Source organism: Mustela putorius, unplaced genomic scaffold, assembly GCF_011764305.1.
Source record: "Mustela putorius furo isolate JIRA1106 unplaced genomic scaffold, ASM1176430v1.1 tig00000738_pilon_pilon_pilon, whole genome shotgun sequence".
Classification (NCBI taxonomy): domain Eukaryota; kingdom Metazoa; phylum Chordata; class Mammalia; order Carnivora; family Mustelidae; genus Mustela; species Mustela putorius.
The window spans coordinates 1,239,027-1,309,534 of NW_025421463.1; the positions used below are offsets into that span (position 1 = coordinate 1,239,027).

Here is a 70,508-nt window from a genome sequence, read left to right on the forward strand (position 1 = left end):
TTTGAGAGAGAACCCAAGTGGCGAGGAGGGGCAGAGAGTGGGAGAAGCAGACTCCCCTCCAAGCAGAGAGCCCGTCTGGAGGCTCAATCCCAAGACGCTGGGATCATGACCTGAGCTGAAGGCAGGCGCTTAACTGACTGAACCATCAGGCGCCCCCAAAAAACTCTTCTCTTTGTCTGGATGGATTGAGTTTTCATTGTATCCCTTCCTCCATTTCCACCCCATCTTAAAGGTTTGAGGTTTTGTTCGCTTTCTATACTTAACATTTATTTTGACTTAATCTGAAATTAATTGCTACCTCTCCTTTAGTTTTGAATAGTACCCAAACCTTAAAATGCTTTAATCCAAACACCCCTCCTAGCTTTATTCCATTGTTGTTCCTTACTTAACTTCCATCTCATTTTTGTAGCCTTCAGATCACTTCCCAGTGCTATTGTTTTGTCTTGTTTTTTGGGAGGGGCAGAAGGAGGAGGAGAGAGTCTTAAGCAGGCTCCTCGCTCAGCACAGAGCCTGACATGGGGCTCAACCTCATGACCCCGAGACCATGACCTGAGCCGAAATCAAGAATCCAATGCCTAAACAACTGAGCCACTGCAGGCCCCTGTGTGCTATAGTTTTTAAATAGTGCTGGTTCAGATTTGCCACATGGTTGCCAATTACTTTATCCAACACTTTTTCTTAGATTTCTGTCTTCCAAGAGTTTTCTTTCTGAAATAAATCCTGTAGTATTTCTTTCAGTGACAATTTCTATAATGGTATTCTTTTAGTCTCTTAAGAAAAAAAAAAAACACACAAAACACTCTTTTCTCCCTCATTGTTGTATTGATATTTAGCTGGAAAGGGAATTCTAGATGGATCTGAATTTTCCCTCTGCAGGAAAATCATTCTGTGCCACAGCCAGTCAGTCACTGGAGGACCTGAGCTTGAATTCCAGCCCACGTGGCACTGGAGCCTAGTTCTTAGCCAAATCCTTTGTATCTGAAGTCACCAAATAATATATCATTTGAAAAATAACAAACTGTATCTATATCATGATAATACATAGGCAGATTTTAAAATAAAATATCCAGGGGCACCTAGGTGGCTCAGTGGGTTAAGCTGCTGCCTTTGGCTCAGGTCATGATCTCAGGGTCCTGGGATCAAGCCCCACATCAGGTTGTCAGCTCAGCAGGGAGCCTGCTTCCCCCTCTCTGTCTGCCTGCCTCTCTGCCTACTTGTGATCTCTCTCTCTCTGTCAAATTCATAAATAAAATCTTAAATAAAATAAAATAAAATATCCGATCCAGTCAGCGTTTTTAGGAACTTCCCATATGCTAAGCGACGTGGGGGTACAAAAGGCTATGGCTCTCTGGTAGAGAGAAGTGCAGTCCTGCTGGGGAAGCAGGTTTGCAGCAGCATTTATTCTGCTGTGTTCTAGCATCCTGGCCAGTGTTCTGGGCCTCCCGATACTTGAAAACAGAAAACACATAAGACTCTCTCGTTTCTCCACTGGAAAACACTGATCATGAGTGAAGTAAAGATGTCAGTACTCACAGTAGAGAAGAGGTTGTATAAGCCGAGACAGCCTTCATGTTGTTAAAACAAGTGCCTTATTCCACTTATAATCATAAATGCTACTCCAGTAAAAGAGGTACGCTTCCCTCTCCTTCTGGTCTCCTTGCTTGCATGATCAGCCTCAGTTAAACTGAAGTGACTCCTTAGACAGTGAAGGAGAAAAAAGAGAGAGGAAGCCAATACACCACAGCCTAGAGAGCTCTATCTAGTACCGCTGGGCTGAGATCGAGGTCCGCCCCCCTCACTAGCCATTCATCTCGAACCCCAGCTTTGCTGGAGTGAGGATTCACCCCCCAAACATGGACTCGGTAAGAAGAGAAGGTTGAATAGGAAGTTAAAAAGGCAGAGAGGGCTGCCTCTGCCTTCCTGTTGTCATGAGCGGGTTGACTAACACTGCAGTGTGTCCTTGCTCGCCAATAATGGATGTGGGGCTCGGCTTTTCAAACTACAACTCATCAAACTGGGATACGCCCCTGCTGGATCTGCTCCCTGGTGCCTCTCTCTTATCATCGTCTCTTTTTTCTTTTTTTAATTTTTTATTTTTAAGATTTTATTTATTTGACAGAGATCACAAGTAGGCAGAGAGGCAGGCAGACAGAGAGAGCGAGAAAGAGAAGCAGGTTCCCCGCTGAACAGAGAGCCCAATTCAGGGCTTGATCGCAGGACCTTGAGATCACAACCTGAGCCGAAGGCAGCGGCTTAACCCACTGAGCCACCCAGGTGCCCCTCATCTTCTCTTTAAAAAGGTCCCTTTCTTCCTAGGAAACAAAAGTGTTCTGCCTCCAGAATTACCTTCGAGGGGTTTTGCTTGCTCTAGAAGTTGACGCTCCCTGCTCAAGCACGCTCGGTGTGGCCTGATGGACACGGCGCACTTACTGGTTGGCCAACACAGCCGCTGAGCATCTGCTGGGTGTTCTGGCGGGAACGCTGGAGAATGGGTCTGCAGAACAGCACAGACAGGGTGAAATGCACATCAGGTCAACGTTGCTCTCCCCTCCCTAGCAGCTTTCTGACACTGTTCAGTGGTGACTGGAATTCTGAGCTCCTGTCCTTCTGTCCAGCCAGCTGCTCTCTGCAGAATGTGTCCTGCTTCTTTATCACTCCATCTTTCTCTCCCAGCTGCTTAGCCAGGTGCTTTGCCTTGGCTCATGCCTCTTCCCGTGATACCCTCTCTCTCAAGGAGTAGCTCTGGTTAACTCCTCCCTCCTTTAGTCGTTCTGAATTTCAGAGTCTTTCTTGGCTTGCTCCAATGAGACCCTCAGCTACTCTGGTCTTCACTTCACCAGAAACCGAGGCACCAGGAGGACCAGAATACCGCAGAGACTTCGAACCAGATGGGGAGCATCATGCAATCAATCACATTTTCCAAAAACTGGCTGCCCTCACCATGGTGATGTTCTCATTCCCCTTGGTCACTCCAAGGTGACCCAGCGCATGCTGGTGGTCCCACCCATGGCTCCTGCTTCTCCCTCGTGGAGACCTGGCTTGCACCTGTGAGCACTTCAGGCCCCATGGAGCCGCCCAGAGTCTTCCCTTGCACAGTGGGAGCAAGGCCAGACTCCCCATGAACCATCAGTGCCCCTGTATACTGATTGCCATATGCGGACTGGGTGGGGAACACCCAGAAGGCAAGTTAGAGATAAGGGTGTGCACAGGTCTTCCTGGTTTATTTTGAAACTGAGGGATTCTACAGACTGGGAGAGTGCAGCGGGAAAGGAGGAGAGCCAGTACAAGTGTCATTCTCATGTTGATCACTGTGTCCCTGTATTACTCAGTTCTCCAGAGAAGTAAGCAGAAGAGATTGATTTTAAGTAATTGGCTCATGATTATGGAAGCGAGGAAGTCCAAAATCTACAGTGTGGGCTGGCAGACTCAAGACTTGAGAGCGAAGTCCAAAGGCAGTTTGCTGGAGAATTCCTTCTTGCTCCAAGAGGTCAGTCTTTGCTCTATTTGGACCTCCAACTGATTGGATGAGGCCCACCCATGTTATGGACGGGATTCTTCTTTACTTAAAGTTCACTGTTCTAACGTTAATCTCATCCAAAACACCCTCCACATTGGCATGTAAAACTAACCATCACAGGCTTGGCCCCCTGTACCTCCCAGCAGCATGTAGAGTGGACTTCAGACGGTACAAGTCTGGACAGAGAGCGAGCACTTGTGTGCTGGCACTCCATGTCCCATGGCCAAGACTTGTCCTGTGGGATGTGAACTCTCGTTTCCTGGTTGTGGGAGCATGAATGCTGGCCAGGTTCTCAGGTCGTCCACTTTCCGCTAGAGACTTCTAGACTTCTAGCATTTACCTTTCATCGCACCCTGCCCCACCCCGGGAGTCATCACTGTCTTCTCTGTGTCTTAAGGCCCCTTCTCTGTCCGTTGCTGTCACTGTGCCCTGCCTGCCTTGACCGCACTGTCCTGCGATCCCTGTTGAATTCCCCGACTGCCACAAAGCCTCTGTGGTCAAGGACCTGCCCTGTTTCTCCCGTTTTCTCGGTTCCTTCCTTCTTATTAATTGCTTTAATAAGTGGCTGGAGCAGATGGAACAGGTTTTTTTCTTTTTGACTCTCCCCGTGTTTTATCACCACTGGGGTCGTGCTCGCCCTGCGTTTAATACTCCGTGGTTGGGCCCTGGCCCAGCCCCTTCACCCCTGTGGCCGCATTTTCTCACACATGACATGAGAGAAATGTTATTACTCAAAGGCTTGTCGCTGGGTGGAATGAAGCAGTAGGTGCAAAAGCACTTGTTACCTATAAAGCAAAGCAGAGGTTCAGGCTGTGACCATGACCATGGCTGAGGGTGCCACCTGGCCCCCAGGATCCGCTCTCTGCATCCTCCGCAGGAATCAACATGCTGTGGAGCTTGGTGGGAAATGACACTTCCCATCTCCTTTGTTGCTGGGACGGCCTGGTGGCCACGTGCTGGGACATGTTCAGACACTGTGGTACAACTTCTAGGTTATTCCCGACATGGAAGGTGAGCTCTGGTCCCAGAATGGGGCTCCTTGCCCTTCTTGCGAGCTGCAGCATGAGCGTGCTCACCACCGCCGTTTTACCCTGGGACGAAGACCGCGCCCTCGGGGTCCGCATGGCAATGAGCGGGAAAGGGACCGGGTCACCATCCTGGCCCTTGGGACTGTTTGGTGACCAGGAAAGAAGTAAGCCACCGTAGTTGAGTGTCTCTGTTTCAGCAGCTGGGACTTCGTGCTGTTATTTTAAGTACAGTGTCGGCAGGAGCCTCAGCTACCCAACGCCTCCGCTACTGTTGACGCTAAACTCACGTTGGAGAAGAATCCCGTGGCCTTCTTTCTTAATGAGGACATTAAGTTGGAGGGGCAGGAGAAATTGAGGGCTGTATTATAGCAGGCGGCTGAACTGGCCTTGCTTTTCCCGCATTCACGTGGAGTAATTCCAGGCAGAAGCACCGATTTCATATCAAACCATGTGCTTCGTGAAGCCTTGGGCAGAGGAGGTGGGAGTGATTAATGAAATCTTTGCCCCCTTGTTGAGGCCTTAGCCAGGTCTTCCTGCGACACAGCGTTCATTAACCAGAGCTGGTCTGTAAGCTGGGGCCAAAAAAATTTTCTCTCGGAGGAAAAGTCCCAGTGCTCTTAGTCTGACCGAGCTAGCTCAATTCCAGGGTCATTATTACCCAGCAGTGAAGTTACTTGATCTTCCTGAGTCCCTGATTATGGTGATGATGATGATTAATTTCCATCTGTTAAATGAGGACGCTGCTGTCCATCTCCCAAGTGCTGCCAAGTTGCCTGTCATTGAGACCAAAGGATCTAGCATGTGCCTAGGCATTTTTGCACACTTCATAGATGCTAATTTCTGTCTTCCATCTTCCTTGCTCAGAAGAAAATTGGGGGAAGCCGTTACTGAAAAATTTTTCTCGAATTACCCTAGAATCCCACCTTCTCGGGAAGTACTTGAGGCTCCCTTCCAAATGGAGGTAATTTCCAAAAAGTTTACAAAATGCTTTTGCAGACCTTTCAGGGCACGTTATTTCTGATTCTGAGGTTTGCATGTGTTGGGGGGGGGTAGGGGAAATTTAGTTCATTATGAAAGAGAGGGGGCTACTAGATGCCCTGTCTGGGAGACCTGGCCCCGGAAGGGAGATCTGGGCCCCTGAGGCAGCTTCCAGAGTCAGATGTCTCTCCCATGGAGTGTCCTTCCCATGACACAGGGGATGTGTGTCATCTCCTGCACAGCCAGCTCCCATCCGACAGTAACGGAGAGCACAGCCCCTTCCTCTCTGCTTTGCACAGTGTGGGGGCGCTGCAGGCCGGCAGCAGCCAAGCTCTGAGAACCACCCCTTTCGCATGGGGACCGTCTTCCCTCATTCAGCACTCACCCAGTGGCCCAAGACTGGTGGTGTCCTCCGGTCTTTGCCGACCACCCACCCCTCTACAGGCCTCTTACAAACATTGTTTGAACCCAGGGAACTCATTCCTTCAAACCTGGCCGGGCGCCTGGCACCTGATGTTCAGTCAGCATTGGACGTATTGGAACCCAGTCTCGTGACCTGGGTCAATTCATTTCATGTCCCCGGACGTCCTTCCGTCGCCTCCTCTGCCGCAGGAGGGACTTGGAACAAGGCACTCTCTCCAAGGTGTCTTTCAGCTCTAAAGTTCTCATACTCAAGGTGTGATGTCACTTTCCGGTAGCTTCTACTCTCCCCTACTCCTTCCATCTCCCCCAGCCCAGCCCAAAGACAATTATCAGCATGGCCTAGGGTTTGGGGATATAGATCTAGTCTTACCAGAAACTGAGATTACTCGCATTTCTTTCCTTTCTTTTATATCCAAGACTATGATTGTGATTCTTAGCATTTGACCCCTCGTTGATGTGCTGGAGGTCCCCAGGACTACTCTCGGGTTCAAAATTTGCTCAAAGGAGTCACAGAACTCAGAAAAGTGCCTGTGCTCATGGTCACAGTTTGTTACCAAGAAAGGATACAGATTAAAATTGGCAAAGGTGGGGCACCTGGGTGGCTCAGTTGGTTGAGCCCAACTCTTGATTTGGGCTCAGGTCATGACCTCGGGGTCCCGGTGGAGTCCTGTGGACAGGGCCTCCTTCCCCCAGCAAGGACAGTGGAGGGAAGCGAGTGGATTCGGCAGACATTTAATCTATTCTGAGGAGGTAGAATCGGTAAAATGCGAGGGTTGCCAGACAGGAAAGTCAAGAATGACCCCCAGTTCTCTGTTTTTGCTAAAGGCAACATCAGAGGAGGCCTGGGTCTGGGGAGGGAGTGGAGGCAGTGAGTTCCGTTTTGAACATACTGCTGTGCGGTACCTCTGACAGACCCGCGTGGGTCTGCGGTTCAAAGAGGAGGTTGGAGCTGGGAGTCCTAGGTGTCTGAGGAGTAACCGAAGCCTTGAAAGGGTTGAGTTGCCTCGGGTTGGGATTCGCGGTCATAAGGCACGTTCTTGAGGAGCTCCGATGGCGCTAAGAATCCTTGGTGAGCCAGCTAGGGAGACTGAGGGCTGCCAGCCTGGGATGTGGGCAGAAAGCTAGAAGGCGTCCAGTGTTCCAACATAGGGCGTGGTTGGGGGTCTTGAGTGTGCAGAAGGATTACCTTAGATGACAATTATACATCGGTTGGATCTAGCAAAATAATGGGCCCTGGGTGATGCTTAAAAAAGAAGAAGAAGAAGAAGAAGAAAAGAAAGAAAACCATTTTGGAAAAGGGAGGGTTGACTGTGGCACTTTGCAGTGCATTGAGAGATGAGCAGCAGAGAAGCTGCAGAAAGCGAGAGCTACTGGAGACGTCACAGAGGTTGGGCCGAGAACAGATGTGTAGAGACTGGGAAATTGCTGCAGGGGCAGCACGTGCAGGAGTGGAGGGCTTTTGTTGTTGTTTTTGTTTTTCAAAGTGGAGGAGGTCTAAGGGGAGGCTGAGGGTGAAGAAGGGGCGGTGAATGGAATGCAGCCCTTGAGAAGATGGGGGCCGGACCCCAGCGCACCAGGGGGATGCTTAGCCCAGGAGAGCAGGAGGGAGGGAGGGAAGGATGCGCGCAGGTGCAGGGCGAGTGAGTAGTACCGCCCCCTTCCTCGGAGCCATGGGAGGGAGCCCGGGAGCCCTTTTGGTGAGCTCGGCACACCACCCTCCCGCCGTACTATGAGCCGTGATGCAAGTGGGAGTGGGTCTGAGGTTCTCATGGGCTCACAGAGAAGTCGGGGAGACAAAGCCCCATGACCAGAGCTCACCCTTGTGCAGCACGGACTCGGGGCCAGGCGGTCGGAGCATTTCGTCCCGCACAGGAACCCCAGGGAGTGGGCAGCTGCGCGCGTCTATTTTAACAGATACAGGGATGGAGGTGCAGAGACCTTGAACTGCTGGCTGAGGCTGAAGGAAACGGCGGTCTGGAATGCAAGCCCAGGAAATCCCTCTGCAGACGGTGCTCCCGTGACCACATCACGCATGGGCTCCTGCTCCTAAACCACGTCTCAGGAAAATGACCGGCCAGGATGCCACGCGTCTGGCTGTCACTTTTGTGGGGCAGTCCTGGCTTAGTGTCCTCCTCATCTTCTCGGCGAGGGCGGTTCGCTCAGTTTCCTTCCCGCATCTCTTCCATCGGCGCGCTGCTGCTCACCCTTGGCAATCCCCCTGCCCACCCCCTGCCTCCGCTGAGAGCTGGCCTCTGTTTCAGTCCTCCTTGGTTTTTAGTTATAGTTATTTTCTGCATCCCAAACTGGGGCACAAAGGATTTGTTTTAATTTGGGCGTCTGTGTGGGCTGTCTTAACAAAAGGCTCACGGAGAAGATGGTGGGAGATTTTAATCTTCAGCCTGAACCTCTCCCCTGAACCCCGGTCCTGTACGCAGCATCGGGATTTGGATGCCTAACAGGTGTCTCAGACTTCCAAGCTCGAAGCCCGGAAGCCTGAGTTCACCGTTGACCCTCCCTTCCTGGTCTCTCTCCTGCAGCCGTTGCCTCTCGGCTAACGGTGTCTCTGCAGTGCCCTAGGTCTCTCCGCAGTTATCTGCATAATGGTAGCATTATGGAGATAACTCAGTACTCAGCTGAGAACTGCCTCGTGTTTTATGGAGAACATAGCTACAATTAAATGAGAACTACTTCATTCCCACCGCCCAAAGCTGCAAGGCTCAGTATCCTGTGCCACGGCCCACCACTCTGTCCTCAAAATACTTAATTCTGGGGGCGCCTGGCTGGCTCAGTCAGAAAAGCATGTGACTCTCGATTACAGATGAGTTTGAGCCCCATGCTGGGTGCAAAGATTACTTAAATAAGTGAAACTTCAAAAGAAGAAAAAATAAAAGAAATACACCCTTCCGTAGTGTGCTGTGATACTCGGGATTTGTCTCGATTTCCATCTGCCTCAGAGGGTGCCCCTTCTCAGCTCCTCCCAGACCTCTAAGTGTTGGCGTTCTCCAGGTCTCTCTTGTCTACTTTTTCCTCTTTTCTTGTCTACACTCTCCAAGGGTTCTCGTGTGTTCTTGAAACTTCAACTTGAACTCAAAATGCATCTTCTGTCCTGATCTTTCTCATGAGCCCCAGACTCTACGTCTAACTTCCTTCTCATCATTCCCGTGTGGATGTCTGAATGCATCTCAGACGACATCCTGCCGACACCCAGCTGTGGACCTCCAGCACCCCGTCTCTCTGAATGGCACCCCCATGGGCTGAGATCATCTCTGATTCTTCCTTTTCTCTCAAATCCCACATTGCAACAGAGGAGTTCCGATTGACTCCGCTTCCAAAACACAACCTGCTGTATCCAGCCACCCCTTTCCCTCACCTCTGCTTGAAGACTCCCTGACTCGCTCCCCACCACCCCCCACCCCGCTGTTCTCTCTCTCTGAGTGTCACTTTTGTGGTTTTGGTGCACTGATGATCTTTTTCTCTGTCTTTGTTTCCCTTTTTTGAACAGAAAATCAACTGAGAGGGAATGTTTGTGCATTACCTTAAAGAAACATAATACGCAAATACAGGTACTGTTATTTTTTTTTTTTTTTTTTTTTTTTTTTTTTTTGCTTCTAGCCCCTGTATTGTTATCTTTTTGTCAGGAAATAGAGTGTTGGGACAGGGCTGCATTGTACAGGTTGTGCACTGCACAACTCTAAGGGAGCAGGCTGGCATGGTGGTTCAACAGGGCTGGGTTTGCAGTCGGACTTACACATTCTTTTTTTTTTTTTTTAAAGATTATTTATTTATTTATTTATTTGACAGACAGAGATCACAGGTAGGCAGAGAGGCAGGCAGAGAGAGAGGAGGAAGCAGGCTCCCTGCTGAGCTGAGAGCCCGATGTGGGGCTGGATCCCAGGACCCTGGGATCATGACCTGAGCTGAAGGCAGAGGCTTTAACCCACTGAGCCACCCAGGCGCCCCTTACACAATCTTTTTTAAATTGATTTTTTAAATTGCGTTAAAATGTATAAAACATAAAATTGATCATTTTATCCATTTTCAGAACTTTTCATCACCCCAAACAGAAACTCTGTATCGTTAAACAATGACTTCCCATTTCTGCTCTCCCTAGCCCGTGGTAACCTGTATTAAGTACCTACCTAAGTGGAATCATACAGTACTGGTTCTTTTGTGTCTTTCCTATTTCTATGCATTCTTTTATATTTTCTCATTTGAAAGTTAAAATTTTTAGGGGTGCCTGAATGGCTCAGTTGGCCGATTGTCTGACTCTTGATTTCGGCTCAGGTCATAATCTCAGGCTCATGATTCTGACTCCTATGTGGGGCTCCGCATGGAGTAGTCGGCTTGAGATTCTCTCCCTCTCCCTCTGCCCCTCCCCCCTCAAAAAGTTAAAATTAAAAAAAAATAAGTAGCACACAATGTAATACTATACCTCTGAATAAACTTAGTTCAAGATGCTTTTGAAACGAGTTTATCTTTCTTGAATCACTTGTGGGTAACTTAGTTGTAGCATATAGTTTGCCTCTTAAGGTCTCCATGTTACATTGCTTTAAAAGAAAACATTTTGTGGTGACAAACATGCTTTTAGTCAGCCTCCCGGAACTTCTCCGAGGCCTGCCTGTAGGTGCGCTTCTTTATAAAGCCTGGTTTTAAGCAAGCACCCGGCTAAGTCGATTTAACTGGAGTCCCCACCCCCACACATCTGATCACCCTTGGGATCTGCTCGTTCTCATCCTCCAGCACCCCTCCCCCAAGGTGAGGTCTGGTCACAACCACCTACCTTCAGCAAAGAACCCCATCAGGTTGGTTTAGCTCCACCACCACCCCTGCCACCCCTGATGTTCCCTCGATAATTTTGCACCCACTGAGCCCCACCTGCTCCTCGGCCAGAAGCCCCCACTTACCCGTGCTGTATTCCAAGTTGAGCCCCGTCTCCCTCCAGCGCGGCAGAAGCCCATCGCAGTGGGCCCTATGCACGAACACAGTGTGCTTTACTCTCTTTAACAAGTATTACTGAATATTTGTTTCTTTAACCATCTTAGCAAGTTGAATGTATGGCAATCTTTAGTAGAGAAAAAAATGCACTTGACTTTCACAGGCCATTTTTGCTTTCCTTTGGGACCAGAGCAGGGGTTCAGATTTTATTTCAAAATGTTGTTCCGCATTCACACCACCACCAAATTTCCCTCCTTTTTTCTTTCCTTTCCGTCGCTTGCTTTCCCATCTGAGCCAATCAGAGCTCAAACTTGCCAGAAAAATCCAGTCACCTCTCCCTCCTTTAAAGCCAGACCCTGCCAGCTGAGCTCTGGTGCACGGGTCAGCCACAGGCTGCGGGAGGGCAAAAGGCGCCAGGAAGAGAAGGCGGGAAAGCCGTCCTCGGTGGGCCTCTTAATCGCACGCGAAGAACACCGAGCGCTTTCCTGAGCTTCCCTCTCCCCGCCCCACCCTGCGGGCCGCTCCTCCCACTGAAGGCGGATGACAGCCAAGCTCCCGACTTCGCTGTTTTCCAGATAAAGGAAGGAATAGTCCCACATACCTCCTCCAAAGCGTGCTGGGAAAGTATTAACCAGTCCTCATTTTATTTATTTATTTTTTTTTTAAAAGATTTTATTTATTTATTTGACAGAGAGAAATCACAAGTAGTCGGAGAGGCAGGCAGAGAGAGAGAGAGGAGGAAGCAGGCTCCCCGCTGAGCAGAGAGCCTGATGTGGGACTCGATCCCAGGACCCCGAGATCATGACCCGAGCCGAAGGCAGCGGCCTAACCCACTGAGCCACCCAGGCGCCCCTAACCAGTCCTCATTTTAAAACCAGCTTGGACTTGGGGCACCAGGGGGGCTCTGTCGGTTAAGCAACCAACTCTTGGTTTTGGCTCAGGTCATGATCTCAGGATCTTGGGATCAAGCTCCGAGTTGGGCTCTGTGCTCAGTGGGGGGTCTGCTTGTCCCTCTGCCTCTTCCCTGACTCCTGCTTGCTCTCACTCAAATCAATAAAAAATAAGTAAATAAAATCAGCTTGGACTCAGGCTGGCCGGGGTGGGATTCTCCCCTCTCTCTTGACCTGCCTAAAATCCCTCCCGCTGGAAGGAGTCGGGACAGAATCGGTCACATGGTCTTGGGGAGGAGAAAGAGGATGGTAACTAGTCACAGTAGTCAACCCTCCCCACGTCCGTGTTTGCTCCTTTAATCCCCCCAACAACCTAAAAGGGTAGAGAGACCGAGGGCTGAGAGCCAGTTGGGCCTGTCACAAAGCTGGTGAGCACCTGAGGCGGAGTCTGAGCCAGGAGCCCACAGCCCGAGCCGCGCAGCTGGCTCTCCAGGGCCTGGCCCCAGCCCAGCCCTGAACCTGTGTTTCCTGGACGCCAGAACCAAAGTCCCTGCATACCGCTGTCCCCTCCGAGGAAGAGAAGAGTCGTGTGAGGCCACCCGGGCATTGCCACGTTTGCTGCCGCTTCGGGGAGTTCTCCTTGTCATGGTGCAGCGAGTTTTACACGCGATGCCCACGGTGCCTGCCCACCACACCCTTTGATCAACGACACAGCGTGTATAAAGCAGCAAAGACAACGTATTGGACTATGATGTAAATGGACACATGTGTGTGAACCGAGGAAGGCAAGGACAAGGAACCCTGGCCGGACACTCACTGGTTCCCGAGGATTCTCCGGTTCCTACACTTCGGGTGGAAATCCCGAGAGGGAGGGAGTCAACTCAAAGTCTTTGTGCTTCAGACACTTGCACACCGGCCCAGTGCTCCCAAGAACTTTCTTGGAACTTCTTACCCCTCACGTCGCTCTGTTGAATCGTAGTTATACCATCTCCACCCACAAGAGCCCCCTTCCCTGCACGGTGTCCAGTGCCATACGTGACCCTTTGCTGGATGAGTGAATGAGCCTCCCCCTCCCTGAGACACTGCCTGGTGGAAGAGGCTCCCGTGCACACACACCCCAAGCTTCTCTCTGTGGCCTAAATAAGAGTCACTTAGGATTTCTCTGTCGAACCTTCATTACATCAAGAAGAACTAGAACACGAAGGCAAAGCAGTTACCCTCAGTAAAGTCCCAATGAGACCAGTGAAGACACCGAATTCCAACAAGGTCTAGCTCCCAACACCGTCACCACGATCACCCTCACCGAGTCACCGCAGGGTTCCCGACCCTCAGTGACCCTGAGACTGTAGAGGACCCCACTGCCCTTCCTCCCCCATCTCTGATCGCTCCGCTCTGAATGACCTGAGGCTCGTGATCTTGATCTACAAGTGTCCACTCAGGGGGCTGATGGGTGTCTTTTCTGCAAGAAGGAAATACATCTCAATGAAAGTAGCAACGATTTCTTAAGTAACCTTATTGAAATCAGGACTCGATTCTAGACATGTGGGGGAGGGCTTGGGTCTCTACCCTCACGTTCATAGTCTCATTGGGAATATTTAGAAAGGATCCAATACACCTGTAATTGACAGATACCAGAGTTCTGAGAACAGAGAGGCGCTCTGGGCTGCACCTGTTTGGGAAGGCTTCCCCCAGAAGAGGACGGTCCCGTATGGCCCTGGCACCAGAGACCGGCAGCCTGCCCAGGCTATAGGTCAGCAGGCGGACCTCCCTGAAGCCCAACAGCCAGATGGCACCATTATGGTGGGACTCACCAATCCGTGGGATGATTTCTGCTTTCCCTCCCCCAAGCTGATTTCGTTCTATTTCTTACTATTACTTGGTGAGTCTGTTTATGAATTCATACCTGTTCCTTCCTTCTTAGTAGTGCTACTTGCTGCTGAGAATTACAACAGAGCTAAAAATGGACGATTGCCAAGATGCCCTAATTGTGTCTCCGGGGAAGTGCCAAAGATACTCAGATTTTCCTCTCTCTTCCTTCTTGTCGCCTTCCCCTGGTGAGTACGTTGCGCTAATCACTTTTGAAGGAAGCGCGTTACACGGTCATTCCAGCACCTTGGGGTTTGTCAGCGTGAGAGCCAGGAGTCGGATCGGATCCGTCGGCAGAAGGATCGGCCGCGGCTGAAAGGAAGATGTGCCGAGACCGCGACCGTTTTCTGTCTCGTGCGCCAGGAAGGGAGATGCTGACTACATGTCTGTGCGAAGGGTCAGATAAGGCAGGTGGCAGGGCTGGGGTGCGATTTCCAACTCTTGACTTGGGGCTTTGGCTTCTTTCAACCCAAAAGGAAGAGGGTGAGGTGGTAGAAACAGCCCATAAGCCAGCTAACACCGAGGGGGCCTCCCCTGCAGGATGCGGTGTGCTCGCTTGTGTAGCAGGACCTTCCTGTGTCGGAATTTTCCGGCTTCCTTGTGAGTGTCCACATCTAGCATTTTGAGTTGATAGGTAAGGATTAAAGACCTCGGGTGGCACTGAAGTGGGTCAGATTTCTCATATTTTCGTTCTGATTTTCACTGCATAGAATTAGACAAGTTGTTGGGGTTTGTGGCCAACACAGCTGGCTCCTCCTCCTCCCCGCGGCCCTCATCTCTACACACTGAGAGCTGCTTACCACAAGCACTGGAGACTCTTGTCTTGAGGACTTTTTACTGGCTCCGGGACCCTATGGGGCCAGGACACGGAGCAAACCGAGCCAGAAGTGTAGGAGAGTCAATGGAGGGTCAAGGCAGCCCTTGACTGATGTTGGATCGCAAAGAGGTGGAAAAGCGCAGCTGGGTTGAGCCCCAGGTCCCCCGCGGGTACACTCTATGCTGATCCTTCCTCTCCCTCCCTCACATCCAAGCCCACCCCGTTGGAGTTCCCAGGGATCGGTCACCTTCTACTACGGCTCCGGTGGTGGCCACCCACAAAGGTCCGTTGAAGTCCTGAATCTCCATCCCGTGGCTCTGACCTGATTCGGATGCAGGGTCTCAGCAGGTGTAATGAATTCGAGATGAGGTCATATTGGATTAGGGGGTTCTCGTAAGAAGAGGGGAAGGGATACAGAGAGAGACACACACACGGAGAAGGCCCTGGGAAGGCAGAAGGAGAGATTGGAGTGATTTATCCACAAACCAAGGAATAGCAAAGATCGCCAGAAACCACTAGAAGTGAAGAGGATTTCCTGGGGCAGATTCTCCCCCAGAGCCCTCGGAGAGAGCACAGCCCTGTTGACAGCTTGATTTCAGACTTTTAATCTCCAGAACCGTGAGGGAGAACTTCTCTTCGCTTCTTTTGTTATAAGCCACCTGGGCTGTGGCAAATTGTTGCAACAGCCCTAGGAAGCTGACACAGTTTCCAAATAAACTCTGGGCATCAATCCCTCTTTCTTTCCGGGTCTCAGCTCAGACAAGGAATACAGAAGGGATGCATTACTGAGCACGGACTCTTAACTACCTTAATGAACATGGCATGCCCTTGAACAGGAAGAGGCCCTTCTCATTAACAGACGAAAGGAAACAGAATTCTATTTCCAAAGGAGAACAAATGTTGCAAAAATCACATAATGTTTGTGGGAGAAAGGTGTACGGTATAAATAAGAGAACGGTGGGAACCGATGGGGTGCCTGGTTTCCTTTCTGTCCAGCAGGGCCAAAAACACATCCGTGATTCTCTGCTGTTTGAATTTCTTTGCAACAGTGCAGTTGGGTGGTGAGTGGAAACCACGGCACCTGGTCCCAGATTTTCCTCTCTCGTGTTACCTCACAGGACAGCCCAGGACGGGTTCGTTGAGAGGGAACAGCCCATTCACGTTGCGATTTCAAGGGCGACCCGGAGATGCCGTAGATTGTCAAAGCCTGATGCTAGATCTCACTCTGGAGAGTTTATAGACAAGTTCGGGAACTATTTTCGTGGCCCTTGGCCCCTCAACCCATGAAGGCGTGGAGAAGGAGATCCAGGAAGGAAGGAGGAAGGAGGAGGAGGACCGCCGGGACTTTCTCCGGCCGGAGCTGCCGCCACCCCGCAACCCGGTGCGGAGAGCCCCGTGGGCCCTGCGGTGAGACAGCACTGTCGTGGAGCTACTCGGAGGTCCACGAAGACAGAAGACCACCCCCCCCCCCCGTGCTGGCGAGGACGTGAAGCAACACCGGCGCTCACGGCTGGCGGGAGCTCAGACCGCCACAGCCTCTGGGGGAGCATCCGGGCGGCTTCTGGCAAAGCTAAGCGTGCGTCCGTGCTATGATCCAGCGCTCAGCGTTGACATAAAGGAGTTGAGAACTCTGTTTACCCCAAAATCTGCACACGGGATGTTTACAGCGGCTTGGTCCATCATCACCACCACGGGGAAGCAGCCAAGATGTTCTTTAGGGAATGGATAAGCAAACTGGTGTGTCCAGACAGTGAAATGCAGGGTCCCCCCACCCACCACGAAATGAGGACGTTCCGATGAAAGCGTGGAAGCCAAAATGGTGTGAAGCAATGAAGCAATTACCATTGATTTAGACGGGAAATTTTTTAAAAAAGATTTTATTTATCTATTTCACAGATCACAAGTAGGCAGAGAGGCAGGCAGAGAGAGAGGAGGAAGCAGGCTCCCCGCTGAGCAGAGAGCCCGATGCGGGGCTCCATCCCAGGACCCTGAGATCATGACCCGAGCCAGAAGCAGAGACTTCACCCACTGAGCCACCCAGGCGCCCCAGGGATGGGAAGAGTTTTGAGCATTTCCAGATCCCAAAAATAACCTTTCTTACGCATTCCTGATAACTTGGGACACATCTGGCCAACAAACACACAAAATAACTCAAGATACAGCACCGATGCTCACAGTTCAAAGTCTGGCAGCTTGATGCTGAGATGCTGAGTATGGTCCCCAGGCAGGACCTTGGCAGCCCCATTCCCGCTGCTCAGGGTGTGCACTGCCTCAATGGACAACCACTAAGCCCTATTTTACATCGTTGTTGTTGTTGTTCTCCTCCTCCTCCTCCCTCCTCCTCCTCTGACTCCTCCTCCGACTCCTCCCCCTTCTTTCTGGGAAAGGAACAGTCGTTTTCAGCTCTCTTTCCTTTAGCAAAAACAGGTACTAATACAGGCCTTCATAAAAGCAGCGTGGTGCTGCAAACTTCCAAAATGCAGAAGATGCTGCATTATTCAGCGCTAGAAGAAACGAGCTCTGAAGCCATGTGAGACACGGAGGAACCTTAAACGCCAAGTGAGAGAAGCCAGCCTAGAAAGACCACATGCCTACTGCACAAGTCCAGTTCTGTGGCATTCTGGAAATGGCAAACCGTGGGGACACTGAAAAGATCTGTAACTGCCAAGGGTTGGAGGAGGGAGGGGCGACCAGGCAGAGCACGGCGGAGCTTTGGGGCAGCGGGACTACTCTGGATAAGCTGGTACGGGCGGATACGTGTCATTCTGCTTTTGTCCAAGCCCATAGAATACCCAATACTGGGACTGAACCCTCATGGCACCTGTGGCCTTCGGGTGAGAACGACGCGTCAGTGTAGGTTCATTCATTGTAAGTAGTTAGCCGCTCCGCTGCAGGATGGCGGTGATGGTGGAGGCTGTGCTTGGGAACGCTCTGTACTTTCTGTTCAGCTCTACTGTGAGCCTAAAGCTACTTTTAAAATAAGTAAAGTCTATTTAGAAAACGTTGTCTGTGTGGCGGGCACGGAGCGAGGCTTTCGGGCAGGCCCGGGGAGCACAGGGAGTGTCCACAGCCAGCCCCCAGGTGTCGGCGACTGAGGTCCCCCTTGCCAAAGCCACGCCCTTTCCAGGCAGCTCACGTTCGGTGACCTGGTGAGTGGGGCACACGGGCCTGATAACAGTAGGCCTTGGCCTTACTGGGCGGGCACGGCGCTGCTTCTGTCTAGTGCTGCACCCGCCCCTCCTTGCTTTCATAGTGTGGATCTCTCTCTCTCTTTTTTTTTTAAGTTTTTTTTGTCTGTCTTAGAGAGAGAGAGAGAGAGAGCATGAGTGAAAGGGGCAGAGGGAGAATCTGAAGCAGACTCTGTGCTGAGCGTGGAGCCCGCGTGGGGCTCGATCCCAGGACCCTGAGATCATGACCTGAGCCCAAGGCAGATGGCAGACGTTTAGCCCACTGAGCCACAGGGGCACCCCTCACAGTGTGGGTCCTTAAAGAAACATCTGGTACCCCACGTTCTGTCCCAGCGTCTGCTTCCAGAGAACCCAGGCTGCACGCCGTTCTTCACGACCCAGCCCGGACTCGACCTCTCCCGCCACGCTGCGCAGGCCCTTATCTGTCTCCTTCACGATGCAGCTGGCTCCTAACGCCAGGAGGTTATTTATTAAAGGATCCCCACGGCCCTATTCAGGCTTCCTATTGTTATATTAAGGAGCAATATTTCTCTTACGTTTTTCAGGAGAATTATTTACCTTTTTTGTTTGTTTGTTTTAAAAGTGCTTCATTTTGAAATTCTTAAAATGTATGGAAGAGCACCGGCGGTAACAGAAGAGGCGCTGTTGGTTCTCCACCCTTTCGGGAGCTTCCCGGTGGAATCTGAAAGCGGCCCCTTCCACACAGAGGGCCAGAGGAGACAGAAGAAAGAGCCAGGCCTTTCCAGGTTGGCAGGTGGCAGTTTTCATAAGCAAAAGGACCTTCTATCTGAGGCTTGTCTTGGGCGGAAGCAAGACAAGTCATCCCCACCGGCCACATCTTTGAAGTTCAGACAGGGAGAGACAGGTGCGGGCTGTGCAGGTGTTCTCAACACCGCGACCCTACCTCAAGGCTGTGTCCTTGCGGCAGCCTCTGGGAGGGCGAAGGCCAAGCAGAACCCACATTCCAAGGATGGGGGAGGGGGTGTGATCTCCTGGGTCCGGCGCATGGGTCGGCTGATGGCCGCATCTTCTCGGTGCCCTTTCCCGGTGGACACCAGGATAATCAGCACCAGGGCGGTTCCTCTGTTCTATCTCTAGCCTCTCTGCTGTGTTTTTAAGGACGTAAACCATTCGTGATACAACGAACGTTCCACCCTTAGCCCCTTCCTCCTCCTGCCCACACTGCACTCCCCAGCGTGTTTTGGCGGCTCTCCTGCCTATGCAGGCGTCATAAACAGGACATGCCACTGGTTCCGTGTTTTAGGTTGTGCGAAAATGGTATTATACGGACTCCATTGTTCTGGAACCTGCTTTTGTCACCAGCCTGCTCAGAGGACGGGCCACGTGGATCCGTGCAGATGCGGTTCATGTGTTTACATCACTGTCTAGGATCCCGTCACACGGTGGACGACCCCTCAGAGGCCCGGGTCTGTCTCATACAAATGTGAAAGCTGTGCTGCCGTGAACGTCCTTTCCGCGTCTCCTTGGGAGCGTGGGCGCCGTTCCGTCCGGCCGCGGCGCGAGCTGGAAGGGCGCGCAGCCCCCAGCGACGTTAGCGAGGCCGCGGCGCCCTCCGCCGGTCTCGTGCCTGCGCCGAGGGGTCGCCTCCGTTCTCTGGTCTTTTCAGACTTCACTGCGACTCTGATCGTGTCACACCTCTGAAGATCTTCCATCATCAGCGGAGTTGAGCATCTCCTATTTATAGGCATTTGAGTTTCCTCTTCTGGGGACTGCTTTTTCATATTCTTCGCTCATTTTCTCCTGGGTTACTAGGTCCTCCTCCCCTGCCCTCCCCTGCCCTCCCCTCCTCTCCCCTCCCCTCCCCTCTCTTCCTTCCTCTTTCTCTTTTTAAATCTTCGCTTTCTAATGCAACTTTTCACGTATGTTTTGTCTCCCTGCCCTGATGCTGAGTTCTGGAGAGCAAAGACTAAGTCTTCAGCATCAATTGTGCCACAGGTGCTGAGTGGCTACTTAGGGATCGGGTTGGACCTTTTTGATTGAGACACAGAAGACCGAAGGTCACCAGCCAATCGGGTATTTTCAACCCGTCGAGCGGTCGGGCGGCTTTCCTGCCTCGTGGAGCTGTTGACTCCAGAGTGGTTGGCTGCGGGACGGAACCAGCCAGACCACGAGCCAAGCAGGCATGTTCAGGAAGGCCTCAGAGGGGTCACCTGTGGCCATCAAGTTATTAAATAGGGAACGTTCTGGGTCTGTTGATTTCCACGGTGGCAGAGTCGGAGGGCAGGGTCCATCTTCCTCACTCGGAGAGCGGCCGGGATTCTGACTCCAGGATGAGCCGTGGAGCTTCCAAAACATCTCCTTGGACGTATCTGGGTGGGACCTGGCACCAGGGGTCACCTAGCACCAGATACCCAGGAAGTATCTGAATCTACCCAGGGACTGAAGTCAGTGTGCTGGCATGGAGTGTGGCTTGAACCCACGTACCGTCGAGCAGAATGTACGGCATGGTAGGAGACCAGAGCTGGAGGAGTCTCCGAAGCCGGTGAGCGTAGCCGTCTCACTAGGCAGATGCTGCCTTTGGCCCAGAAGGACAAAATACTTGGTCCAAACCCACTGTGCAGGTTAACAAGAGGATTGTGCGCGCCCCTGCGCACGTGTTTATGGGATCAACCTCACCACAAAATGTGTTGATTTTTTAACAGTATCCACTATAAAAACATTTTTTTCAAGAATCAGTACAATGACAGAATCTCATCAGCAGCCACACAACGTCCAGCATCGATTCACTAACGCTCTGCCCTGTGCCCGGAACCACTCGGGGGCTGGGGGTGCAGCCGGGGCCAAGCCGGAGAGGGTGCCGGCCTGTCTGGAGTTTCTATTCCAGGGAGGGGAGAGCCCCAGCCAACCCATAAACACATAAATGAACAAGCTTAGGTCAGACGGAGGTAAACTCCGTGAAGATAACAAGACACGATCTGTGTTTGGTTCTTTCGTTCACTGGACAAATATTTATTGAGCTCCAGCTGTATGCCAGACACTGCGCTGGGCCCTGGGGAGATGGTGGGAGCTAGACAGAAGACGTTCCTGAACCCAGAGATTTGACTGTGGTTGGGAGAAGTGCTGTGATGCACGAAGAGACCGAAAACTCCAGGAAGCAGGTGATAAGACGGAGCAACAGAAGGGGAGGCTTCGGAGAGGGGCAGCTTGGGAGTTCTTCCAGTAGCAAGTGAAAAGGCCCTGAGGTGGGCAAGGGCATGGCCCATAAAAAGCAAGGAAGCCAGTGTGGCTGTGATCTGGTGAGTCTCGGAGGGCAGGGAGAGGGGAGCTGGAGGCTGGGGCGGAGCCGTGATGAAGGAGGGAGAAGCAAGGGGTGCATCTGCCCTTGGGCCGGCTCCGCTCCGTTTTCCCTCTTGCTGGCTGATGGCACATGAGAACATTTAGTCTCTTTGCTGGTGGGGTACCTGATTCCTGGAGCCCCCCCCCCACCTTACCATAAAAGGATTTTCGAAGACGGTTTCTGCGCGTTCGGTGGTCTTCCAGAGCGACCACGGTGTGAGCCCTGAGCAATGGTTCTGGCTCACACTCAGCCCGTCTACGAAAGGCTGTTTATTCCATGGCGCTGAGTGGGTCCCAGGGGGCTATTTTCCTCCATTGTGTAAATCCCTGCTTAGAGAAGTTTAGCACACAGATTATGCACTCAGCCAGCTGAAATGATTCTCTGTTGCTATTACGGTCAATGGTGAAAATCACACACACCACTTTGTAAAGCAAATGATTTTTTCACCTGATAGATCATAATAGCTCTCCAGAGTTGTTAAGGTCTAAATAGTCCATTGAGAGCTTGTAGGGGAGGGGGAGGGGGCCAGGGGTGGAAGGGTGGGTGGGCGCGAGAAGGGAGTGTCTTCAGGCCATTCTTTCTAGAAATCTGGCACGACAAATATGGGCCCCCCTTTCCCTGGAACTCCAGTCTACGCTTAATGGGCTCATAAATACCACTGAGTCCTTTTCTGTATTTCCAACACAAGGTTCTGTGTGGCGGGCACCCAACCCCCACCCTTTCTCGGTAACCCCTTTGTGCTGTGTGTAAAGAGCAGAGGGAGGGCCATACAAGTGCTCACGGTAAAGCGTGCAGCCACGTCCCACTCTGCCGTGAGATCTAAGTCAAGTCCCACCTCTGGAGAAAACACACCCACTCCCCGATGCTCCCCCTTAGAGAATCCTGATGGTGGAGACAGCCATTACCCCACCAAGCCCTGTCCGTGGGCCACGGACCACCCTGTCCTAAATCCTTCAGCTGCGTCAATCAGTCTAACACGACGATGTGCCAAGACAGTTGATGTCATGCGTGTTACTTAGATCAGGAAACCGAAGCAGGACAGGTGAGTGGCCCACCCCCCAGTCCCACGAGTAGTCACATAATGGGTGCTGGAGACTCACTGAAGGAAAGCGTGAGCAAATGGGTAGGACAGAGCCCGGGGTCTTGCTTGTTGGCGCAAAGTCCTTCCATACCCTCCTCCTCTCGGCACCCCCACCCCGCCACCACCTGCGGCAGCGTGGGGACCGGTGGGCGCTCCAGGCAGGAAAGCAACGCCTTTCTGCCTGTGACTCAGCCCGATGCCCACAGCAGACCAGAGTCCACAAGGGACTTTCCCTCTCAAGGAGTGACTTAGGGGCCAACCACATGGGAATGTTGGGAGGCGCCCAGGAATCTGCATTGAGACAAATTGTCGGTGATTTTTATGCAGCTTGTGTCTATTCAGATGAGAAAAAAATAAAAGCAGAGCTCCTGTTCTGCTGAAGACGGTTTGGATCATTTTCTAATAATGTTTCCTGCCCCCCCTTATATTGTGATAAAAACACATAACGCGAATGTCAACATTGTGACCATTTTTTTCCCTAAGAAAACGTATGCAGCTTACTTGTTACCGAAAATGGAATGACACGGTGATATCACACGGATGCACTCTTGACATGAATATGATTTTGAGATCCTTAAGACCTCTCTTAACAGGGGGCTTCCCTTATGTATGTCCTTTTCTCGTTACTTAAAGTTTTTATCGAAGTAGAACGAACATTTGGTGTGATATTCGTTTCAGGCGTGCGATGAGTGAGTCAACGATTCCACACGGTCCGGAGCCGCCATCGCCGTGAGTGTACTCCCAGTCCCCCTATCTGCTTCACGCACCCCTGCCCCAGCGTTCCCTGCATTTTCACCATTTTTGAGTGTGCAGTTCCGCGGCATGCGCACTCCCCTGGGCTTGCAGCCGTCCCCACCCTCCATCTCCAGAACTTTTTCATCCTCCCAAACTGAAGCCCTGTCCCCATGACACAACATCCCGTCTCCTTACCCCCGACCCCTACTAAGCGCTAGTGTCCTCTCCGTCTCTATGGATTTGCCCACTTCAGAGACCTCATGTAAGTGAAGCCAGACCAAATCTGTCCTTTTGTACCTGGCTTACTTCACTTAGCACGTGTCTCGAACTTCCTCCACGTTGTAGCATGTCAGGATTTTATTTCTTTTTAGGGCTGGGTAATATTCCATTGTAGGTATAGAACGTGTGTTGTCTATGCGTTCAGTTGCTGGTGGACAGCTGCGATCTTTCGCCTTCTGATTAGGATGAACAGTGCTGCTGTGACCGTGGGTTACGGCTGTTCGAGTCCTCGCTTTAAGTTTGTTTGGGGCCATACCAGGGAGCGGAATGGCTGGGTCAGATGACCACGTTATGACACTTGTTTTGGCATGTGGACCCTTACAAAGATCGTTGTTCTCAAACCAATCGAAACCACTACCTCCTTTTAATAATGAAAAAAAAAATAAGGTTAGGAAACCCACAACGTAGATATGACCATCTTTCAATGACATTTCAATAAAAATGATAAAATAAAAAATTACCATTTTAACCCTTTTTAAATGCATAGCCCAATGGTACTAAATATGTTCACATTGCTGTGAAGCAGGTCTCCAGAAGTTTTCAGCAGGCAGAACTGAATCTCTGTACATTCAGTGACTCTAGTTTTCCGTCCCTGTCCCCCCCAGGCCCTGGGATCTACCACCTGCTGTTTCTATGAATTTGACTACTTTAGATGCCTTATATAAGTGGGATCTGTCAGCTAATAAATATTTTGTCACACACTTATTGGTGTGCTGAAATGAAATTCACAGATATCCCACTTTCTTGTAACACAATTTTGAAGGGAAAAAAAGTACAATGCCCTAACTATAATATGAGGGAGAAATGAAAGTGATTGATAATCAAATGCATTCTCCAGCATAGAAACGCTTAGGTTTGAGTCTACCGAAAGACGTAACGGAGTAGCAGAAGCTCACGCCCGCACCGTGTTTGGAGAATCATCAGGAATGGGACAGCGACGGACGTGAACTGTTCTAGGCAGGTGACCGTGATGGGTGCCACAGGCTCGCGGCAGGCAGCGGCAGGAGAGTTCAGAACGGTCAACGTTTGGTGAAACTCCGACAAGGACACAGAAATAGTCTTCCCTCTGATTGCCTAGTGGCTTATAATTAATTTGTAAAAACCTTTGTGTGCGTATGTCAACGTTTAGTCTCTTTTCCCCACCTGCATTAATGTCCTCCAGGACGTTTGGAAAAACACAGGAGACACGGGACCATTCTTTTTTGTGTGAGATTGTCCTTGTGCCTGGAGGGACATCTAGCAGACTTGGTCCCAGCCACAAAAGGCCTGAGGTAACCCCGTCAAAGTGGCAACAAGAACACCCATCGTGTTTCCAACATGCCCCCCAAGGGGACAATTGTGCACCTTCACAAGTCACAGCAGCAAGAAAACCGACACTCTTTTAACCCCCACTCGGGTCAAGAAGCAGAACATGGCCAACACTCCCACAAAACCACTGAGCGCCCGTCCCAAGCGCGGTCCCCTCCCTTCCCCTCTGAGGACTAGGGGTAGCTTAGGTCGACTTTTATCATAATCACCTTCCCACATTTCTTGATCGTTTTATCATACAAGCGGGGATCCCTGAATGCTACAGTTTGCTTTTTGCCCAGCTAATTGTTTAAATATGTTTTTTACTTCTTTAAATAATCAACAAGTTTCCCCTCCATGCTTCCTTTTTTTTTTTTTATAAGGGTTTTCTTTTTCCTTTACGATTGGTCTGATAAGGACGGGGGGTGCTTGACCCGTGGTGTTTCCTGCCATCTAGATATTTTTGTGAAATGCCCTCTTGTGCTGCTGTCCAGCACGTTCCTCTGTCTGCTGTGTTTGCCGCACGCACCAGACACCTGGGGTCCCTTCCTTTGGCAGGACTGTGGGTGCTGCTGTCTTCTGTCTGCTTGCTGATTTGCTCTTTTCTTCCCCACCAATAATCTTGGTTCTCAACAACGCAGGAAGGACACAATTAGACCATCTGACTCCCATCCCCATCTGTCAGGGTCTAACCCACTCATCAAGGTCCATGACCTCCATGTCGCCAAATCTAATGGTCAGTCACCAGGTCCTCATCAACGTGACCCAACAGCAACATGTGATTCAAAGCAGCCACTCTCTCTGTGAAGCATACTCGTCTCTTGGCTTCTAGGACATCCCGCTCCCCTGCTATCCTTCCGTTCCCCGATGCCCTTCCTAGGCTCCTTCGCAGAGGCTTTCCATCTCTGCAGCATCCGCATACCGGCTCATCCCTCCGCATCCACGCTCATTCCCCGTGTGATCTCATTGCGGATTCATCCGCCAGCCCGTCACAGCAGCCTGGACTTGTCCCCAAGCACTGGACTCCCGTGTCTCCTCCGCGCCCCCCGTGGACATCATAAAACCATCTCCGACTCAGGATGTTCAAAGGGTATTTTTTATTCTTTCCCCAAACCCTCACCTCTCCCTGCCTTTGCATCTCAGTAATTGGACGTCCCCAACCTTCTAGACACTTAGGACAAAAGCCAAACACGTGGGAGCCACCCTTGACTCATGTCCCTCATGACATGACCCACACCCAAGGCCTCAGGAAATCCCGCGCCTCTGGCGACACAGATCCGGAATCAGAGCACTCCTCACTGGCCCATTTACCCGCCTCCTTCACGCCCTCATTAGCTCCTGCCTGGATGTCGAGGAGCCTCCCACTGGTCTCTCGGCTCTGCCTGCCCTCTCTGGTCTGCTCTCGCACTGCAGCCCGGTGATCCTGCTACATCCCAAGACCCTCCTCTGCCCAAACTCCCCCACCCCGAGGCTCCCATCTCATTTATGGGGAAAGCCAGCGTCCTCACAGTGGTGAGGTGGGTGCGTGATCTGACCCCAGGGCCTCCTCCCTGCCCCACTGCTCCCCTCCCCCACTCCAGCCCTTTCCCTCGAGCCCCTCCCCGGACACCGTGTTCCCCTTCACCGGCTTCAGGGCCCTTTTTCAAAGGTCACTGTGTCAGCCTGGCCTCACTTTGTTTTTCTAAAGCAATGTCCTCATCCCTCCCTCTGGCTTATTTACCGGCTGCTAATGGGCTGTAGGCTCTACCCCGGCAGGACCTTGTATCTGTCTGGTTTGGACGCTGGAGCTCCAGTGCCTGCAACAGTCTTTGGCCTGTGGTCCTGTCACTGTGTGCTGATGACTGGGCCCCCGAATGGATGGAGAAATGACGGTCCTGTTCTGGGGACTGATGCTCAGCTCAGCCCGACGCAGCACTTCGGCTTTTACCCCCAACCCCCAAAGACCCCCCCCCCGGATTGTAGCAAAATACACACGACATAAAACCTCCCTTTTTGAACCATTTCAGGTGCACAGTTCAGAGACCCTAAGTGCACCCACAGCGTTGTGCGACCGCCCGTCTCCAGCACGTTTCCATCTTCCCAGACTGAACTCGGTCCCCACGATGCGCAAAGTCCCCATCGCCCTCCGCCAGCCCCTCACGGCCACCGGTCTACTCTCCCTCCCCATGAATTCGACTCTTGCCTGTGCCACGGAAGCGGGATCCTGCAGCATTTCTGTGCACGTCGCTGGCTCATTCCACTGAGCCCCACTGAACGCACGGGGGGTTCACCTGTCCTGGGCGGAACCGCATCTCGCCGCGTGTACATTTCACGCTTCCTTTCTCCGTCCGTCCGCGGTCATTTCTACCTTCAGGCTGTTAGGAACAGAGCTGCGACGAACACGTGTGTACAAATCCCCGTTTGAGTGTCCACTTTCAGTCCTCTGAGGTCTGCACCCGCGGAAGCAGGATCGCTGGGCCAGACGGTAATTCTCTGCTTAATTTTTTTGAGGGACCCCCATTCCTAACCGTTTGCTTTCTCGGGAAAAAGTTGAGTTAATGTAATTCCCACCTTTCCTCAAGTCTCATCTCTTGGGTGACAATCCTGTGGCCACCGGCGTCCACGGGGCGTCTGGCCTGAGGACCTCCCTCTGTGTGCGGTGGACTGCAGGCCCGGTTCCCTGGTGGACACTCCAGTGACTTTGAACCCATCAGCCTCGTCTTCCCCGCTACCTCTCGGTGCCACTAGATGGCGTGGGAGAGAAGTTCAGGTTTGTTTCCTGGGGAGGAGACCCTCTTTTGTTCCTCCTGCCAGGGTGAGGGTGGGCATTGGGCGGGGGTTGCTTTTCCAAGCTCCCTACCTGGGATCCCACTGCCTTGAACCTTGGCGACATTTCTGAGTTTCTAACGTCTTTAGTTGGGGAAGCCCAGACGATCCATCCTTCTTGAGAGCGGTAATGGTGGGAAGACATGGGCACGTCAGAAAAAAACATCAGATCCCCCCAGGGTGTCAGAAAATCCTACTCTGCAGGACCTGAACACCTCATCTGGGCTCCCCTGGCCTCAGTTTCCTTATCTGTAAAGTCAAAGCGTTAGATTGGCCAGTGGTTCTCAGTTCTGGGAGGGTGTGAAGCCCCGCTGGGGAGAGAACACAGCAATGATAGTTGAATTAGAACTTCCAGTGGGATGGCAGAGAACCCCTGGGTTAGCCCCCAGCTGGAAGGGGCTCTTACCACCCAAGACCCCAACTATGCTCCAAACGTAGAGGATAGGGGCTTATCAACTCCCCCTGACCTCGCAGGAATTTGTCAGAAGACACCAGCTACCCAGGGTCCCCCCATCCCAAGCTTTGAATGAGTGGGACAGGGTATGCCGGCTCGAAGCCCTTTGAAACAGCTCCCCCTCCCTACCCAGCACTGGGGCGCACTTGCGGGCACTCCTGAGATGCTCACGGAATGTTTGGTTAAACAGCCTCGTGTGATGAAGGAAACTTCCAGGAGATCGTGACCCCAGAGCCTTCAGGAGGCCAACCTGGAATTAGGACAATGAAGGGTGACCCCGGACAGCAGGAACTGTGTGGTCTTGTGGGGTTGTGGAGCACAAGGGTCAAGAGAGAGAATTCCTGAGCTGCTGTACGATGACGCTTAGTGAGATTACTGGAGTCGCCTGGGGCCAGGACCCAAGCACAGAAAGAGCGGCACTTTGGCTGCATGAAGCTGCTAGTCATCTGCTTCGTCGGGCTCAGGGGGCAGGGGACGCGCAGGGAGTATTAGGTCATAAATGTCTTTCTTCGGCTTTCTGCTCGTGAAACCACTTTCATGAGATTTCTCTGGTGCTTGTCATTCAGCTCAGTATGGGCGGTCGGTGAGCTGGACAAGAGTCATGAGACCCTTAGGAATGCAGCGATCGGGGAGTATTTGATCCTTATCACAGCGCTGTGGGCTCTAGGTCAGCCTTCTGGGCGAAAGGTAAGCCTGCTTCTTTCCCTCCTGCGTCTTGGGGACGCGGAGCCCTGAGGGCCGGCTGAGAGCTCTAGGGTGGCTCGCCCGTTCTGGGGGGGGGGGCTGCAGGACGGGACAGGGAGCGAGGTGGACGTGTTCCCTGGCGGGGAAGCTGCGGTTGCTGCCCCTGAGATGTCTGGACTTTGCCCTCTGTGTTCTGGAAAACCCAAAGAGGGCTTAAAGCAGGGGAGTGAGCACCCGTTTCCAGTGGGTGGTAGAGGGCGCTGTGAGGGGGGGACCGGGAGAAGGAGGGTGGGAGGGCGGGGGGAGCCCAGAGAGTCCCCGAGCCCAGAGGTAGTGATGGAGGAGGGAGGGGGAGGGGGGATTCGAGAGCCAGGGAGGAAGAGGAGGAGCTGGGGAGGACCTTGCTGGCCATCAGGAGGGCTCAGCTCTACCGAGTGCCTCTGGGAACGGTTATGGGGTTTGCATCAGGGGACGCACAGGCTCTGGTGTGGGACCACACTGGCTCAGGTATAGCGATGAGGGGGAGGGAGGAAGCATCCTCCCTCTATCAGGGACCCCTGGATGGCCAGTCATCAGGAGGAAATTGAAAGAGTCCCGTGGGCTCTGGGTCCGGTGGCGGTGGTGGTGGTGGTGGAGAAGGGGCGGAGAGGTCAGTCTGGGCGCTTGGCAAAGACAGAGCCACTGGGATTGCTGGTGGACCAGATATGGGAACGAGAGAGGAGTCATGAAGCCTCCAAGCTCTGTAGCCCGGCCCAGCAGCGGGGAGGCTCAACTGTCCCTCGTAGGACTTTGGAGACTGGAGAGGGTTGAGGTGGAGAATTCTGGGTTGGGGTGTCTGCTGGTTCATTGAGGGGATTGGGCTGCCAGAGGCATAGAAGCCAGGCCTGGAGGGTAGTCTGAGAGTCACCGTGTGTGGTGGAACTTAATGTGGCGGGACATGAGCACATCAGCACACCCCAGGCATCGGGGACCTGGGCTGCTGCAGTCTCACAGGGGTGGGGGCTTACACAGCAGACATTTATTTCTAGAGGCTGAAAGCTGGAGATCACATGGGGTTGGCATGGTGGGGTCCTGGCAAGAACCCTCTTCTGGCTTACAGATGGGCCCCTTGTTGCTGTGTCCTTACAGCGTGAGAGGGGTGGGGGAAGGGGGAAGTGGAGACAGAGCCAGTTTTCTGGTGTCTCATAAGGACACTAATCCTATCAGGTTAGGGCCCCAGCCGTAGGACCTCATTTTAACCTGAATTACTTCCTTAGAAGCCCCAGCTCTAAATACAGCCACACGAGCCATCAGGGCTTCAGGATACGGATTCAGGAGGGATGCGAGCCTTCCATAGCACCATCTCCCCTGGTGGGGGCAAGGCCCCCCATCTTACAGCCCAGAGGACCAAGCCCCGGCGGTTGAGGGCAGAGGATCCAGAAGACTTTCCTGACCCCCTCCGCTCTTGGAATGACCTCCTCCCTACTCTGCCCGTGCATTTATCAGCCCACATGCTCACCCTTTGTGAATGAACTTTCTTTCTTTTTTAAAAATTGTATTGAAACCAAACTCATCATATTTTATACATTGACTATGTACAGTTTTTAGCAGATCGATCAGATCCCCAGAGAGCCATGTGAAGAACTCTATTGCCATCTTTTGTTTGCTTTTCTTCCTCTTCTCTTGTGGCTTTATAAGTTTTCCTGCAGTCCCATTCCTGAGGTGTGCTTTACATGCAGTAAGCTGCGCCCCTTTAAACAATAGAATTCGGTTGAGTTCCGCGGTGTTTCCGCTTCTGAGAATTGCCACGGCAGCGACGATGCAGACATTGTCGTCACCCCAGTTCTCCTGGATCCCGCCCACGTTCCTGTCCTCTCTGCCTCCTCTTCCCCAGGGCCTCTGCCCTCCCCCAGACACTAGTTTGCATTTTGTAGGGTTGCATACAAATGGACTTGGGGCATCAACTCTTTTGCATCTGGCTTCAGGCATCAGCCTAAGGATCTTGAGATTCCCGTCTTTGTGTGTGTCAGTAATTAACTTCCTTTTAGCTTCTGCATACTATTGTAGGGCACGGTGTACCGACTTCTGCCTATCCATGTCCCCTTTGTTGTTTCACTTGGGTTTTCAGTGTGGGGCGATCCGTGAGTGAAGCTGCTAGGAGCATTTGTGTGCAAGTCTTTGCCCGGGCAGAAGCCTTCGCTTCCCTCGAGTTTGTGCCCGGAAGTGACATTCCTGAGTTGTATTGGATGGTAGGTGTGTGTGTCTCCCTTTTCCAGATACTGTGGTTTCCTTCGTGATTGGAGCATCTGCCCTGCCCCCCGAGCAGCGCAGAGCTCACACTTCCAGTGATTCAGGTCAGCTCCGTTCCCGCCACCACTTGGTGCCTGATTTTACCCTTAGATAAACAATCCAGCCCTTCCCTTTGCATGTGGGGGTGTCTCGTGGTGGTTTCCGTCTGCGTTTCCCCGATGACTGCTGGTGTGGACCCTCTCTCCGCGTGTTCATTCGGGTGGGTTCTCTGGTGAAGTTGCGAGCACACGCCCAATCCCGTTAGCCAGGTACATCTCCTCCTTCAGTCCCCAGGACAGGGGTGTGAGTACAATGGTCTTTTTTATTGGATCATGATTTATCCATCACCCGATTAGAAAGTTCTCAGACATAGGAGCAGGTTCTATTCTCCCCTGTGCACGCCTTCCTTGCTCTGCCCAGCACGGCGGGCCGGGAAGGAAACCAGGGAAATTGTTCAGCTCCGTGGGAAGACCGCAGTTCCCAGCTGACCCTCCCCAGAAGAGTGGAGCCCTCTGTGGCACGAAGGGCTTGCTCTAAACTCCTGGTAACGAGCAGACAAATTAAGAAGATCTCCTTCTTTCCACTGAGATGAGCACGTAAATTAACGAGTGCCATTCCGAACTCCCCACTTCTCAGCAAAGATCAAACAAGAAAAGAAGAAGCTGTCAGGAGGCGCATGGGCAGGAGGGTCTGGAAGGGAATGAGGACTGCCTGTTGTTGTTGTGTCTCGAAGTCTAATAAGCCGTGGCTCTATTAACATGGGAGAGGCCTGGGGTGGTGACACCGTAGGGCCGCAGGTTGAGTTCCATGATTAATTTCTAAGAACATTTCTAATGGTGCTAACCCAGTGACCCCAATGCCATCACCCGGCATCATGAGGAAATGCTGTTTTTGCTGTAAATTAATTTTCTAAGTAACCGAGAAATACTCCTTTGTGGGCTAAAGCCCTTCTTCCATGTTAACTTTTTACATGAACACTATTCTAAAGCAGAAGATATGGGGCGCCTGGGTGGCTCAGTGGGTTAAAGCCTCTGCCTTCGGCTCAGGTCATGGTCCTGCGGTCCTGGGATCGAGCCCTGCATCAGACTCTCCGCTCAGCAGGGAGCCTGCTTCCCCCTCTCTGAATGCCTCTCTGCCTACTTGTGATCTCTCTGTCAAATAAATAAAATCTTTAAAAAAGAATAAAGCAGAAGATATGTTTTCTTTCATTGTTTATTGAATAACTCTGGTAGGGGTGCCTGGGGGGCTCTGTCGGTGAAGGTAAAGCGTCAGCCTTCTGCCCTGGCCATGATCCTAGGGTCCTGGGATCGAGTCCCTCATCGGGGTCCCTGCTTCTCCCCATGCCCCTCCTCCTCTCGAGCTCATGCGTGCTCACGAGCTCACGAGCGAGGCTGTGAGTCGGGCTGCTGTGAACACGGGTGGGCACCGATCGGTGTGAGCTCCTGCTCTCAGTTCTTTTGGGTAAACCCCAGAGGGAGGACTGCCGGGTCATATGGTAACACTGTGTTGAATTTTTTGGGGTGCTGCCATAACGTTTCTCAGAGCGGCTACACGGTTTCACGTCCCCGCACCTTCTTTCCCTCTGAAACGGGGTCCTGGGTCGTATTCCACTGCTGGATGGTTCTGTCGTCGTCCTGGAGCCCCAGTTTCGAGCCTCTCTCAGGGCCAGGCTGGTTGGATTCTCTGCCGGAAGGTCTAGGGCTGCTGTGCTATGTGGGAACCCGAGAGTCCCGAGGTTGGTTGTTTTTGTTTTTAACAATAGGGCACCCAGGTTTTGTGGTGGTTGCTGCAATTTAAATATCAAAAACCAAGGAAAGTAGAAGGAATCTTAGAAATACATCTTAATCGAATACCCTTCCCCTTCCGTTGGTCAGGGGAGCTGAGGCCAGAGCCGCTGACCCGCTGGCGGGACCTGCAGGGCGGCTCTGTGGACTGGGGGTGCCACGTGCCGCGGGGTCTCCCTCACTCTCCTGGCGCTCCCGTCTCCGCACGCGCTGGCCCTCAGCAGTGCCTCCCCTTACAGTGTGTCATGTGGGCGAGGCCCTCGTCCAGCCCCACTCCTGGCCTCCGGCTCCCTGTGTCCTGGAACCCTGATGTCTGGATCCCATCACAATCAGGCTTCCCGCTCCCTCTGGCTTCTCCCGGCTGGGCCGGTGGCGCACGGCGATGCGGGAGGGGAGCTGGGGGTTTAGTCAGCTCCTTCCTGTCAGCACTGCCAGGTAAATGCAAAGTGCCCAGTTAACTTTGAATTTTAGGTAAACAATATTTACTTGAGAGAGAGTGTGCGCGCACACGTGTGCTCACACACACACACACACGCACTCACACACACACACAGGAGTAGGGAGAGGGAGACAAAGAAGTCAGGCAGGCCGCCTCCTGAGCGTAGAGCCCCACCGTCTCAGAGGACTCTGGGATCGTGACCTGAACCGAAATCAAGAGTTGGACCCTTTTCTGAATGTGCCACCTAGACGCCTGGACTGTGAATACTTTTTTTTTTTTTAAGATTTTATTTATTTATTTATTTGACAGAGAGAAATTACAAGTGGACAGAGAGGCAGGCAGAGAGAGAGAGAGAGAGGAGGAAGCAGGCTCCCTGCCGAGCAGAGAGCCTGATGCGGGACTCGATCCCAGGACCCTGAGATCATGACCTGAGCCGAAGGCAGATGCTTAACTCACTGAGCCACCCAGGCGCCCCCTCCCCCTCTTTTTTTTTTTCTTTTTAACATAAATATACCCCATGCAGGATTTCAGACATTCTTGTACCAAACAAAGTTCGCTTATCTGAAGTTCACACGTGTCCAGGCCGGTCTTTTTATTTGCAGAGTCTGACCGCACTCGCAGCCCTTGTGGGTGTGCAGAGGGCGAGCCTGGCCGCTCCCCTCCCTCTGCTGGAGGTTCCAGCCGGGTTGCCTGCACCCCCCGTCGGGACGGCGGCCCCAGGTGCCTCACGGGCTGCCTCAGTTTTCTAGTGTGAGTCTCTCTAGAATCTTCCACCTGTCCTCCCAAGGGCTAGGCGCTGCCCGGTACAGGGTGGTGACGGGAGCTGAGCGCGCTGTGTTCGTCCCAGGCCTTGCACCCGTGTTTCGAGGGCGCAGCCACAGCCCCGATCAGGGAGGCTCTCCGAAGTGTCACCTTTTACAAGTGAGCTCAGGAGGCTTCACGCGCCCGCTTCTCCCTCTGGCCGCAGCTCGGCCCATTCCCTTCCCGATGCCGGTGTCCGTTCAACTCAGGAAGCACGCGGCTCTGGTGCGGAAGGATGCTGGCGGCAGTCGCTGCGGAGCACAGAGGATGGCCCTGACCTGGTTTCTTCAGCGCACACCTGGGAGGTGCAGTCGGAACCTGTGCACCGTTCCGGATCCAGTTCCCCCGGGGAGAGAAGTGCGGGGGGTGGTAGGACTCCGGCCCGCGGCTGCCAGAGAAAGGGCCCCAGAGACCATGGTGGTGGAAATGTGGGGTCTTCAGTAGTGTTTGCGGGGTGGGGGGTGGAGGCGGTGTCCAGAGCGCTATGCACGGTATGAGATTGGTATGTTCCAAAGAACGAAAGCTCCAAGGTGTCCTTAAAAAATCAAACCTCTGTGTCTGTCCTGCTGGCTCCTGGAGCAAGCAAAGGGGAGAAAGAGCCTCGTCTGGTTCCTAGAAACATCCGCTCCTCCTCCTGCCTCCGTGAGACGGCCGCTGGCCCCGGAGGCCCCGGCTCTCCCTCCGGCTGGGAGAGAGGCGGGCGCCTGTGAAGGGGACCCGCAAAACAAGGGCCGGTCACGGAGCTGGACCAGCATCGCCCCGGACTTGGGGAGGCGTCCAGGGTCCTCCGTGGGGAGGGTGGGCTGTGGCTGGCACCGGCCTGGGGCTATGACCAAGGGGCCGGGAGATGGCCCACCTGTGGGCAAAGAGCCTGTGCTCTGTGGGGGCCACTGCAGCCCGGTGGGACAAACTCAGTTCCCATGGTGACGAAGCCTCAGGCACGCACGCATACGCACGCACACACATGCACACACATGCACGCTTCATGGAGCAGTACTTACTCTGGTTATGAATGACTCGCTCCAGTACTTTCCGGTCTGCCCTGTCTGCTCTGTTCCAGGTGGCCCGGTCTCTGCCTCCTCCCACACCCCTGCTGATTGTGACCCACACAAGGATTTCACACACACGGAGGGAGCAGCTCCGGACTGGGCGGTGGATGCCAAGGCGGACGGTCACCTTGACCGTCACATCCCGCCCGCACCCGAGGCCCCGGGGAGGCCCGACAGGAGAGCCCACACGCTCACTCCCCGTGCGCTCCTCCCTGCCCCCGGCGGTCCTGCGCTTGTCCTTGGGCCATGCTCTGGGCTCCCAGCGCAGCCAGCTCTGCCCATGCAAAGAGCAGGAAGCCAAGTTGAAGGCAGCAAGAGCCCAATGAGCCCCAGACCCCGGGTCATCTGGGTGCTGAGCTCAGAGAGGTCGCTCCACTTGGGGATCTAGGGGGGCTTCATGGAGGAGGAGACTGGAGGGTGAGGGTTTGGGGCAAGTGGAGAGATTGGGGTAGGGGAAAGACGTCCAGGTAGAAGGAGTGACGTGGAAAGAGTAGGAAAGTTCTCGTGGGTTTGGGAACAATGAGAAGACTTGTAGGGCCGGGTCCCAGGGTGGTCAAATCACGGTTTAACCACGGTTTAAATCACGGTTTAAATCACGGAGTGATTTAAAAGTCGTAAAGTAACTCAGATAAATAGATGCTTCCTCTGCATTACCGCCGTCAGCTCATGCTGCCTCCCACGACCCCATTAACCGTACACCTCCAGTATGCAAGTGGGGTTAAGTGGCTTGGTCGGCAGGGGGCGGGGGAGGACTCGGGCCAGGACATCTGGCTCCTAAATCTGGGCCTTCCGCCCCTAAGCCGGCCTCCTGGCCGGGAGAGGTGAGGCCACGGGGGAGGGAGGCCAGCTGCGGGAACAGGTGGGCAGGGCTTCTGCTGTTGTTCATGGGTGTGTTTCAGGCACCCCGACTTTGGCCCAGAGGAGGAGCTCCACAAAAACGTGTTGGACACATGAGAGAGTCAGGCAGACCCTCTGCCATCAGAATCCATCCTTTAGCCGAGGTGGCGTTGACAGAAAGGGGTCACTGTGCGCTGAGAAGGCCTCCAGATCCCAGTCCCCAGAAGGGGACCATTTTGGATAAAGCGTCTTTTCAGTTGTGACTTTCCTGGATTACCCGTGGGCTGTCACAGGTGTCCTTCCGAGAAGAGGAGGGTACCCATAGTGGGTGCCCAGGACGTGTTCCTGCTGTGAGGAAGAGCTCTCATGACGGGGCCCCACGGTAGTTTCACGGAGAAGCACCAGCCCCGAGATGGAAGCCGGGCCCTGTGCCCATCTGCCGTCTGACCTCGGTCAAGGAAGTCCCTTCCAGGCTGCTCCCTCATCCCTAAAATAGTGTGTGTCTGGGGGGCGGGGGCAGGGGTGGGAGGGGGCAGGTGACTGAGAAGTTCTTTCCTGTGTCTGTGTCACAGTGGTTGTGAGGATCAAATGGGACGAGTCACATGGAAACACATGATTACATAATCCATGTTAGATAAAATATGGGATTTATAAGATTATTACAATGTTAAGAATAATTACATTATTATGGAGCATGAAGATGTTTCTGTTCCTCTGTCCATCACAAGCATTGGCCCCCCTTCCTGACTTGGGAGACAAGCAAAGTTCCCCTGTTTTCCAGAAGACAGTGACAGCCCAGGTCCAGGTGGACTTGGCCCCCGGAAGGAGTGGCCTCTGGGAGAGTCTGCTTCTGGGGAAGGAGCCACTGAGACATCCTCCCTGTTCCTTCTCCTTCCGGCACCGGTGTCTTCTCTCCTTCCCCCGTCAACCAACTCTTGTCATGGAACACCAGCCTCTTGACCCTTGACTCTCGGGCCAGAGTCTGCTGACAGAGTGAAAAGTCTGGCATCAGAGGCGCCCCGTTGATGTGGGGTCATCAGGCGTGACGAGAGAATTCTCCAGACCTTTCACGGTGCAAAAAGGTGCTTCTATGAAAGCACAGGGACAGGACCCGCGGGCAGGCAGAGCCGCTCTTGTCATTGTGAGGAGCCACTGACTGGCTGCTGCTTCGTTGGTGGGGCTTTGGGGGAACGTCAGTCTCTGAGGAATGTGTGCTGCACGTGAGGCCCACAGGACCTTGGAGGGCTGGCTATTGTCAAGGTTCCCTTCCCCTTTATTATCTAGTAAAACATGAGTCACGAGACCTTTCAGGAATGTCGTGTTCGGCGCATCCCAGATGCGAATCTGTGGGCCCAGGTTGTCAATTTATTCTCCGTCATGTTTTTCCTGCCTTTGTTGTCCTCGGCCACCTGTGGGGAGGGGGGGTCTCCGGGACCCCCTGAGTCCCATTCAGCTCATGATCCCGGGTGGGCGCTGTTTGGGGCAGAAACCTCTCTGCTTCTCTGTGGCCTGAGTCACCTCCCGCCACCCCCACCGCCGTGCCGTCCCTCATGGCTGCACCCCAGCACCCCCACAGGGGTTTGGAGGCGGGTAGTCTGGCTCACGTGACCCTCATCTGTGCTCCTCCGGCCGTGGACATCTGAGCTGGCAGAGGAGGCACGAGGCTCTTTGCAAAGTCCAAGTGTGGAGGAGGTGGGGCTCATCACCCCTCCTGCCCTCCCGCCTGCCCCCTCCGGGAGAATTGTGCCAACATCACGTATCCAAGGGTGAAAGCCCTGACGGAGGGTGGAGGGTGGGGTACCCCTTCCCTTGGGGAGCGCTGGAGGGCTGCACCCACTGACTCCGGGGGCCAATCCCTAGGGCAGGCCCCGCCCCCCACCCCCCCACCCCCAGGAGGCAGGGAGACCTAGCTGCCTCAGTCAGCCATCGGGCCACCACACAGCGCGGGGCGTGCCCACCCTCCACCCGCTCACCAGCAGAGCTGGGGGGCATCTGCTCTGTCAGCCCAGTTCTGGCCTTGGGGGACACGAGGTTGAATCAGACCCGCCCCTACCCTGGAGGCATGGCCCAGCCGGGGCCAGAGACAGAGCACGGTCTGTGGATTAGCACACTGTCCCTGGAAAAGAGATGCCTGAGCTGATCTTGTACATGTAGGACCCGGCAGGTGTGTGGGGAGGAAGGTTACTGCCTACTCAGTTGTGCGAATGATCGGTCTTCCTCTATGTCTCAAACCTGTGAGGGCGATGGAATGTGTGGCTCCCGATTCTTCTGGATCCGCCACAGCTGCCTCAACACGGAGGACGGGGCGGTTGCACGGGGGCAACTGGGGGTTGCAAAGATGGTTGGCGACGTTACTCAGAGAGAATCATGGCTCTTGGTCACATTGGGGGCATGGGTTGGACGGTCTATTTTAACTTGTCCTGAGGCAGGAAGAGATACTCCAGTGCCTCCCTCTGCCGTGGCCCCTGAGAGCACTGAGTGGGAGAGAAATCACTGCAGATTCCTGGGGAGTGTAGACAGAACCGCACTGGCCTAGAAGGTAGTTATCCAGACATGTAGAGTGGTCTGGATAGAGTTGGGTTCTAAGCACATATTCGGGTCCCTGGGGTTAAGGTAAGAATGCTCCCTGCAGCCGTGAGCAGGCCAGCAGCCAGCCGCAGGCAGAACCATCGGGAAGGTGAGCTGAGCTGCGCCCTTACTGAAAAGGTCTGTTCCTAAAGACTGTGCTTTGCCTGCAGTCATAAGTTCTAAGTTCTAAAGTCCTAAGTTCATAAGCCAAAAGTTCTAAAGTCTTAGAGCTTTCCAAGCTGAAGAATCTTGATTGCAAAGTAAGAAGTGAACGTTCTAGTATGAGAACTTACAAGACACAACGAGAGTATGTGCCTGTGTGTGCACTAAACAGCATCGAGCTTGGGACAGAACAGATGAAACAATGAAGGCTCATTGCTGGTTCTTCAGTGAAACTGTGATTCATGGTGTGTTGGGAATAAATGTTTGCAGGTTTCAGGGTTTGTGTTCAGTCACTCTGCAAAAAGCTCCTGTTGTCATCTTACAAAGCTCAAGACTTTAATTCCTTCCACATATTGTTTTCTACATATGGCAGGTCAGGGTTATGGTGCAGAGATGGGTAGACCAAGCAGGCAACACTGGCTTCACCTGGAATGTTGCTTCAATGACAGCGGGTCTGCCTGGTTGCAGCGGGTCAGTGCACTGGACCCTGGGCTCCCTGTTTTGCTCTGATATTTGGTGTGTAGCCGAGAGCATGGCTAGGTTTTTAGGTCTCTTTCCTGATCTCTTACTCGTTACTCAGCTTCACATAATCTTAATCCCTATCATTGGATTAAGGTGAACTGGGATTTCCAGAGGCCCTAGGGACCTACCAGAACCCCAAGTAAATCCTCCCTGTAGGAATATGTCATTTTAGCCCTCAAATCATTTCTGTAATTCTTCATGGAATGATTGAGTCCGACATTCATCAGAAATATCAAAGCACACAAGGAAATAAGACACCATCAGACCCAAGAGAAACAATAAATAATAGAAACAGACCCACAAGGGCTCCAGCTAAAGGAATGAATGGATGCGGACTCTTTAAATGGCCATGTTTTAAATATATTCAAAGACAAAAAAGAATGAGTGAAGTTAGGGCAATTCCCTAGAAGCCATAAAAAGAAAAGAACCAAATTGAAATTCTACATCTAAAAAATATAATAACCCAAATTAAAAATGGAAGGGTTTCACAGCAGAATGGACATTGCTAAAAAGAGACTCAGTGAGGGACACCTGGGTGGCTCAGTGGGTTAAGCCGCTGCCTTCGGCTCAGGTCGTGACCTCAGGGTCCTGGGATCGAGCCCCACAATGGGCTCTCGGCTCCACAGGGAGCCTGGTTCCCCCTCTCTTTCTGCCTACCTCTCTGTCTACTTGTCCTCTCTCTCTCTGACAAAAAATAAAATCTTAAAAAAAAAAAAAAGACTCAGTGAATCAAAAATAGGTCCTAAGGAAATATCCAGAATAAAGAATAAAGGGCAGGAGGCAGAGAAGAGGTGCTGATAAAGTCTGACGTCCACACACAATCGGGGTCCCAGGGAGGGAAGAGAGGATTTGAACGGAACGCCATCAAAATGTTTGGAACTGAATACTTCGAAGGGAATGATACTGAAACCAAATTATTTCAAATTGTGGGGTACAGCTTACATTATGCCTAGAGGGGAATTTGTAACCAATGCATATCTTAGATGCAGAGAAAGGCTGAAAATGGAAGAGCTAAGGTATGATCTCCAGAAATAAGAAAATAAATTAATTTGCCCTCCCCTGATAGCAGGAGGGAAGAAGTAAAGATGAGAGCAGAAAGTAAGAAAGTAGACGGTAAATGCAGATTCGTGATGACCGACAAAACCAAGAGTGAGTCTTGGAGAAGACCTGAAAATGTTGGTTGGTGATGCTGAAACAGGAAAAAAGAGAAAAGGCACAAATTCTTAGTGTCAAGAAGGAAGAAGCGGTCATAGAAGGTATTGTAAGCAAAATGCAATATTTTAATATTAATGTTAATACTTGGAAGAGGAAAATCCCTTGGAAATTTACAACTTATCAAAATTGACGAAAGAAAGAGAAAATCCAAAGATCCTATAAATAATTTGTAAGTAAAGTTCTGCCTTTTTAAAAAGGATCTTATTTAGGGGCGCCTGGGTGGCTCAGTCAGTTAAGCGACTGCCTTCGGCTCAGGTCAGGATCCCAGAGCCCCGCGTTGGGCTCTCTGCTCGGTCGAGAGCCTGCTTCTCCCTCTCCCTCTGCTGCTCTTGCCTGCTTGTTTCTCTCACTCTCTCTGTCAAATAAATAAATAAAATCTTTTTTAAAAAATTAAAAAAAATAAAAGATTTTATTTATTTGAGAGATTGAGAGAGCATGAGCAGGGGGAGAGGCAGAGAGAGAGGGACAAGTAGACTCCCTGCTGAGCGCAGAGCCTGACATGGGGCTCAATCCCAGGACCCAGAACCTTGGGATCGTTACCTGAGTCCACGTCCAATGCTTGACCAACTGAGCCACCCAGACACCCCCATAAGTCCTCTTCATAAAGACAATATGGTGCCCCGGGTGCTTTACCAGTAAATTCTACCAACCATACAAGAAGGAATAATGCAGCAGTTTGCAAGTGTCTGTCTGCGATCATCTTGCCCGTTTTAACCATTCAACAGGGTTAAAGTTCACATTTTTTAGCTTCAGATACAAAGCTCGTGGTCTGACTCCTGCCTTCCTCTCTTACCCCATCCCCGTCCCTCCCAGATATGCCATCTGGTCCCCCAGCCTAGCAAAACGATTCACGTGTCCCTGAATTCGCCAGGCTGTTTCTTGCCCCCGGACCCTCATATTCACAGGGACCTGCTCTGTGCTGGGCTCTCGGGTTCCCAGGTGACCGTCCTGGAGGGAGCTGCTGGCCCCCTCGCCTGGGGTGCTTTTCACCCTCCTCCACGCAGCTCCTGCCTCCTTCTCCCTCACCTCGAGTTCCGTTGCTGTCCTTAGACTCTGTGATTACGGGTCTGTCTCTGCCGCACCGTGTTACCCACGTGCCGTGCCGCGTGCCTGAGTATCAGAGCCTGAGGCAATGCCACGTACACAGTAGGCATGCACCTGCTGGCCGGACGAGAAGGAAGCAAACAGCACCGATGCCTGCGGGGGTCCAGTGGGCCCTCCAGACCAGCTGTCCCATTGGGAAAGGAAGTACCAGAGTCATGGGCTGGTCCAAGGTCACCAGTGAAATAGAGGCAAAGACAGGGAGAACAGGACCCAGGGCTGTGCCATCCACACAGCGCTGTCTCTCCATCTGTGTGTTGGTGTGACGTTCCTGGCCACAGACTTGGTTTTTGCTGACTCGAACTTTGTGCCCGGCCCAGACTTTACCTCTCAGCCCGCACACCCAGCGCCTGCACCCCAGCAAGAAATGTCAAGGGATGTGGTCCGGATGCGTCCCCAGACACCGTCCTGCCTGAGCTGCGGGAGTGCCCCTGTGTGTGGTCCAGATGCATCCCCAGACACCGTCCTGCCTGAGCTGCAGGAGGGACCCTGTGTGTGGTCCGGATGCGTCCCCAGACACCGTCCTGCCTGAGCTGCGGGAGTGCCCCTGTGTGTGGTCCAGATGCATCCCCAGACACCGTCCTGCCTGAGCTGCGGGAGGGACCCTGTGTGTGGTCCAGATGCATCCCCAGACACCGTCCTGCCTGAGCTGCGGGAGGGACCCTGTGTGTGTGCTCATGTTCGTATGCATGCGTGTGTGTATGTGTTCGAGGAAACCACATCACTCAAGGGTCCCACAGAACCCCTGGCGGCGGGAAGATAGGTTTTTAGAATAAATTAAAAGGAAAGAACCCATCAGCCATGACCGGCAGAGTCAACAGGTAAATCCTTTATGGTTTGTTTCAGTGAAAGTGATTTTAATGAGCAGGAAAATAAATTTCTCTGGAACTGGACATTAGTTTTATTGATGGGGACGCAAGTTTTGCTAGGCAAGGCATTCTGGTGCAACCTAAAAAAAAAAAGATAAATAAATCATTGTGTAGATTATTACCGAGAGCATGAATTTCCCGTATTTCTTCCAGGAAGGGACGGGTCTGTGAGTGTGTGCATGCCCGTGCTGGACGCTAGAACCAAAGAGATGACCGTCTCCGTGGAGCGCAGTAGGGAAATCATTTGCATACTGGAGGGCTCCTACTCTCGCCGTCACTTCGTTTCCACTTTTGTTGTGACTGGCGAGTTTTGTTAACTGAGTAGACAGATCAGAGAGCCCGGATAGCCGGATAGCCTCGAGTTTGCAAGTGCAAGTCCAGAAGAACAGCGGGGGGAAGCGGAAGCCCCTCCCAGAGCGGGGGGGCAGAACTTCACAGGCTCTGGAAATGCTAACCCTCCGGCCAACCAGCCCGGGGCTACTCAGGAACCCGGGAGAGGAGCGTGCAAACTGCGCGAGTCGAGCGCGGGAATGGAGATGAAATTGCAACTCTCGGGCTTGCAGACTTGCTGCGTGCGTAGCCCTCTCCCCTGGCCAGGGTGGCCCCTCAGCCTTAATTGTGGGGGAAAGCTTTTGTCTTCTGGTGCTAAATTTCAGGCAAGAACAGGGTTTACCCTCTACCCTTGCGCGGTCCCCTGGGAAGGGTCATTTGAGCTCCGTCAGTTGTCTAAACTTGCGTGGTAGCCTTGTCAAAAAAGAAAAGGAATCGGGTCGAGCTCGTTGTAATCTGTACCGTATTTAAGGCCACACATCGAAAATACTCTCTGTCCACCGTGTCATCCGCGCAGAAATCGCTGACAGGGTCTTTTGCATCCTCTTCGTCATCCCCGTCAGTCCTGCGACGCGGCAGTGACAGAGACGACAAAGGCACCGAGGAGCAAGCTGTTACTAGGTGGGAAGCGGGGACCCGGAGGCGGCAGTCCTTTAAGACAGTCACCTCCCAGCCTTCGTGACCAGGCCACTCACCGACCCCTAAGGCCACCCCCAGCTCTGACTCCGGGAGCCCCTGTCCCCAGACAGGGAGCGAGATGAGCCTCGTGTGTGGCTCAGAGGTGCGGCGGGGGGAACGGTCCCGCGGGTCCGGCGCGGACCTCGGTGAGCCAATGTCCCCGAATTCCTGTCTTGTCCGCTTGTCCGTATTTATCAGCTGCCCCTGGAAAGCATCACACGCGTCGCACGCCATCCATCAGCTGTCCACCCTCCCTGAACCTCCTTTCCTTGCGGGGGCTTGGAGCCTCTCGGCCGCGTCTCTTTCCCTGTCGTGTCGGTGCTAAGAGAGTTCCAGTCCTTGGCGTGGAGACAGACTGCTCCTACTTGCGGGAGAAACCTCGGCCACCTAAGGAGAAAGGGGTCTGTCTTCCCGCATCTGCAGTGGGGAAGGAGCTCTCTCTACCGTAAACCGCGCTTGCAAATATCTCCAAGAAACTGACCTTCCGAGGTCCTTGTCACATCCTGGGCAAGTTCCCGTAAGGTCTGAATCTGACCTGTTGTCTTACTCAGGACGTCATGGCCTTGGGGAACGCGGTGCGCATGGAAACCTTGATTTTGGAGTCGCGTAAGCGTTTGGCTGGTTTCTCGGCTCCTCTTCCAACGTCTTCCAGATGCACGCGCTCCGTCGTGGGTGTCCTTTAAGGCGGAAGAACTCTGTGGGCCTCTCTGCTCCAAGGAAGAGGGCTGAAGAAAGAAAAACCAAGATGAGACTCTGGAGTGGGATCCCCAGGGGGCCATTCTGCCTCTCTGCCCCCGGAGGCCTGTCTGGAGACGGTCCTGGTTGTCGAGGCAGGGATGGGGTGGGTGGAGGCCAGGGATGTCCCTCTTCATCCTGCCGTGCCCCGGCCACGCCACAGCGGAGGTCAGCGCCAAGGGGAGGAGGCCCGCTCTGGGGGCCGGCTCCGGGCTGAATCCCAGCTCCGGCCCTTCCTCGATTTGGAACAGCAGGAAACATTTCCAACCTCTGTGCCCCGCTTCTCCTTGTTTGTAAAATGGGGACAATGACAATGCAGTCCTGAGACCGTTCATTTGAGGACAGAAATGAGTAAATATATATAAAGCAGTAGAACGTGCCTGGCCCAAAATAATTGCTTTTAAATACCAATTAGTATGTCTCGGACAAATGAAGAGCATCTTCTTAAAGACAGACTCTGCTGTAGTTGGGGAAGGGGACACATGATGGTGAACCACGCAGACTTCCGGGACTGAGGGTCCCACCTGAGATGGCGGGTCGTTCCCCCTGGTTGTTCTTCCTGGAGGTAGACCCCGTCTGGGCCTCTCCATATACCCTGGCCCAAAGATCCCCAAACCTGCCTTTGCTGGCTTCCCCCTTCCCTGCCCCCGGCCAGTCTGTCTCCAAGCTCTGTGACCACTTGGGGACCTCTGCCTTTCCCTATCCTTCCCTCCCGCTGTTTGTGCCTTGGTGTAATATCCTCGTGATCTATAAGGACCCCATCAAGTCCGGCTTAGCCCAGTCCAACCACCTCTCAGCTAGACTCTGGACCACAACTCTGTCTCTTCCCGCGCTAGAAGGGAGGTTCTTAACTGCACAGTCTCCTCCTCGGCAAGGAACACAACACCATGTTCGTCTGTGAGGTGCAGGCAGCCCTCCCAGCTTGGCCCTTGGCCTGTCCCGCCCTGAGCTGGGGCTGCACTTAAGAGACATGGGACTGACCCTGGAGGCTTCCTCGGGGGAGGAGAGTGTCTCTGTCAGGCTAGACCTGTGAGGTTCCTGGGAGCAGCAGGGTTCCTGCAGGCCCAGAGCAAGCTGAGCAGCAAACCGTTACTTCTTCCAAGTCTTCGCAAAGCCAGCGCTAAGGATTATGGAGGGAAATACCGTAGGGCCCGTAAGTCGACTCCTAGAACAAAGGATGGTCATCCTTTCTGGGAGGAAGTGTTCACAGCCGCTGCGGATTCCTGACTGAGTCAGCGCTGGCTCTGTCTGGAAATGGGAGAGAACAGCTCATGTTACCCGGGAGGTGGGCATGTGTTTGGCTTCTCCCCCTTGAAACGCGCACAGCCGTGTGCCATCACACGCTTCCGATGTGCCAGTGGGCTGGGCAGGGAGATTGCTGCCAACATGACTAATGATTCCTAAGTTCTCAATGTGACAATTATAGGGAATGAAGAGCAACACGGAGCTTCCAAACTTTTTTAAAGCCTCGATCTGGTTATCACTATTGATGGCCTCAGCTTGCTTTAGGAGCTCTGTGTCCTCGGCAAGGCTGGGCTCTTTAGAAACGTCATCTCATTTATTCCTGCGCAGGCTCGTGAGAAGGGTCTTCATTTATTCTTTATTCCCTCCGAGGCTCAGCGAGGTCAAGGGACTTGTCCAAAGGCATGGGTAGAATGTGGTGAGCCTGGGCAGAAACTCACGTCCGCTCCAAAGCCAGATCCCTTGATCTCCGTGGGACGCCCCGGCCAACTCGGAGTTGGAAAGAATGCATCTGTTTGCTCAGAATAGATCAAGTCAGTGAGCCAGTTAATAGAATTGGGTGCCAACCAGTCCCACTGTAGGTGCTGGAGAAAGCAAGCGCTTGGGGCAGGACGTACCTTCTAGAAGGCAACGTCCTATTTGCGGGGAAGAAAAGAAATACTCGGACAAACAAGACAAGTGGAGATGCTGATCTATACTGTATAGGAAAGGCAACCAGGTCTTGGGACAGAGCCCTCCTGGGGTGACTGGGCGGGCTGGGAAGACTGTGCTGAGAAGTAATGTGTGAGCAGGCTCTGAGGTTGGCCTTGGGGCAGCAAGTCAGCCAGAGGACCGGTGTTGCCAGTGAGGGAGAGTATGCAAAGCAGGGCCAGGCACTCCCTGTTTCCCTAATACCTCCAGGCTGTTCCCTCTCCCGAGTTTGCCGGCTCCCACTCTAGCCCTCTCCTTTCTTTTCTGGTCATTGTAGACGGCGCCCCCATCCGTCCAGGAGCACAAGCCAAAATGGAATACTATGCAGCCATCAAAAGAAATGAAATCTTGCCATTTGCAACAACATGGATGGAACTAGAGCGTATCATGCTTAGCGAAATAAGTCAAGCAGAGAAAGACAACTATCATATGATCTCCCTGATATGAGGAAGTGGTGATGCAACATGGAGGCTTAAGTGGGTAGAAGAATAAATGAAACAAGATGGGATTGGGAGGGAGACAAACCATAAGTGACTCTTAATCTCACAAAACAAACTGAGGGTTGCCGGGGGGAGGGGGTTTGGGAGAAGGGGGTGGGATTATGGACATTGGGGAGGGTATGTGATTTGGTGAGTGCTGTGAAGTGTGTAAACCTGGTGATTCACAGACCTGTACCCCTGGGGATAAAAATATATGTTTATAAAAATAAAAAAATTAAAATTCAAAAAAAAAAAAAAAAAAAAAAAAAACAAAAAAACCAGCGTCCTCCAGGATTCCTTCTTTCCTCTCGACCCGGAAACTGAATCAGTTACCTCCACCCCATGCCTGACTCCGTCCCCTTCTGTACCCAACACCTGCCACCATCCTTGTCCAGATTGCCCCCATCTCTCGCCTGGGCCAGGCCTGTGTCCCAGGCTCAAGGGATGTCCTTGAAAGGTCTTCACTGAAGCATAAACGTGATCCTGTCACTCCTGTTTGAAACCTCCTAGTTCTTCGCTTCTAACTTAAGATAATATCCAGACTCCCTCTCATGCCCATGAAGCCTCAGGTCCTGCTCCTGGAACTCACCCCTCTCCCCTGTTCTCCTCCAGGAAGGTGCTCCCAAGTCCAAGTGTCTATCGTCTGTCCGTCCCTCAGACAGGCCACATGGCCCCTCCCTCGGGCCGTCGCACTTGCTGTTCCCTGCCCCCGGCATGCCCTTCCTCTAGGTCCTCCCTCTGGTCCCTCAGCCCCGCACTGATGCTCCTCCCTGAGGCTCCCAGCTAAAGCTGCCCGAGGTACACACACGGTCTCTCCCCTGTTGGATCTTCTTCCCCAGACCTCACCAGGCCGGTGGTGTTTGTTGGCTTGTCATAGGGACCTCCAGCTCCCTGTGATACTCTAAGCTCCAGGGCAGCAGGCCTCCATCTGGTGCTGTTCCCTGCCACATCCGGGCACTTGTAGGCACAAAAGGATTACTCATGAAAAGGAGAAGTCAATAACCTCAGTTTTCTCACCTATAGGATGAAGGGTGCATGTTATAAACAGTAAAGCTCCATCCGACGTATATCGACGTGGCTGAACGGCCTGCCGCGTGCGGAGCTGCTGGATCCTGGAAGAGAGGTGCACGGGACGGTGCGGCTCGTGGCTGACATTCTGAGCCCACAGTTCGGGGGCTGAACCTTGGCCTCCCCCTCCCAACCGTAGGACCCTGGGCTTGCCGTGTATGTAATAGCACTAAGCCTCAGTTTCCCAGCTAAAAAAGTCAGGATAGCAGTTCCTACCTTTGAGGGTCGCGATGGGGATGGAGCGTGAGAATATGTATAAATGCTTTGCATCACGCTTCACACATAGCAAATTCTCCATCCAGGATGGCCTCATTATTTCATTATTATCACGATGAGGAGAAGGGTGACATTCGGGGTCTAGGAAGGGAGGGGAATTAAAGATGTCTTCAGAGAGGAGGTGGTACGTGACCTTGGCCTTGAACAATCTGATGGATCTGGAGGATATTTACTGCCAGAAAGATGGGCACTGAGACAACGGAAAGAGCCCAGGTGTCCATCAACAGGTGGAGGATAAAGAAGATGTGGTGTGTGTATACAGTGGAATACTATGTAGTCATCAAAAGATGAAATCTTGGCATTTGCAACAACCTGGATGGAGCTAGAGGGTATTATGCTGAGCGAAATGAGTCAGCCAGAGAAAGAATTATCACAGGACCTCACGGATGTGAGGAATTTTTTTTTTTTTAAGATTATACTTATTTATTTGACAGAGATCACAAGTAGAGAAGCAGGCAGAGAGAGAAGAGGAAGCAGGCTCCCCGCAGAGCAGAGAGCCCGATGCGGGGCTCGATCCCAGGACCCGAGATCATGACCTGAGCCGAAGGCAGAGGCTTAACCCACTGAGCCACCCAGGCGCCCCAAACCATAAGATACTCTTAATCTCAGGAAACAAACTGATGGTGGCTGGGGGTCGGGGGGTGGTTGGGGTGGCCGTGGGATGGACACAGGGGAGGGTATGGGCTATGGTGAGCGCTGTGAAGTGTGTAAGACTGATGACTCACAGACCGGTATCCATGAAACCAATCATACATTATATGTGAATAAAAATAAGCAAATTTTTTAAAAAAGAAAAACAGTTGGGCAGTGATGCTGTTGACATTTGTCACATGCCCACCACCTGTAATGAGACCCATGGAGGTACTATCACCATTTCGCAGATAAATCGCCAGACTTGGAGCGTTGAAGGGATTTGTGCAGTGGTGGGATGGAGACGAGTTCAGAGCTAAAGCACTTTCCGTGCTTGAGCATTTTCTGCTTGGTGGTTTGCCTCCCCTCCAGCCTGGAAGCTCTCAGAGGACAAGGAGGGACACGCGTCACTGTCTGCACGCCCAGTGCGAACACACACTCCAGCCTACGTGTTGGGCTGACCTGGGCCCGAGTCCCCCCTGGACCCGCGTCTCAGCTTTGTGGCCTTGCACACGTCACTCCTCTCTCTGAGGCTGTTTCTTCATCTGTAAGCGGTCATCGTGGTGTCTGTCTCCCAGATGGACTTGAGAGTAAGGTCAGGTAATGGCCATGAAGACAACTAGTACAGCACTTGGTTTGTGTGCGTGGTTGTGTGTCCACGGAGAGGGACGAGAGGGACGGGGGGCGGTGGGAGGAGGGAGAGAGGCACCTCCAGCTGGGAGCGGGGAAGGATTCCAGGCGGGGGACAACGTGCGCAAGGCCAGGCAGGTGTGGACGAGCAGAAGGTGTCCCTGGAGCCCGTGTGGCTGCGGCATCACACCAGCGGGGGAGGGAGTGGACACGAGGCTGGAAAGACGGGCAGAGATTGGACCGTGGGGCACGAGGCGCACAGTTTGGACCTGACTCCGTTGGCAAGGGGAGCCTTCCAGGTTTTGGGAAGTGAGGGGTAACATACGTCCTGGAGGTGCATAGAATGCACCATCCTTCAGTCTAGAGGTTGATGGATTTTTACACGGGAACACACCCTTCTTTTTAGAAAGATTTTATTTATTTGTTTGAGAGAGAGAGAGTGCGGAGAGAGAGGGACAGCCGACTGTGGAGCCCGCCGTGGGGCTGGATCCCGGGACCTGACTGCGAGCGTGACCGGAGCCGAAATCAAGAGTCGGACATTAAACGGACCGAGCCACCCAGGCGCCCCTGAATACACCCTTCTATCAGCATCAGCGTCAGACCGAGAGCATCCCCGGCGCCCGGAGGGACCGCTCACCCCCCTCCTAGTCACCACCCTCCCCACAAAGGCGCCGCTGTGCTGACCAGTCACTGTGACGTTTGACCTGTTTGTATTTTCTGTAAGTGGAATCGTGCAGCTTCCCTCTCTCCTCGTAACGCCTGTGAGACCGACCCAGAGTCTTGCCCGGAGCAGTCGCTCATTCCGTTGGACCCCCGTGCCGCGCTCCCCCGTACGCACGCACCACTCTCTGTCCCTCATCCTGTCGGTGCACCTTGAGGCGGCTTCCTGCTTCGGCTCTTGTGAGCAAAGTGCCACCAACACACCTGCGTGTGGGTTGGGGACACCCGTGCCGGCTTCTGAACAGGAACCTGAGAGTGGGCTGGTGGGTCCCAGGGAGACACACGTTTGCCTTCAGGGGACACTTGCACTTGTTCTCTGAGGTGCCGAGCCCTGGACTCTCACCCCAGCGTGTGTGGGAGTTCTAGGGGTGACAGCTGGAGTCCCGGCAGCTGATCTGGGGACATACTCCGGACCAGATAGAAGTGGAGAGAGGCAGTGGTGGCCCACACTGGGGTCAGGCTTGAGGGTGACGCCTCGGGCTCTGCTAACAGCCTTGCTGGGGACTCTGTTTGCAGGATACCGGAGACCTGTGGATGCTTCTCCCACCACGGTTAGGGCCCCCCCTTCCTGGACGTGGCAGATGCCCAAGGGACCCCGGGGAGATTCTGCTTCTGTAGCTAGGGGGTGGGGAAGGGGACCCTGGAGTAGGAGTTTGGTGCAGGCCCTGAGGCGGTTACGGAGCACGGCTGTGGGGCGGGGACACCTGTTAGACCCATCCTGCCAGCCCCACCCAACCCTGCTCTGTGTTTGGAAGGAACTAGGAGGTGGAGATGGGTTAGAGCCCCTGGGGTCCCTAGGTTCAGATATGCAGGGGGTATGGCCTGTGGGGTGGCCGTCTGGAGGCTGGACTCCTGCCACGGCCTCAGCCCCCCTGTCTCGGGCTTCCTCGTTGGTCCGCACTCGACCCAGCCTCTGCTGGTACCGTCTGCCTCCTCGTCCTGACCAGCCCCTGCCCCCAGTCCCATTTTGGATGACTGCTCCTCGTTTTCACAGCAGGAAACTGCGCTGGAGGCGGAACTCATTTTGCCCAAATATAGCCCGCTGGTCCGTGATAGAGCGGGGCCGGGGGTGGGCAGGAGCCTCAGAGCAGGAGCCCTTGAAGTCAGCGATGGAGCTTTGGTCCCAGATACACCTGAGCATGGTGGATGCTTGTGGCCTCGAACTGGATGAGCAAGACCCAGGAGGCTGGAGGAGAGCTCCCGGGAGCTAGCGGGGGTGGGGGAGGGGGTCTCCCTAGAGTCAGGCCTCCCTCCCAGCTTCCCGCAGTGATGCCGGCAGGCGGCTTCTCCTGGCGGCTGGGCGAGCCCTGTCCCCAGCAGGAAATGACACCGCAGCAATGGTTAATCCCCACTCGTGTGCAGGAAGACAGGTTAGATGGCGCCGGCAGGCTCCCGCGCAAGCTGGGCCAAGCAAAGAGCAGCGTGACACGTGGGAGCGGAGCTGATTTCAAGGTGGCTGTGGGGGTAAGACGGGGTGACGGAAAGCTCGCCTGGGGCCCGTGACATCGCAGCCCGGGACAGGGATGTTACAAGGAGGCTTGTCCTCCAGGACCCTCAGCAGGACTCGGCTCCACCGAGATGCTCCCCGGGTCTTAGAGCACAAATACCGTCATCTCTCCGTCCCAGGTGACCGGACTCCAAACCCTCGTGACTTTCTGCGACAGCACAGAAAGGAAAAGGGAGGAGAGGTTGTTCAAAGGCGACCTACGGGAGCCCGTTCCGTTCCCAGCTGTGAGCTCACTCTTGGCCATCAGTGTCCCGTGGTCCGTCCCTCGTCCCACGCGCTGTCCCTTTGTCCATCGTCCTTGTCCTACACAGTGTGTCCTGCGGGCTGTCCCCCTCTCCCACCGTGTCCTGCCTTCCCAGCCCACACGGTGTCCGTGGACTATCGTGTGCGTTGCTGACTGTTGCTGGGTCCCAGATCACACATCAGAGTCGGCTTTGGCTCCTTTTCTTGCCTTGTGGGGTCACTGGGGAGGAGTCCACACCTGCTGCTGGGTCCACAGGGAGAGACCCACATGGGCTTTTTTTTTTTTTTTTAAGATGTTATTTATTTATTTGATAGAGAGAGGTCACAAGTAGGCAGAGAGGTAGGCAGAGAGAGAGGAGGAAGCAGGCTCCCCGCTGAGCAGAGAGCCTGATGCAGGGCTCGATCCCAGGACTCTGAGATCATGATCTGAGCCGAAGGCAGAGGCTTAACCCACTGAGCCACCCAGGTGCCCTTTTTTTTTTTTTTTTTTTTAAAGATTTTATTTATTTATTTGATAGAGAGAGGTCACAAGTAGGCAGAGAGGCAGGCAGACCACATGGGCTTTAAAGAAGCACAAGAACCATTCTCCTTTGCTGTGTGTCCTTCACTGCAAGTCATCGGCTGGACAGCCTGGCAGATACAGGGAGCAGCCCGGTGCGGGTTCTAGAACGAGGCACGCCTGCCCGGTCCCTGGCTCTTCCCCTCCCAGCCTGGCCCCTTGGCGAGCCCCTTAGTGCTCTGATCCTCCCTTCTCTCCCTCGGCTCCGCGTGAAGGGGAAGTTAATCGCTGCTTCCTCGGAGGGTTGCTGGAGTAAGGAATGACTTCTCCCCGCGCCGGGGCTGACAGTCCTATGGCGTGCTTCCCCGGCGCCTGCCAAGGTCAGTCAGGCCCCCTCGCGCTCTCCCCCCAAACCCGTTGACCTAGGATAACATGCCCGCCCCCCACAGCGGACGCCGGTATTTCTCTTCCATCCATTCATCCATCCATTCCCTCACTCATTCATTCTCTTGCTCCCCCTTTGTTAATGCTCGGAGTTCAGTCTTTGTGCTCCGGGGACGCGAGTGTGGCCACTTGGGAGCTCGAAGCTTCCGGGTGTTCTGAACCTCATTCTCTTTTCACTTTGCCACCAACCCCGGTGATTCTTCACAACCACCCACGTTCCTACACATACACCTCGTCCGACTTTCTTCCAGACACCAGTCACCCCCAAGGTGTGCGTCGGCTAATATTGCCCCCCCCAGTTGTGGGGGATGGGTGGGGGGGTGGCCACGTCCAGGCAGATGAGCGGTTGTGGCTTCGTGGGACAATTCCTAGGGGACAGATGTCCTCAGGGGCGGCTGCTGGTGCAGGAGTGGAACCCTTCCTGGGGGCTGGCCGGTCCCCGCCACCAGTGGGTGGGGAGGCCTCTGCTTCCGTTCCCCACCCCCAGCCCTGGCAGGCTCCGATTTCTGCTGGTCTCAAGGCATAAAGTGACCCCTTTTTGTTATTTTAACTTGTGGTTTGGGGGCTGCAAATGCTTTCGAGTGCTTTTCCTCTGCTGGGGACATCTTGGGCTTCCTCGTTTCTAAATTCATGCTGGTTTTCTGAAGGGTTGCTGTCTTTTCTGGAGCTGCACATTTTCTCAATGGATTCAATTCTTACTTTGATTCTGTCATTTTAAAAATATGCTGGCATCTGCGCATTGTTTTCAGTCTCAAACTTTTGGCACGGGGCTCATCTTGCTGCTTAAAATCCTGAAAGCATCATTTATGGAAGCCTCTGCTCGTCAGATGTTCTATGTGCTTATAGAGAAATTCAGTCCTCCAGAAGGTAGGCCTTATTACGCTTACTAATTCTATGACTAATTACTATGACTAATTCCCCTGCTTCTAGAGGTAGCAGCAAGTCATAGAGGGACCAGTTCTCTGACGAAGTCACTAGGGTGTGAAGTGTTGTGCCCCTCCCGAGGATAGCCACACCCTGGTCCCTGCCACCCAGGAAGGCATTGGCTAACCAGGCAAAAGGGACTTGCCGGGTGGGATTCAGTCAAGGCTCTTGGAACGAGGAAACCTTCCTGCTCGTCTTGGTAGACCCAAGGCCGTCACAGGGGTCCTTAGAAGGGGGAAGGGAGGCAGGATGGTCAGAGCCAGAGAAGGATATGTGGTGGGAGAGGGAACGGAAGCCTGACCAGACGGGGAAGGATTCTGCGCGGCCGGCTTTAAGAGGAGCTGCCGTGAACCAGGAACGCAGGAGGCTTCTTGTAGACATTGAAAAAGCCCAGGGAAAAGACTGTCTCCTGGAACCCCCAGAAGGAGCACAGCCCTGACAACCCTTGATCGCAGACTTGAGACCTTCAGGGCTACAAAGTAAGAAGATGGTGTTGGGTAAAGCCTCCACGTCTGCGTAACTTGTCACAGCAGCGACAGGACTCTCACGCAGCTACACGACCGTGTGTGGCCCAACGGACAGGGCGCAGGGAGCCAGCCCAAGCTCATGGTGTCCATGGGGCAAACGGCCCCGAGTGAGCAGTGATTGTCCACAGGTCTCTCTGGGCTGCTGGACTCCGAGCCCCCGTCCCCTCCCTGTCATGTCCACTGATGCTTGTTCACTGCCTGAATGTGTGGACCGCTGGGCTAGGGGAGGCGCTTTTAGCCCTGGCTGGGCCTGCAAACCGGAGAACGTGCCTTGGGCTCCGGCCCTCCAGGAGGAACTCAGGGGTCTGGGGACAGATGCGGGACTTGAGAATGGCTCACTGGGGGCGGCCCATGTCTAAGGCCTCCAGAAGTTTCTGTCCTGAGATCTCAGCCATGAGATCGGCCAAGAGATCTCAGATTTTCCAACAGTTCAGTGGAAAATAAGATAAAATAAACATCTTACCAAAAATAATTTGGAAGCCCCCTCTTTAGCTGAAATGTGTCTATTCCAAGCACCGAGGGTTTCTGCAAGGTCATGTGCCTGGGGGCATCCATTCATTCACTCGTTGCTGGGTAGCAGGTGCCAGGACATCTGTCTGTGGGTGGTCTGTACAAAATCCGTCCTCCTGGGGCTTCCTGCCTAGAAGGGAGACAGACAGCCCATCACAGAAATCAATGAGAGGTACAAATCGACAAGGCTACGGGGCCAGCACGTAGAGTCCTATGCAGAAGGAGAACCCAGTTTCCATCGGCGGGTCAGGGAGAGTCCGTTGGAGTGTTTGGCGTTCAAGCTTTCCAGCGTCTGTCACTGTGGTGGGCACACAGTAGGGCCTCAAAGACGGTTTGGAAAACAAAACAGCCTGGGGCCAGCGGGCTGGCAGGTGGTGATGTGCCCTGGTGATGTGGAGACGAGAGCACAGGGGCTCGGTCACGGGGCCCCGGAGCCAGAGGACCAAGAGTCAGGCTTCTGAATCTCATCTCAACCACTTCCTAGCCTGGGCCTGGCTGAGTGTTTTTACTACTCAGACTCATGTCCTCATCCACAAAATGGGGATGATCACAGGGCCCACCTCCCAGCCCAGGGTTACTGTAAGGGTTAATTGGGAAAAAAAAAAAAAAGAAAATATAGAAAATCATGTGCAGAACCCATGATTGCATGGAGAGACAAGAGCTGAGTTGGGTTGAGCAGAAGGAACGGTGTCTGTGGAGGTCCGAGTGACGGTCCCAGGGTGCGTGCAGGGCGGGGTGGGGGGGTCGGCGTTGGGGCTCCCTTGGGAGTTCATAGGAGGTCTAAGCTCTAAAGCATGACCTCATCGGCACAGGCTTCTTCCAAGGTCCTGCTGGGCTTTCAACAAGACCATTCTGGCTGCGGAGGACAAGACTGAACAAGAGGACGAGCTGGGACACAAGAAGGTGAAGGTGGCCCTCACGGGGGTAAGGGCGGTCATGGGGACGGAGGGAAGCAGGTGGATCCCAGATTTGTCCTGAACTTGGTGGAGATGGAGGAGAAGGAGCCTTTGTCAGGGATGCGTGCCGTGTGGGTAACCGGTGGGCGGCACTTCATTTACCAACGTGGGGCGAGCGAGAGGGGAGCAGAACCAGTGGGCAGTTTGGGGGATGAGGTTCATGGAAAAGAAGGAAAAGACAATGAGAGGCTGGGGGCTCTAGCGCTTCCAGGACCCATGGCTTAAAGCGTCAGTCCTCGGCGCCCACAAGCGTATGGGACCGGGTGGGAGCGGAGGACGAGATGCCACCTTCGGGGCATCGAAGCCCCCCACATCCCACATTTGGGGGGGCCTGTGACGTGTTAAGGAGAGGAACACCTAAATAAGACTGTGTCTCGGTGTGGCCAGAAGAAAGGAGCAGGGTTAGCCGTTCGCGAGAAGCCTTGGGAAGGAGGCAGAGACAGCTGTGTGTTGGGGACAGTCTTGAACTTTTGAGGGCGCAGATGCCCCGGAACCGTGGAAGGGTCCAGAAGAACTGTCTGGTTGGAAATGGGTCCGAGAGCAGAGGCTTCCTTCCCCGAGGCCCTGCAGAGCGGTGTGCTCGGCCCTCTGGGAAACGGGCAGCTGCTGCGTGTCACACCTCGGGCCCCTCCCCCGTTGCCCTGAGAGCCCCGAGGCCCTGCAGAGCGGTGTGCTCGGCCCTCTGGGAAACGGGCAGCTGCCGCGTGTCACACCTCGGGCCCCTCCCCCGTTGCCCTGAGAGAACCCAAGGATCCCCCAGTGGAGGGGCGGCTTTTCCTCTCTCTCCTTTTCTGCTACTTCAAGGACACCCGAGCCCTACGCTGGGAGATGCCGCCAAGTAGAACCTTCTGCAGCGGCTGCCGCCTCCTGTCCCTGCTTTTCCGCCAAAAGGCCCCTTCCCCGGGTGTGGGGGTGCCGGAGCGCATAGTCGGAGGTCTCCAGGCCACGGGGTCTTCAGGCGGTTTGCGCGCCCCCTCCCCTCCCCCCCTTTCCTCCCCTGCTCCCCCTTGGCGCTGCTGCTGTGGCTTCCTCCCCCTCCCGCGGGGCCCCTCGGCCCTGGCCCTGCTCCCTGTCCGTGTCCCCCGCTCCCTCCACTTCATCCCCCCGCTTCCCACCCGCTTGGTCACATGGCCACAACGCCCCAGCATGGCAGGTTCCCCACCCGCTGTAGCAATACCGGGAGGTACGCTGTCCCCGAGGGGCTGACAGTCTAGGGGGGAGTACAGGCGGAGCCGGGCGGAGGGACTCTGCGGGCCTGCAGGGAGACACCCAGCGCCCAGAAAGGGGGGAGCTGGGAGGCAGGTGGGGGCAAAGCAAGCAGGTAAGGACATGACCTCCCCCCCCTCCCCGGAACCGCTGGATCCGCGCTGACAGGGTGTGACAGAGGCAGGAACGTGATCACGATGGCCTTTCGCGAGTGGGTAGACAAATGCAGGTAGAGAGAGGGGGCGGGGGCTGCGGAGCCCGCCCGGGAGGAGGGAGCAGACAAGGCAGGATGGAAGGTGGTGGCCGCTGGAAGGGCCGTGACCTGGGAGCGAAGGCCCTTTAGAATTTGCTCCCTGGGTGGTGGTGGCAGAGGGGAGGGGAGGTGGGCAGCCTGGAGAGGGGTAGTGGGGGGGAGGGTGGAGAGGTCTGGGCTAGAGAAGCTGCAGGGAAGGAGCAGCCCCCCCCCCCCCAGGAAAGCGGGTGGGCTGTGGAATAGTGGTTACTGCTCCGAGGGAATGGAAAATTCCAAGAAGGGGCTGAGAGCGTGAGTGCAGCCCCAGGGAGCCTGAGGCCCTGGGGGTCCTGCCCCTCTGCACGCTCCCCCCTCCCTCTGATGGAGGGATCAGTCCATCCAGTTTGCTCCTGGAAGTCCAGGTACAGAGGGAACCAGGCCCGGGCACAGAGGGAGGTGGTGAAGCCTGGGATAGGACGGAGGCTCCTGCCCCTGGGCACCCCTGCCTGTCCACCTGCCCTCGCCCACCAGGCACCTGCTGGGCCTCTACGGCCAAGGTGGGGGCTCCTCTGCCTCGCGCTTCCCTGCGATTCTTCATCTAACACGTGACATGTGGAGCGCCTCTTGTGACCGTGGTGACAGAGGGCAGAGGTGGGGGCTCAGAAGAGCCCGGAAGGCTGTCGGGGATGCGGGTGTATATGCTGAAGAGGGGCGTACTCTCTCCTGCTACCCCATGCCATGGCTGAGGATTACTCGGTTAACAGCTCCTGCCAGCAGGTGGAATGACACTGTGTCACCCTTGCTCTTCCTCCAGACCCAGTCCCAATGTCCCTTCTCCCACTGAGCAGCCGTCTCGGTCCTGGGCTTGGGCATGGTGGGCACAGACGCGGTGTCCTTCCGCGATTCTGAGCAGACGCTCCAGTGAAACACCTCCCCAGCCGGCCCCGGGGTCTGGAGAGGGTGTGACTCAGCCTGGGACGAGAAGGGGCTCCTTGGGGAGAGCTCTCGGGGGCCTGAATGTGTGATGAGCAAGCCCGGCGGGGAGGAGGTATCCCAGGGGGAAGGACAGATACACTTAAGGCGCCAGATCACGGTCTGTCATGCCCCGGTCACACGCCGATCCTGCTGCTTCCAGGGCATGTGGCCAGGTGACCTCTGCCAGCTTCCTCGCAGGAAGGACACATGCCTGGGAAGACGGGCAGAGGCGATGCCACCACTTCTGAGCCTGGCCCCTGAGTCCTCTCCACTCTCTTTCCCCGACTGCTGGGACCCAGGGTGCCCCCGTGAAGGTCCATAGGGACAGAGTGATGCCTGGAGAAGGCACCCCCAGAACCACAGTTGGCGGCTATGGGAGCACAAGTGAGCGCCCGCCCTTGGGGTTTAGCCGCTGATTTGGGGAGTCCCTGTTACAGTGCAGGGGTCGGGGGAGATGAAGGGACAGCGGTGACTACTGTGCAGGGTCTGAGGGGGAGGAGCTGCGCTCTGAACCGGGCAGTGGAGGACCGCGGATCTCAGAGAGCATGTTTGGACTTTGGATTTCGCCCAATGTGGGACCTGCTACTGGCTGTATGTTTGTGTGACTCCAAAATTCGTATGTCACAGTCCTCATCCATAGTATGATGGTACGGGGAGGCAGGGCCTTTGGGGTGGGGGGTGAGGTCATGATGGTGGTGTCCTCCTCAATGAGATCAGCACCCTTGTAAGAAGACATCCGAGAGATGACTCTCCTGCTGTGTGAGGGCCCAGCAAGGAGGCAGTGCCCACAAGAGATGTCTTCAAGAGCTCTCACCCAGCCACCAAGTCAGACGGCACCTTGATCTCGGACTTCCCAGCCTCCGGAGCCACGAGCAAGGAGCGTGTGTTGTTTAAGCCCCCTGTCTATGGCATTTTGTCCTAGCAGCCTGGACTAAGATGGGGATCTTGAAAAGTTACAAGTTAAAGAGTTATATGGCCAGGACTGAATTTTGAAAAACTATAGCTCTATAGTTACAGTCCTGGATATTACTGTATTTATATATATTCTATAAATTAAAATAAATATAATTTAATTTAATTTAAATAAATTAAAGCTTACCCAGGTATGGAAACATGCTTCAATCATTAAGCATAATGAGTAGTAGTTTTGACCTGAAAAGATGGCTACAATCTATTAGGTGAAAAAGAAAATGCAGCTTGTCGAGCAGTGTGTATCACCCAGACAGTGGATAGCATTGCCGGCCCAGTTCCGTGCCCCTCCCTAGCCATGCCCTTGTCCTTGCAATTTCAAGGTGCCCTCCCAGCATGGGTGGAGCACACCTGCGTGTCTGTGGACTGGATTTGGGCACGTGATTTACTCTGCCTACAGAATAAGATGGAAGAGATGGTGAATCAGTCCAGACAGGGCTTCCACTGGTGTCTGGTGCCCATGCTCAAGCCACGGGAAGGGAATTCTCATGTTTACCGACCAGGAGGAGGAGTGATGCCAGACTAAACTCTCCAGCCAAGATCAGCAGAGCCTCTCAGCTGAGCACAGCCTGGATCAACAGACCTTAGACAACCTGCAGTTCACAAAATAAATGATTATTGTTTCAGGCCACTACGTTCTGGGATGATTTGTTACGAAGTGTACTTTTTGTGGCAATAGCTGACTGGTATCCTACCTATACGTATATTTAAAAATACGGAAGTCTGGATGGTTGACGTTGGAATAATTTCTTCTTTATATTGTCCCTAATTTATTTTAATGAGCAAGCCTTGACTTATAATAAGAAAATGAACAAATTCACACTTTGGAATAATCTGGAGATAGCCTAGAAAACAGATTCGTTGGGGAGGGACTGGAGGCCTGGAGGAAGGAGGGGTCCATTCAGGAGGTCCTGCAAGTTTCAGCAGGAATGCGGAAAGCCTGAGCGCAGGCAAGGCTGCCTGCTTCGTGACAGCGCCCCAAGCCTGTGTCATCCCTCCATGACCTTCCTTTTGAAAACCTAGTTTCAAAATGAGCAGTCTCGCTGAAAAGAGGTAATAAGCCATATCCAGAAACTGATGACAGTTCATGGCTTTTATCAGGAAGCATTTGCAATTCAATGGGGACAAAGAGGTATTCTCCAAAGATGGAATTTTGGGGACTGGGAAGCTGGAAGATGTTTTTGGTCTGGGAGAGAAAGTGCTTCCTTATTCATTCCCGTCCTATTGCACAGACCGAGGCTCCTACTTTCCCTACCACCTACACTGTACCCATGAGCTTCTGATGCTCCTCCAGCCATTGAAAAGCCCAGCATGAGGCACTCGCCTGTGGTACCAGCTAAGTGGGAAGGGAGGGAGAGACATTGTAAGTCAGTATGCACTGAGACAAGATTACAGAAGTCACAGCACACCTAAGCTTTTCATATCTGGAGCTAGGATATGAGATATAATATAAAGTAACATAATATAGTATATAAAAGAATAATAATATGGTATAATATAATATACCAAGTCAAGAAGAATTTGAGAGATCAAGACTCCAGAGAGAAGGGGACTCATGTTCTATACCTCCTTCCCTCGAGACATTTCCAGATTCCTAAGAAGCATAAAGCAAGAAGCTGAGAAACCAATAGACAGTGATGGTTAACAACTATCAGCATTCTCACAGAACTGGGGAGACGAAATCAGGGTGACTAAGGCAACCAGGACTTGAGGGTCCACAATTTGGGAATGAAGAGAGGCAGAGAGACACACAGCAGCTGTGCTTCTCAAGTGATTTACTAATTTGCAAGCCACCTGTGCTCAGAGGATGAGAAACTGAGCAGAAAGTGGCTGCCAAGAGCCTGAGAAGGCAATCAGGTATTTTGGCAGTTTCTCAGTGCTGGAAGACAAGAACTGGTGTTCAGGACCCCCAGGGAGGAGCGGTCTGATGAACAACTGAGATTCATTCCTGGGAACCAACCCTACATGGCTCCACCTGAGGGAGAGTGTAAACTTGAAATAGACCAAGCCTTACAGAAACTGAAATACAGTCTCGAGTCAGTTCCATCCCTAGCTAAGCACCTGCCAAAATCTAAGGCAATTTCTGTCTGGGGGAAGATAAACATCATCCAGAGTCCTTGAAGTTTTTACACGTCTGGCATTCAGTAAGAAATCACCAGCTCGGGCACCTAGGTGGCTCAGTCATTAAGCATCTGCCTTCAGCTCAGGTCATGGGGATTGAGCCGCACATCGGGCTCCCTGCTCAGTGGGGAGCCTGCTTCTCCATCTCCCACTCTCCCTGCTTGTGTTCTCTCTCTCGCTGTATCTCTTTCAGTCAAATAAGTAAATAAATAAAATCTTAAAAAAAAAAAATCACCAGGTCTACCAAGAAACAAAAGCAGAAGAAAAAAGTGGCAGTAGAAACAGACCCCCAGATGACCCAAAACTGGAGTCATCAGACACGAAAATCACAATATAAGCGATTCATATTTTCAAGACTAGAGGTGATGGTGGAGAATCTTTAAGAGAGAATAAGAATTTATAAAAGTGGATCAAATGAATATTCTAGAACTGAAAAACTCAATACATAAAACTAAGAACTCAGTAGATGGGTTTAGTAGCTAATTGTTAGTAGCTGAAGATTGATGAGCTGGAAGACATCTTTGCATTATATATCCAGGGAGAGAAAAGAGAACGAAAAACCTAAGAGAAGAGTGCATGGGACACCTGGGAGGTGGTGAAGGGTGCAGCATGTGGGATCAAAGTCCCACCGGAAGTCAGACGAAGCGACGTCATGTGCCACCCAAAGTCGTGCATCAGAGGGGATGCCACCCCCTGCTCTCTGACTCTCAGCCCCCAGAACTGGAGAAAATAGACATCTGTAGGTTCAGTCCCCCCAGTCTGTGGCATTTTGTTAGAGCAGCCCGAGCGCAGACCCTCCTGTAGAAAGGAAAATAGATGGTTCCTTTTTCCTTGACGAATTGCCTTTTGGAAGAGTTGCTTCCTATCTTCCAGCCGCACTGGCCTGCGGGATTCTCCAACATCCCAAGCTGTCCCCTCTGCCTGGGAACAACTACCCCAGCCACCTGCGTGGATCCTTCCTTCCTCCTGCGGCCCCTGCTCAGGCATCCCAGGACTGTTCATGACCACTGTAGAACACCTGCCTTCCCCGTCGCCATGAACACCCTTCCTGCCTTCTTGTTCTTCAAAGCACACGTCTCTCCCCGAGACACCCTATATTTGTTTGTGATCAGCTCTCTTCCCAGGAGTGAGTTTCTATGACTGAGCAATTTGTTGTGTTCATTGTTCTACCCCAATAGGGGTTTGAGATATGTTTATTGAATGAATGGATGGATGGATGGATGGCCCATTGGATGGCAGAGCAAAGGATGGGAAAGAGCCTGGGTCCTTGACGGCATCACTGATCGGCGGGATCCCTTGGTCCTGGAGGTCGTGCAGGCTCGTTCCCTCATGGGGGCTCTCCCATTAGAGGTAGGAGGGATTGTTACCCCTCCCCTCCTTTTTCTTCCTCGAACGTCCCGCACTCACACTCAGCTTGCCGACGTCTGCTTGGAGTGTGGGCTTTCCAACTCTTCGTGCAGTGAACACGCGCTGACCGTTCTGACAGTTCCAAGTGGCCCAGCCTCCCAGACCACACATCTTAGTTACCTTCTTCCCCACCGTCCCCTTCACGACACGTGCTATTATCTGAACCCGTCACACTCATGGGCTTGCTTGGCGGCTCTGTGTCCTCTCCCTGTCCCCGTGCTCCCTAGGATGCAGTGAAACCCCATCAAACCTCTTCTCACCAGTTCCTCAGGACCTAGAGGTGCTCCTGGCATACAGTCGTTGCTCAATAAATGTTGGTAAACACGTGGATCTCTGTTCTATCGAAAAACGGACAAGCCCAGAGTGGTTAAATGACATATCCCAAGCCGTACTCTCAATATCGGGTTTGAGACCTGATGCCAGGGCTTCCTTCATGGAACCTAACTGCTTCCCCAAAAAGACAAAAGAGAAAAAAAGAGAAGTAAGAAGTAAGATGAGGGAGTTCTTACGCTCCCGAAATTAAAAAAAAATAATAAAATGGGAGGAAATGTTTGCTTTGCTTGGTGCTAAGAAGTGAATTGTAAAACTGTGTCCATTATATAAATTTCTTTCATAATGCTTTATGCTAAGGATTATGGAAATTCACAAGTGTGGGGTTGGAAGGTACCTTAAGATGCATTTAGTGTAACCGAGCTTTAATCTCTTCCCCAGCAGGCGGTGCAGCGAGGAATTCCTTGCTTTGAATCCGCCCTAGCGAGAAGATCAAGGCTGTTAAATTGTAACCCAAATAAAAGTCAATGACTCAGAGTAGGAGCCTGGGGGGCCTCTCACAAGTTTTAGGCACGAACCTCAGGGATGCTGGGCGTCTATTTTGAATAGTCAGGGTCTGGTCTTCACTATTTCCAGTGCTAGAGAATGTTCCAGAAGAGCGAGTGAGCTGGTAGTGGATCTCCAAAGAGGCCAGGTGCCCGTGGGGTTGGTCCCTGAGCCCGGGGTTTGTCTTTCTTCACCTTGCAAGGAGCTATTATGGCCCCAGTCCTCACTGGGCCCTGGAGAAGGGACAAGCGCCTGTCACTGTCTTCAGCTGATCCGGGAGTCAGCCCGCCGTCGAGTCAGGAATAACCAGCACCAGGCAGTGGGAAGGCTTCTGCCGGCTTGTGAGGGGCCCGCAGTGACTAAGACGCGTGAAAATAGCAGCCGAAAATGTCACACCCACCTCCCACCTCTCCAAGAAAAAAACGAGCCATTGGCCCTGGAGAAGGAGGTCTGTGAGCCAAATGAAGAAGCAACAGTTTATTTGTGGCCAGAAGCGAGGCTTCCCTTGGAATGGATGTCGCTGGTGACTGTGTGTGTTGTCCCCCCACAAACAGATCCCTGGCCGGATCTCTGTGAATTGAGTCCTGTCGGTTCCAGTTTGCCAGGCGGGGGCAGGGCAAGGGGAGCCCTGGCTCGAGTTACGGGCAGGTCAACCGTATAAATGGAATGAGCCACGCGCAACCCAGCAGCCTTCGAGCCTCGTTTATCCAGAGGGTAAATTATCCAGAGGAGATCATTCCCGCCTTCCAGTGCGGATGTGAGATTTTGTAAGGAGCAAAGTGTCCATCGGTTTCCGCCCGCTTGCCTGCACGGCACCCCCTGATCACAGGTTGTCCTGGCCTTCTTGGGGTCTTATCTGATGAAGGGGAGTGGGGGACCACGCCGTCCCTCATGGGGCGCTGGCATTTGTCCTTTGGTCCCCACCCCCCATGGGAACTTACCGGCACTCGCTCCCTTGGGTCTGCCAGCAGCATCACTTACGACCCTCACGGAGCCCAAAACACGGCCTCCTGACAGCCACAGCTGGGGCTCTCCGCAGGGCAGGGCACCCTGACCAGCACGGACCTTAGTCATGGTCAAGCACCGAGACGTAGTAACTGATTCAGAGCGGGAAGCAGGGTCAGCTGCTGTTGGCTCCACCGCGATGCACGGGGAAGGAAGACAGAGATCCTTGCCCTCCCCGCCCCGCCACCCCCCACCCCCAGGGCAGAGATGAGTTCTCTGAGTGCCTCACAGTCACCCCGACTGCACCCTGCCACCTAACCTCCCTCCCAGGGAAAACCGGAAGGTGTGGGCTGGGCCCCAAACACTGCGGTTCTGGTCGTTAGTTATAAGCCTTTAAGACCAGTCCTACTTGGAACAGGAATGATCCCCAAGGAGGCGGATGTTGTCTGGTGAGAAAACAATACGGCTCTTGACTTGACAGGAGGGGGGACAGGAGAGGGGAGGGGGCGGATCTGGGGTTAAGGACACGGCTGGTGCTCTCCGGTCAGAGCGGTCAGAGGACCATGAGGCTGATGATTGCTGGTACTTACTTAGCTCTTGCTGTGCGTCAGGCAGGCTCCAGGTGCCTCCCTGGGCTCTCTCAGTCTGATTAAGGACGACCCCGTGATCTCCGCATCCGCCGTGATCCCCCTTCCGTCCACCCGGAAGCTGGAGCTCAGGGATGTGAAACGTACAGCCCAGGTGCGTTTCTGCTCGGCGGTGGCGGAGTCGTGTAAGAGTGGGGCTGGGGGTGTGATTGCGCGTGTGCGCATGCGGGACCGGGAGCCCGTCATCACTTCTCGATGTCCTTCCCCTCGACAACCGCAGTCTGCACGACAGAACTGATGGGAAAATGCACGTATTTCTTTTGGATTTACATGTCTGATCAATAAATGACTCCCGATCTTCGGTTCTTCTGACTGTCACGTTGCCGTACTTTGCTTCGTAGTTACTGGATGCATAAAACAAAACAAAACAAAACAAAAAACCCCAAATCCAGCCCTAGAGATCCAGGGATCCTACACAGACACAGGGTCACCCGGGGCAGGGGCTTGGGAGACCGTCTGACCCAGTGCCTCCCTTACTTGCGGCTTGGGAAACGGGAGAGCACCAGGAACCAGGGGAGCTGGCGAGGCCAGCCCATGGCCCAGCCACAGCCAGAGCCCCCGGCAGCTCTTCTGTGACCTCTGGGGACCGCCCACTGCCCCTCTCGCACCCCTCAGAGCTGACCTTCCCCTCCTCTGTAGAAACTGCTGTCTGGTCCATTGCTGATGATGCCTAAACTTACCCCAAATCCATCCACTCAGACCTCTCCATGCACTCGTGGGAGATACCCTAGAGCCCCACACAAACAGTTGACTCCTCCCCACCACCAAAATGTCCCTTCATCCTAAGGCTCCCATGTGACCCACCAATGGCTTGATTGCCCTTGATGGAACCCCAGCGCCACACTCCACCCTCCTCTCTCTCCTCGGTGCCCTCCTCTGCCCTCCCACCGCGTCCTCCAGCAGCATCTGCCTCTCCATGGTCCCCTCCAGTCCATGTACCTCTCCGAGCTGAGAGAGCTCCCCAAGCCTCGCTAGAAATGTCCCCATTAAGCTGGGATTTTAGGTCCATCCTCTGGGATGTCTCTGTCCCTGCTCCTGGTCGGGGTCCTGGGGAGGACAGGAGATACAGAGAGATTTTAGAACCCTAACTCCCAGACCACCACCCCCTACCACCCCACCCAGGGGCTTGGCTCACACATGGATGGGGGAGATGGGGAGGCGGGGGCCACTTGGGCGCAGGTCTCTGACTCTGAGAGCCAGATGGGTGGGTGGCACCCCCATTCTTGGGTGCAGGACTTTTTCGCAAGGACAGATTCCATCTGGGCACTTGGATACTGAAGGTCTGCGGGCACTGCGGCTTGAGATTTTCTGTTGACCGCTGGTGTAGCATTCTGTAGGTTTTCAAATCTCAGATTCCGAAGTCTCTGGTGGTGGTACACCTACAGAGCCAGGAGAAGCTAGAACTTTATACGCAACCGGTGATGAAATCTTCATGTAATTCCAAGGAGACCTAAATATACTCACGACACCACAGATGAATCCCCCAGAAATGATGTCAAGTGAAAAAAACCAGGCACAAAGGAGTCTGGACTGTAGTATGTCATTGATGTGAAGTTCCCAGAACAGGCAGAAAGTTTTTTGTTTTTTTTTAATTAAGTAAGCTCCACGCCCAGCATGGAACCCCACACCGGGCTGATCCCCGAGATCACGACCTGAGCTGAGATCAAGAGCTGGACGCTTAATGGCCTGAGCCGTCCAGGCGCCCCCAGCAAACTCATGCTCAGAGATAGAAACCAGAGCAGTGGATGGCTCTGCAGGGGTGGGGGGGTGGGGAATGGAAGAAGCAGGAGGGAATTTTCTGGGCTGCTGGGAATGTTCTAGATCTTTATTGCTTACCTGGTACATACACCTGTCAAAACTCAGAGACCAGTACTCTCACATTCTGTGTCTTTCACTGCCTGTTGATAACTTGTATTTAAAAGATAAAGAAGAACAGCTCTAGGGACCCCTCCTCTCTGTGTAAACGTGTCCCGTGAAGGGGAACCCAGTGCCTGCTTCGTAAGACACGGCCCGGTGACAGCAGGAGGACCCCTCTGGTATGCTCCCAAGGGGGCCTGGCCGGCTCCTCCTTTGTGGCCGCCACCCGTCCAGTTTTCCAGGGGCCGGTGACCCAGGGCTGCTGGGTGGCCGCGGGACTAGCACTGGGACGGACAGGTGACCAGGGCTCGGGTTTGGGGGAGTGATGCCCCCGTGTGGGACTCTTGCTGTCAACAGCTTGCACTATTTATAGGTTGCTGATGTCTTCCGTGCGGTGATTCATCGCTTCTACTTAAATCCGTCAGTATCTTTAGAACACAAAGCGGGGCATTAAAAAACGCTCTGCAAACGGGGAGGGAAAGCGGGCCGAGGGCCTGGTGTTTACAACCCAGACCAGGAACCAGCAATTCGGAGTCCTGGAGTTTCTAAGTTGGAAGTTCAGGGACTGCTGAACCTCCCCCCAAACACGCGCAACATTGTGCGCACGTGCACACACACACACACACACACACACACACTGATCTCTCTTGAGGTGACCACACACGGGATACAGCTTATTCGGTGGCTCTCCTCAGCAATCGTAAACTTTTTCTTGGAGGGAGGTGTGATCTGGGCAACAACCAAAAAAATGTAGATAAGAAAATCCTCAATGTGTAAAGCAGTGTCACGGCAGACCGACACACCCAGGACGACCCCCGTGGGCCTCGCATATCTAATTCCCTCTCCTCGGGTGTTGCACACCTTGTGTCTTGCTTCTCACCAACAGAACATGGCAGGGGTGACACGTGTCACTCTGTAACTGGGTTATGTCATTTGACATGTGCATCCCCTCACAGCAGATGGCAGCAAGAGATCCCGGCTTGGAGGGATAGGGACGTGCAAGGGGCCTGTGGTCAGAACTGCGGGGACCTCTGGGAGCTCAGAGTGGCCTTCCAGCTGACACCCAGCAAGAAAGCTGATCCCTCAGTCCTGTAAGTGCAAAGCACCGAACAAGCCTGGAAGGGGAACCCGGGGTCCGATGAGACCGCAGCCTGGTAGACAGTCTGATGGTGGCCAGTGAAGCCTGAGCAGAGGACCCCTGAGCCGCTGACTCCTGACCCAGAAAAGCCGTGAATCAAAAGCCAGTGTTATTCCTGCTGAGGTTGGATCAGATACACAGCAAGACAAAGCTGGAGTGAGGGCTTCGCTGCGTTATACCGGGGGAATCAATACCCTTTTCTAAGTCTGTGTCCGTGGAGACCCCTGGAGGACACACAGGAAGCCGGTGAGAAGGTCCCGCCGTGAGAGCTGACCGGCGGCCACCGGGGCTCTGTCCCTGTACCTCGGCTCGCTCTGTGGTTTTGAAACATACAAATGTGGAACCCCACTCAGAAAGTGACCGTCAGGGACAGCTAATAGTCACTGGGGACTCTTTTAGGCACCGTGTACGAAAGAACTCGGTTAGCCCTTGCCACTCCTCCCCGTGGGAGGTGGGGACAGCTGCCCCTTGCATTGGGCAGACAGGGAAACTGAGGCCCATACACTTACATGCTTAGTGTGCTTGGGCTCACAGAATCCCCCAGAGCTGGGATGCGGGTGAGCCCGCAGAGTTCCGGGCCAGAGCCCTTCCCTGCTCGGCCCCCATTGGCAGGGTCTCAGGGGGCAGCAAAGCTGCAGGTGCCCAGAAAGCTGCTGTTGTTGCCGGAAGAGCAGGAGCCGCCCCGGGGGCTGGGGATGGGGCATGACGGCAGCCTCACCCACCATGCCGGGGCTGCTGGCTAATCCCCCATCAGAGAGCTCTGCAGACTCCAAACCTTAGAACCTGTCGTTAACGCCCACTAGTCAGGCCGGGAGGAGGCTCCTTTACGTTCTGGACACTTGTTGGCTTGACCTCTATTTTTTTTTTTAAAGGTTTTATTTATTTATTTGACAGATAGAGATCACAAGGAGGCAGAGAGGCAGGCAGAGAAAGGGGGGAAAGCAGGCTCCCTGCTGAGCAGAGAGCCCGATGCGGGGCTCAATCCCAGGACCTTGAGACCAGGACCTGAGCCAAAGGCAGAGGCTTCACCCACGGAGCCACCCAGGCGCCCTGACTTGACCTTTATAATTGACATTCTTTGCCATAGCACCTGCTCCTGTCCCCTTCACCCATTCCTGAGTCTCCTTGATTGAAAATTCCAATGGAAAATCCTCCTTTGGTTAAAAAAAAAAAAAAGTTATTTAAAAAGGACTTTACGTATCCCATGAAGATGGAGACATTTCTAACCCTGTTTACATATAGGAGATGGGTTTCGTCAGCAGGCTCTCAAGTTTCTACATGTCATTATATTATTTTTGGAGGGTCATATGCAAGGATTGTCTCATAGGCACCATTTCTGATCTCAGTGTGTTTTTCTTTGGTTAATAAAAACCACGGTTTATAAATCAGGCATATGAAGATGGCAGGGTGAGACCGTGATAAAATCCACAGCTTATGCCTTCATGTTTTTTTTTCTCTCTCTCTCTCTCTCTCTCTTTTTTTTTTTTTTTTTTTTTTTTCGGTCTGATTTTCCTGAGGAGACAGCTCTCCAAACAGCATCCTTAGGAGACTGGAGACCTGTGTTCCTGCTCGTGTCACTCTCGTGCCCAGACACACCTGCAGAATGTTCCCACTGTTTCATGCGTCTCCCGACAGCGAAGATTCCTCCTTCCAGCATCCCCGACCGATGTGATCTTCATCTTATTCCTCTTCTTGTTCCCTTCCCCGTCCTGTGGTGGGGCATCTCGAATAATGATTACAAGGTCAGCAGAGCAGAGGGGTCCAGGGTCCAGAGACACTCCTGGGTTTGCCACTCTCGTTAGCTGTGTGTCCTCGGGCGGAAGCTAAACCTCTCTGATGCTTACGTTCCTCACAGTCCGTGGGATCATGTCTACATCTGCACAGCACTGCTGGGATAGATGAAATCTTTTTTTTTTTTAAATATTTTGTTTATTTATTTGAGAGAGAAACAGTGAGTGTGCAAGCAGGGGGAGGGGAGGAGGAGCAGAGGAGAGAGAGAATCTCAAGCAGACTCTGCGAGCTCGGAGCCTGACGTGGGGCTCGATCCCACGACCCTGAGATCCTGACCTGAGCCAAAATCAAGAGTCAGACGCTTTACAAACCAAGCCCCCCGGGCGCCCCTGGGATCCACGAAGTCTTTCCAGAGGACGGCCTCTGGACAATTGTTGTGAATAGTTGTGAACCAGCCCTCGACCCAGAGAGACTAGACTTGGGGTGAGCCTCCTCCATTGGATTGTCAGCCTGCCTGGTAGGTCGCCAGGAGTCATTCTATGCGAAAAGAACAGGTGGCTCCGGGCAGGCGCACACCAGCCCTGAGGTCGAACTCCTGCAGAGCGGGAGTCCTTCCTTCTGGATCGATACTCGTGCATCTGTCAACACCAAGGTCTGCTGAAGGAAATCCCAGGTGTTCAAGCCGTTGCAAGGTTCCGGTCACTGGCTGCAAAGGCGAAGGCTGAAAGGGTTTGCAGAGAAAACACCGGTAGCTACTATCCCGTCTTGCTGTGTGCGTAAGGGGTGGTGGAAAATTAAGGCCGAGATGGGAAACGCGTACAAGCACACGGAGACCCCCACCTGCTCCACGGGCAGCTCTGGGCGTCTTTGGGCCAAGAGGCCGGGAACGAGTCAGTACGGGGCTAACCCAGGCCCTCGGCTGGGTGATGGCTTCGCCCGTGTGTATGTTGGTCGACTGCGTGGCCTTCCGGGCTCACAGGGACTGCCTTCTTGCCACAGCCCTGACACACAGGGATGGCCCCCGGGCCTGGAAGTGTGTTCTGTGTCCTGCCGCCCTCGCCATCCGCAGGGCGACCACTCGCCCCAGTTACCTCCCTTCTCTCCGGGGCTAGCAGGATTACCTGGTCACCAGCCCCTGGTGGATACAGGAAGAGGGGCCCCGCCACTGAGTGGTGATGTGTGACCCGGGCCTTAAAGGCAGGTAGAGGAGCGCTTGGGTGGCTCAGTGGGTTAAGCCTCTGCCTTCAGCTCAGGTCATGGCCTCAGGGTCCTGGGATCAAGCCCTGCATCGGGCTCTCTGCTCAGCAGTGAGCCTGCTTCCCTCTCTCTCTCTGCCTGCCTCTCTGCCTGCTTGTGATCTCTGTCTGTCAAATAAATAAATAAAATCTTAAAAAAAAAAAATACAAGCAGGTAGAGGTTGTCTGGGCAGAAGAAGGGGAAGGAAAAAGGAACAAACACCATGAGGCACGGGGGAGAAAGTGCAGAGACCTGGCAAA

The 70,508-nt window shown here is 53.5% G+C and overlaps 1 long non-coding RNA gene across 7 annotated transcripts; it reads left to right on the top strand.

Moving 5' to 3' along the window:
* The first annotated feature begins 2,266 nt into the window (after positions 1-2,266).
* Positions 2,267-31,614, top strand: LOC101678833. Of its 7 annotated transcripts, XR_006607777.1 has the most exons (5): positions 2,267-9,509; positions 22,700-22,750; positions 24,964-25,412; positions 26,329-28,268; positions 29,522-31,614. It is a non-coding gene; the product is annotated as an uncharacterized LOC101678833 (long non-coding RNA). The 7 variants fall into 7 exon arrangements; XR_001176286.2 differs by having other exon boundaries at positions 22,700-25,412; XR_006607774.1 differs by lacking the exon at positions 2,267-9,509 and having other exon boundaries at positions 17,864-25,412; positions 26,329-27,071; positions 27,772-28,268.
* The last annotated feature ends 38,894 nt before the right edge of the window (positions 31,615-70,508 follow it).